The sequence below is a fragment of the Dama dama genome, chromosome 3, assembly GCF_033118175.1.
Source record: "Dama dama isolate Ldn47 chromosome 3, ASM3311817v1, whole genome shotgun sequence".
NCBI lineage: Eukaryota > Metazoa > Chordata > Mammalia > Artiodactyla > Cervidae > Dama > Dama dama.
In genome coordinates, this window is record NC_083683.1 from 59,655,466 (window position 1) to 59,727,554 (window position 72,089).

Genomic DNA, 72,089 nt, shown 5'->3' on the forward strand with positions numbered 1-72,089 from the left:
GAATAATGGTGCAGTGAATATGGGTGTGTGAATATTTCTTCAAAATCCTGCCTTTTGTTACTTTTGGAATATATACTCAGAGGAGTGGTTGCCAGATCATACAGTAGTTCTATTTTCAGTTTTTAAAGGAAAAATTACATGCCGATTTCCACAGTAGGTGGAAATCATTTTACAATCCTACTGGCTGTATACAAGGATTTCAATGTCTCTAAATCCTCACCAATAACCACTTTATTTGTTGTTTTGGGTTTGTTTATTTGGTGTTTGTTTGTTTAGTTTGTTTGTTTATTAATAGAGGCCATCCTAGTGGGTATAAGGTGATATCTCATTGTTGGTTTAATTTTAATTTCTCTACTGTGGGAAATTCCATGGAGGGAGGAGCCTGGCAACCTAGAGTCCATGGGGTCACAAGAGTTGGAAGCAACTGAGCTACTAAACAACATCAGTGATGAGAGATGTTGAGAATCTTTTCATATGTTTATTGGCTATTCTTTGGAGAAATGTATATTCAGGTCCTTTGCCGATTCTTTAAATGGGTTGTTTTGTTGTTCAGCTGTTATAAAGAGTTCTTTACATATCCTAAACATTAACCATTTATCAGATATATTATTTATAATTTTCTCCCATTCCATAGTTATTTTTTCACTCTGTTGATTATTTCTTTTAATGTGCGTAAGTTTTTACGTTTGATGTGGTCCCATTAATTTATGTTTGCTTTTGGTGCCTGTGCTTTTGATATTATATAACCAAGAAACTATTGCCAAATTCAGTGTCATCAAGTATTTCTCCTATGTTTTCATCTAGGAGTTTTAAGGTTTTAAGAGGAGAGGAGGATTGAGTATAGTTTTCAGAAGCAATGTGTCTACATTTAAATTTCCAACTTTTGGGCCCAAAACTGTTACTCAATACATTTGTTGTTTTGGGGTGCACTGCCACAGCAGTGCTAGGAAACAAATACAGAGGGTGTCTCCCTTACCCCCTTATTATTATTTCTGGTTTCTAAATAGAAGGTAGAAGGAATTTTGGTTCCGTCACCAACTTCACTGCCCAGTATAATTGTCCACTTTAACAAAAGAATTGTTACTAGAACTGCCTACATGATTTCCCAAAAAGATTCTAATTCCATATGCTAACTCACAAATTATCCTAAATAAATAAATATACATAAGGAGTATACAAGCGCGCATGCTCAGTCCCTCAGTTGTGTCCGACTCTGCAACCCCCTGGACTGTAGCTCGCCAGCCTCCTCTGTCCATGGATTTTTCAGCCATGAATACTGGAGTAGGTTGCCATTTCCTAGTCCAGGGGATCTTCCCAACCCCTGTACCTGGAGGCAAATGAACTTCTCCAGTGTACGTGTGACTGCAACATGTGAGGCTAGACTTATGCTGAGAGTTTGTGTCCTTGCCAAGTGCTTGCATTGTCAGAAACAGAGGCTCTTTTAAAGTAGATAGACACAAAATTCTGGTAAAAGTTCATCATGCCCTCCAAGTCCCCTATGAGGACACTGGCTTACTATGCGAGAACAAAATGAAGGTCCATCATTAGGACTGTGGAGACCTTGATGAGGTCACTATTCCAGAACTTTATATACACTCACTACTCCCTGACCAGCTCATTGGGAGGTGGCTATCTTGTAAAAACGTGGGCTCCTTGGGAGCTTCAACTTTATACCAGGCAACATGTGGAAGATGGCCTTTCAAATGTGGCTTGGCCATTCCTGAATACAACATGACACTCAGATTGTCTAAGACCCCAGACATCCACTGATTAACAACATTTCCTTCTGGCTACTTTCCCATAAAATGTTTTCTCCAGTCATCCCCTCCTGAATTCAGTCCAATCATCCTTTTATCCTCACCACTCCATTAATATCATTCCACTCAAAGTCACCATGAATTCCAGATGTCAAATCAAAAGGTCAACTCAGTCTTCATTTTATCTTAACTGTCAATAGCATGTGACACACCTCACTCTGTTTTGCCAAACTAGGCTTCCGAGACACCCTCCTTTTCTTTCCCTCTCTCCCTCCTTTTCTTTCCCTCTCTCCCTCCTTTCTTTCCCTCTCCCTCATTTCCTTCCCTCTCTATCCCACACTCCCCCCTTGTCTCCCCACACTTCCATCTCACTCTTCTTTCTCTCCTCTCTTCCTTTCTTCCTTGGTTCTCTTACCTCACGAGCTGCTGCCTATCTTTTTGGTTGCATCATTCTATCTTCCCTATTTCTAGGTATAGGAGCCCCCTTTTTCAGGCTGTTGACCTTTCTTCATCCATCATTGTTCTCCTGGTGATCCCACCTGGCCCCACTACTTTAAATATTATTTAGACACTGATACCTCACACCGTTGTACCTCTAGTGATGAAATCGTCCTAAATTCCAGATATGTACATCCAAATGAGTACCTATCTCCATTTGGTAGCCTAATCGTTGTCTCAAACTCAACATGCCCAACATGAAACTTTTTATTTCTGCTTCCAACAACAACAAAAAAATTCCCACCCAACCCTCCAGTCTTTATCTCAGTAGAAAATAATTCTATTTTTTTTCTTTCTTAGGTCAAAGACTATAGAGATATGTTTGATTTCTTTCTCTTTCATTCAGCTTTTGTCCATCAACAAATGAAGTCAGCTCTACTTTTAAAATATACTGCCTTACTGCTTCTTCACTACTGTTGCCTCAATCAAACCACTTCAATTTCTCACTACACTAATGCAAAATCATTCCAGTTGGTCTGCCTGCTCCCACAACTGCTCCCTGACCATTTCTTCTCCAGACAGTGACCCGTGATAAAAGGGGGATTATGACACTCCTCTACTCATAGCCTTCCATGTTTCCTGTCACACTGTAAAAACTAAAATCTTTACCATTCCCTATAAAGCCCTACCCAATCATGCCCCCAAACACCTTCCTAAATGCATCTCCAACCATTCTCCTCTTCCCTCATCCTACCATCCTTTGTTGCCTCACCTACCCTTCAGGGCATTTGCTCTTGCTATTCCCTCCATTAGAATGGTCTCCTCCTTGATGTACACACGGCTGACCCCCTCACTGTCTTTGCATCTCTGTTCAAACTGCACCTTATAAAGGCCTTCCCTGATGAACCTGTATAAAAATACCCTGCTTTACTTCACTTAATAACTTTAACATCAGTTGGTAAATTTGACATTAAAAACAAGCTCCAAGAGAAGAAGGAATGTTATCCATCACATCCAGGGCTGCATGTCTAGCTCCTAGATCTGTGGTCAGCACATGTGTTAAATGAATGAATCTCTCCCACCTGGAGAGAGATGCTGACTATACAAATTCTGATTTTAACACCATATTTGACATCACATAAACCCCTCCTCCCAAGATATCCTAAATACTGCAGCAACACCTCTGTTGGGACTAATCCTGAAACGTGCACATATAAAGACACTCAAAAAGTTAAGTTTCTGAGCTATGTCTTCTTCAGCCAATTTAGCTCCATAATATTCAAAAAGAACTCAGTCATAGACAGGAGCCCTCCAAACTGAGGGAAATATACCCACTGCTTCAAAGAAAAACTACCTTTTCATTTCTTCACTAATCTTAAGATGAAGGTGGTGGTGGTGGTTTTTTAATGTGGCCCTGGAAGAATGTCTGGCATCTAGTCAGCACTCAGTAATTGGTAATTAAGGCCTTTCAACTGGAAGACATTCCTCACTGCCATCCACACACCAGCCTCCCTAACCCAGCCTGGCCCGCCGCCTAGTGGTAGGTGCTCCCAACACTTCGCTAGGGCCCCCTTTTGTCTCAGGAGGACTCTAGCTCTGGTTATCTCCATCTTAATTTCTTCAAGAAGCAGACTGCCTCCAGTGTGGGAGTCATTAGCATGAATAGTTGTTTTCAAACAGTTTTTGAAAAAAAGGAGGCACCACATCACATGAGGAGGACAGAAATGGCTTGGCACAGGTATATTACTAAGTACAAAATTTCACCCAGAGTGGCTCCGCTGCTGCTAAGTCGCTTCCGTCGTGTCCGACTCTGTGCGACCCCATAGACGGCACCCCGCCAGGTTCCTCCATCCCTGGGATTCTCCAGGCAAGAGTGGCTCTAGGAGGCAGAAAACTCCAGAACAGTCTGCTCAGTCCACATCCACGTACATTGACTGTATTGCCCACTGCATTCCCTCTAAAACAAGGGATACACAGAACATACTTTTGTGTAGCCTCGCATCTGGCTCAACTTTCAGAATGTTTACCTGGTTACTGACCATTGTCGGTACTGCACTTCTCCCAACACCTATGCCCTGGGATGCTGGTCCCCAGGCAGTTGGCTTCCTTTAACCCATACTGTATTTTAAGGCTGTTCTGAGAGAAAGTATTGTCATTAGCTCACTTTTGATAAATATAAACCTTACGGTGCTGGAAAAGACTCATGAGAGTCCCTTGGACCGCAAGGAGATCAATCAATCCTGAAGAAAATCAACCCTGAAAATTCACTGGAAGGACCGATGTTAAAGCTCCAAACTTTGGCCACCTGATGTGAAGATCCAACCCATTGGAGAAGATCTTGATACCTGGGGAAATTGAGGGCAATAGGAGAAGGGGGCAGCAGAGGATGAGATGGTTGGATGGCATTACCGACTCAACAGACATGAGTTTGAGCAAACTGCGGGAGACAGTGAAGGACAGGGAAGCCTGGCGTGCTTCAGTTCATGGGGTCAGAGTCGGACACTGACTTAGCAACTGAACAAAAACAGTGCTTTACATTGTTTGAAAATTTGAAATAAAACATAAAAGCAATACTAGTTTAAAATACACTTTTCTAGACTATACATGCTTCTTTCTTATTAAGAATCTGATTAGACCAGGAGACTGGTTATAACATTATCTGTCTACCATCATTATGTCCTCAACAGATTGTGCTCATACTTCAAGTAAACTGGTACCTAAATGAATCTTCAAACATAAATAGGAAATCAGTTGTTTTAAAGTAGCATTTGCAACATTTTTGGAGATCTACCTTAAGTATTAAATACTTGTTAGTGGCATTATCTAGGTATGATAGCATGATCTAGAATTCAGCTGGACTTACACAACAGGTTATTTCTATAATTGCAATCTTATTTTGTATTAAATATATCTAACATAATATTCACAGTTCAAACCATACAATTAAATGCAATATGCCACCTCAGGAGCCTCCTGTGGCATGCTCCCTTCACTGTATTCCTCTGTCTCCCTGCCTCCAGTACTATACTACATGATGTTCATGACTTCCTTGAACTTTTCTACTGTTTTCCTTGTATCGGAATCTCTAATACATTTTCAAAATTTTGCCTGTTTTGGAACATTATATAAACAGAATCATACTGTGTGAATGTTTCTGTGACTTCCTTTTTCTAGTCAACATAATTTTAAGATTCATTTATGTTGCTGTGTGCAGCTAGAGTTATCTTTCCAGCCCAAGTAGTATTTTCATTGTACAGATATCCTACTACTAATCTATGGTTGGTGGACATCTGTGCTGTTTCATTTTTTGCTATCAGAAATAATGTTGCTATACACATTCTTATAAGAGCCTCCACACACAAAGAAGCAAGTTTCCCTGGTGTATATATATATGCACATTTACTTTACAAAGGAATGCTAAACTGTTTTCCAAAGTCATTCTAACAATTTACATCCTCTCCAGCAGTACCCTTCATTGCACCATATCCTAGCCAACACTTAGAACTGATCTTTTTTTTCCCCCTGGCCTATATACTAAATGTGAAATGACACCCGTGATTTCAATATGCATTTCTCAGATTCTTAATGAAGTTGAACATTTCACATATTTATGGAATATTTTTGTGTGAAATATTAACTCATGTGTTGCCCATTTTTCCACTGGATCTTTGTCATTCTCTAATAGAGCTGTAATTTATTATATATTATTGATACCAATCCTTGATTAGTTTTATGTGTCAAGTACCTTTCCCCACTTTGCTGTTGTTCAGTCGCTCAGTTGCGTCTGACTCTGCAATCCCTGTCGTTCACCACCTCCTGGAGCTTGCCCAGACTCACGTCCATCGAGTCGGCGATGCCGTCCAACCATCTCACCCTCTGTTGTTCCCTTCTCCTCCTGCCTTCAATCTTCCCCAGTATGGGGACTTTGGGAAGTCGCCACTTTGGGGCTTGTCTTTTCTCTATTAATATGTCTTTAATGAACAGAAGTTCTTATTCATAGTTATCAGTCCTTCCCTTTATGATTTGCACTTATATCTTAAGAAGTCCTTGTCTAATCCATGGTCATGAAATTATTTCCTATATATTTTTTCTTAATAGTCTAGCTTTGTCTGTCCCATTAAATCCACATTTAATCCACCTAGAAGTGATGTTTATGTGTAGCATTAGGTAAAGAGTCCATTCTTCTTTTTCAGTATAATCCTTACAATTTCCATCTTAGCATAAACTCTAGTTTTCATTTATATGTGGTTTCTGATCCCCCTGCACCATTCAATGGTGTATTAATTTATTGCTGTATAAAGTTTGCACTATCTTATTACAGGTCTTGGTATGGGACAGCAACTCTTCCCTTCCTCTCGTTTTTTAAAATTTTTATTAAAAAAAAAAAAAATGTATTTGGCAGCACCAGGTCTCAGTTGCGGCAAGATGGATCTTCTATCTTCATTGTGGCACACGGGATCTACTTCTCTGACCACGGAACTTAGCCGGCCCCCTTGCACTGGGGACAGGAGTCTTAGCTACTGGACCACCAGGGAAGTCCATATTATTTGCTTTTAATTCCACATAAAGTTTAGAATCAGACTGTAATATACAGGAAAACTTGACAAACCTCTTGAAATTTTAGTTGGATCTGTATTAATGCTAAGTCAATTTGGAGGGAATTGTTATCCTTACATTAAATCTTCTGATTCATGAACATGGGTTTGTCCATTGATGTGAGTTCATATCAAATCAAAAGGACTCAAAAATATTCAAAACTTCCTCCAAAAGGACTTGCACACCTTTTATTAAATTTAATACTACTTAATCTGTTTCTATATTGATGTTCACAGAGCTTCATTATCTTTTGATTCTAATAACTGCAGTCTTTCATAGCATCTCCTATATCCTGTAAGTAATGACCACTAAGTCCCACTGTCACATTCTCTATATCGGCTCTTCTGACCCAAAAGTAGATTACTGCTTTGCTACTGAATCTTCCTAAATTTGTTTCCTCACCTATAAAATGAGGAACTCCAATGGAATTGATTTCTTAAAAATACCACATGTGACAGCAGCCAGCAGATGTCTGTCTCTTCAACTGCCTTCTTACAGACACAGTTTTGTGTTCTCATGGTATTTTGCACATTGCAGTCATTTTGAATATTCATTGGGTATAAATTATTTCATTTCCTCTCAAAGGGCAAAAAGAATATCCCTTGGCTTATATATCCTTTCTGAATGCCACATATAGCACAGAGTGGACACTCAAACGCTAAAAAAAAAAAAAAAAAAAAAAAGATAGGCTATTCACCTAGGATTAAAAATAAAACAGGTATTATGTAGTTAAGTCAAATTAAGCCCACTCTCTTACACCTAGCCTGAGAATTCTATTCAGAATGACATTAGAATATTATATACTCTTCAAATAAAAGTTAAATATATTCTCCAAAGAATCTACATGTAAATACAAAATATGTAGGTACAAAATTCCTTCCCTTCAAGTAACACTTATGTGACTAAATATTTAAATATTTACAATATAAAGATATGAAATTTTCTTAATGGCTTTCATTAGAATGATCAAGAGTATTATTCTCATCATCACCTGGTCTTTTGGCTTGACTGTACTGCTGTGACTTAACAGGGACAACGACTTAGAAAAGAATCTTTCAGATCTTGGATGAGAGCTTGGCTTGGATTTTTCAGCTCTTGAGTTTGCTCTAAATTGGTTATATTATTTGGGGTCTGAATGCATACACTTAACTGTTTCCTCAATTATAAGATGAAATTACTAAATTATGACGTACCCTTTTATTTCTTATAAAAAATGAACACTAGATGGCAGCAAACACTAAGATATTTTAAAAACTAAATATTTTAAAATATTAAACTACTGTAAAAAAAATCACACTTTTAAAAAAGATACCAATTTTCACCCCTAAAATCAGTAATTTTAAAAGCATTCATTATTCAAAAGGAAATGGAGAAATATCCATTTTCACATTCACAGCCCTCTGTGGTCAGAGGGTAATTTTATGTGCCAAAAACATCAACTGTTCATATTTATTAAATCAAGAACAAGAAACTACTTTCTGGAAAATATGTGCATTTATAATTACTCTTAAGAATATTCATTATAGTATCCTTCATACAAGTCAAAAATCTAGTGGAATAACATGAGTGTACCCAATGATAAGAACTGATTAAAATGCCCTCCACCTAACCTACTATACAGTCTCTATAAAACTCATTTACACATTCGTGTAGAAAAAATTCTTACTAATTACACAAGACTCAGTGTGTGTGTTCTGAAACTACACTGATAGTATTTTCTGTGATTTCATGACTTAATATTAGGTAAAGCAACAAAATATGAGTGCAAACACAAGTGGTTCAAAAAAACTTCATTAAATGCCTCGGAAAGACTGGTTAAACATGAGTCATTTTAAAAATCACAGTTGATAGAGACATTACATAATGAAAAGGGTCAATTCTCCAAGACACATAACAATGCTTTATGCCTCTCACACCACTGTCAAACTACATTAGGCAAAAATGACAAAACTCAAGGAAAAATAAAAATAAAAATCACAGTTCACAGTGTCATACTTCACACCCGAAAGATGGCTATTATAAGAAAAACGGAAAATAATTTTATTCGAGATATGGAGAAACTGAAATTCTCATGCATGGCTCATGGAAAATATCAAAGAGTACAGCTGTTGTGGAAAAGCTTCAGGGTTCCTCAAAAAGTTGGATATAGAATTACCTTGCGCCTCTGTGCCCAGTTGTCTTTATCTTTGTGACCCCATGGACTGTATAACCCACCAGGCTCCTGTCTGTGGAATTTTCCAGACAAGAATACTGGAGTGGGTTGCCATTTCTTACGCCAGGGGATCTTCCCAACCCAGGGATAGAACCCATGTCTCTTGAATCTCCAGTATGGGCAAGTAGTATCTTTACCACTGCACCACCCGGGAAGTTATAGAATTATCATGCACGTGCATGCAAAGTTGCTTCAGTTGTGCCTGACTCTTTGCAACCCCAGGCTCCTCTGTCCATGAGATTCTCAAGTAAATACTGGACTGAGCTGCCATGCCCTCCTCCAGAGGATCTTCCCAACCCAGGGATTGATCCCACTTCTCTTACAGCTTCTGCACTGGCAGGTGGGTGGGTTCTTTACCACTAGCACCACCTGGGAACTACTGTAAAATTCAGCAATTCCACTCCCATATATGTATCTAAAAGAACTGCGAGAGATTTAAGCAGATACTTATACACTGATCTTCAAAGCAGCATTATTCATCATAGCCAAAAGGTGGAAACCCAAATGGCCACTGACAGATAAATTGATAAACAAAATGTGGTATATACATACAATTTTGACTTAAAAGGAATGAAATTTTGATTCACGCTACAACATGCATCCTGAAAACTGTATGCTAAGTGAAATAAGCCAGCCACTTAAGACAACATATTCTATAATTCTACTTATATAACGTATCTGGAATACACATATTCACAGAAAGCACAGAAGTTGCCAGGGAGGGTCTACAAGTGGGAGAGGAATGGTCAGTTATTGTTTAGTGGGTACAGGACTTCTTTAGGATGGAGTTCTGGACATGTAGGGCTTCCCTTGTGGCTCAGCTGGTCAAGAATCTGACTGCAATGCAGGAGAACTGGGTTTGACCCCTGGATTGGGAAGATCGCCTGGAGAAGGGAAAGGCAGGCAATCCACTCCAGTATTCTGGCCTGGAGAATTCCATGGACTGTATAGTCCATCAGGTCACAAAGAGTAGGACACAACTGAGCGACTTTCACTTTCTGGACATCATAGAGGTAATGGCTGCATTGCACACTGTGAATATACTTAAGGCCACTAAAATGGTTTAAATGGCAATTTTCATTATTTTGGGGTGGTTGTTGTTCAGTCCCTAAGTCCTACCCAACTCTCTGCAACCTCAGGGTTGCAAAGCCAGGCTCCTCTGTCCCCCACTGTCTCCCAGTTTGCTCAAATTCATGTCCGTTGAATTGTTGATGCCATCTAACCATCTCATCCTCTGCGTCCCCTTCTCTTGCCCTCCATCTTTCCCAGTATCAGGGTCTTTTTCAATGAGATGGCCCTACGCATTCAGGTGGCCAAAATACTGGAGCTTCAGCATCAGTGCTTCCAATGAATAGTCAGGGTTGATTTCCTTTAGGAGGGCTTCTCTGATGGCTGAGAAGGTAAGAGTCTGCTTGCAGTGTGGGAGACCCGGGTTTAACCCCTGGGTCAGGAAGATTCCCCTGAAGAAGGAAATGGCAACCCACTCCAGTATCCTTGCCTGGAAAACTCCACGGACGAAGGAGCCTGGCAGGCTACAGTCCATGCAGTAGCAAAGAGTTGGACAGGACTGAACGACTTCACTTCCCTTTCTTCTCCTTTCGTTTAGGACTGACTCGTTCGATGTCCTTCCAGTCCAAGGAATTCTTCTCCAACACCACAACTTGAAAACATCAACTCTTCCACTCAGTAGCCTTTACAGTCCAAACCTCACATCTGGACAGGACTACTGGAAAAACCATAGCTTTGATTATATGGACCCTTGTTGGCAAAGTGGTAACTTTTTAAATACATCTCGGCCTGCACAACTTTCCAAGGAGCAATGGTCTTTTAATTTCATGGCTGAAGTGACCGTCTGCAGTGATCTGGAGCCCAAGAAAACAAAATCTGTCACTGCTTCCACTATTTCCCCTTCTATTTCCCTTGAAGTAATGGTACTGGATGCCATATCTTAAGTTTTTTAAATGTTGAGCTTTACACCAGCTTTTTCACTCTCCTCTGACACCCTCAAGAGGCTCTTGAGTTCCTAACTTTCTGCCATTAGAGTGGTATCATCGGTGTATCCGAGGCAATTGGAATGGTTTTGGTCACTGCTTCCTGTGTATATGTCCACAGTTCTTCAGGTACGCTTGTCTACCAGATCTAATCCCTTCAATCTATTTGTCACCTCAACTGTATTATCCTAAGGGATTTGATTTAGGTCATACTTGAATGGCTTATGTGTTTTTCCCTACTTTCTTCAATTTAAGCCTGAATTTTGCTAAGGATCTCATGATCTGAGCCAGTCAGCTCCAGGTCTTTTTGCTGATAGTACAGAGCTTCTCCATCTTTGGCTGCAAAGAATATAATCAATCTGATTTCGGTACTACTATTTGGTGATGTCCACGTGTAGTTGTTTTTTGCATTGTTGGAAGTGCGTGTTTGCCATGACCATTGTTTTCTTGTGTTGTGTACTTTACAATTTGAAAGATGCTGAATTAGCTCTTATCACTGTACTGTCATAAGCTTAAGTTAACAGGATAATGTGGTAGACCTAAACTTTCAGGATATTCATTCATTATTTATTGAATATCTACATCCAATTTGCTTATTTATGTAGGCACTTGGGACTTAGAAGATCCGTGCTTTCATATGCCTTACAGTCTTACATACAACAAACGTAACATGTTGTGCTAATAATATGTATTGTTAGCTAAAATACACTTCAGAAAAAGCAGAATGAAGCAAGATGGTGGGTTCCATTCAATAGAAAGGTGAAAATAAACCTCATTAAGATGACACTGTCATGCAGATATCCAAAGCATTCCAAGCAAGGAACATGGCCTAAATGCTGAGAGGAACATTTGTGTTGTTCAGTCACCAAGTCGTGTCTCACTTTTTGTGACCCCATGGACTGCAGCACGCCAGACCTCCCTTTCCCTAGCTATCTCCCAGAGTTTGCCCAAGTTCATGTCCATTGAATCAGTGATGCCATCCAACAATTTCATCCTTTGTCACCCTCTTCTTTAAGAATTTTAGAGGAAAGGAACATGCCTGGACTGAAAAGGGACGCCAGGGTACTTCCCTGGTGGTTCAGTGATTAGGACTCCAAGCTCCTGCTACTGAGAGCCCAGGTTCAATCCCTGGCCAGGGAACTAAGACCCCACAAGGCATGTGATGTGGCCAAAAATAAAAAATAAAAAGGAGGGCCAGAATGGCTGGAATGCAGTGAGCAGGGAGAGAGGTACTGGGAAGTCTGGCCAGAGAGGTACTGGGAGCCAAATCACAGAGGAACACTTTAAGGACCGAAGCTTTACTCTTATAGGAATGGGGAGTCATAGCAGGACTTTGAACAGAGTTATGACAGAAACTCTTAACAGCGGTGCCAAGAATAGACTACAGGGAGGCAGGAGCAGAAAGCATGGAGACCTGTTAGGAATCACCCTAGTGACACAGGGAAAAAATGAAAGTAGTGGGAGTGGTAATTAAGTTGTCAGATTCTAGATACAGTAGACAAAAAGATTTCTGGCTGTACTGGATGTAGGGTGTGAGGAGTCAATAATTTCAAAGTATCGGCCCTAAGCATTTGAAATGATGCTGATGCTAGTTGTTGGGGCTGAGCCGGTGGTGGGGAATGCATGAGGGTAAAAGAATTCAGCCTTGGCATGTTATCTTTGAGATGGCTATCATTCAAGTAGAGATGTCTAGCTGCCAGTTAAGTCTCCAGTTGGAGAAAAACGTCTGATTAAAGTCTAGTAAGGCATCCTCTAAAATTAAACTAACGTTCTCTGAAACTTAGACTTAAAAATAAAGCAGCCTAAAAACCTTTTAGGTTTCTAAATCCTAATTTTAGTCAGATATCATCTGCTTTAAAGACCATCAAAATGGCAACACACACACACACACACACACACACAAACACCACCACTATCCAGGAGGGTGACTTAAAGATCAAATACCAACAGTCCAATTTCCGTTATATTGCATGTATATGGATTATTATCCACACCATACACAATGGCTAACAAATCATAAGTCAAACAAAAGAGACAAACTGCAAAGTCTTATAAAAACTGTGTTTTATTTTCAATACAAGATAAATACCATGCTCGTTACTAGTGCAGTTTAAAAGGCCAACAATGGCCAAATAGCAAACTGCTGAACAGTCACCTAAATGCTAAAGAAAGAAAAGACAGAAAGTAAACATTAAACACAAAATTGCAATTACAATCATTTTAATAAAATGGAATGAGTTTTTTAATAGAAGCTAATATGGAAGTCTATTTCTCATGGACATCAAGAAGATGTGTTTATTTGTTCAAATATCACCTTACCTTTTGCACAGAAATTTTATTGTGAAGTCACCATAGAGTCAATAGCTAAAATTTTAAGACTTTCTTTGGCCTTCTGGTATTAGATAAAATTATTTACAAACCGTGGTTCAGTAATTCACGTATACTGGTAATATGATACAATTTTTTGTTAAGGGCTTTCCATTAAAAATTGTAAAACAACTGTGTAAGGCTGTACAAGGCTGTAAACTACTTTGCTAATATATCATGGAATGAAGAGGAAGGAGGAATAATAGACCTTTTTTTTAAGGCTAAAGTCGTCAATGTTATAGATGCATTCCTTAGAACACATTATGATTTACCCCAAAGGATCTTTTCCCATTAAATACCACCTGAGTACTACAATTTTCAAAGTAAAAAAATAAACATGAATTCACCATTTGAAAATAATTTAACTTACAAATGCTGGGAAGAATTACGCAGTAACAATAAGACGAAAAGAACACATCTTCAAAATGAAATGTTTCCACTAAATGCAGGGTCTGTCCAATTATGAAACGGATGTAAAACATTTACATCCATGACGGAGTTTTAGGTTACTCCCACATGAAAAACTCTCTGAAGTATTTACTATCTGCAGATACCGTTTCAAGATTTGTGTGACTTCAATTAAACTCTACTTAATATTTTTAAAAACTCCCATTACAAGAGGCTAATTAATATAGCAGGAAGTCTTTAAAACATTAAAATATATATAAACCTAACCAAGTGTTTATACGTCCCATAAAAAGCGTAATAGCTGCACATTCAGAGTGAATACCAACAACCTGAAATTTTAAAGAGACTGGTTACAACAAACCTAAGTCAATCTGAACACAATACAACTGCCTGAATATTGAGTGTTTATAAAACTTCGTATTCCTTCTTTCTGATTCCAAGAAAGAAGAGTGTAAGAACTTTCTCCCAGAAGCCTAGACATTTTAAAACACATTTTCTATTTCAGCTTACAATAAATTATTTTAATCCTGAATCTTTTGAAATCTCTAAATCAAAATTCTCACATTACAAACACAAGGAATGCTATATGTAAGGCCACATCTTAATAAATTTATAATTTTTGGTTTAGTATTTATTAAAAAATTAGTCTAAGGCTTCTAAGAGTCAAGTTGCTAAAAAAAATAAAACAAATACACCAGTGTTTAAACTGAAGGTTAATGTAGAAAACAACAACACAAATACTGTAGAACAGAAAAATAGAATGCTTTGCTACAAAAATCCCACTTAATATATTTCAGCACAAAAATGTCTAATGTGTACAATGGATAAGCGTGCACTTAAAAGTACATACAGCTACAGGGCACATTACAGATGGCCACGGGATGCAAATGAACTTAATGAATAAAATTTAAAAGGCAGGTATATGTAAAACAGCTAGGATCTCAGTACTGTGTTCTCAGTAAAGAACTAGAACATAAATGTCCTCTTAAAAAAACAAGCTAATGCTTAAAACACAAAAGTGAGGCCATCTTACAAGATACAGAAAACACAATGATCATTCAGGTATGAAAACCAAAATGTCGAGAGCACTGCAACAGAGTCTTGCAGTGTATCTCATTGTATCAAACAGTATGTATTTAGGTTATTGGCACATTTTAACACATAAAGGAAAGAAAGTCTTTACCATTCCAACAATTTTCCCCTTTCACTATAAAATGTTATACAACATTGATTAAAACCACCATGTTTAAGAACGGACCATAAACTAGTAGAAAACAAAGTAATCTTCTCCATAGGAGAATTAACTGAAAATAATACCTTAAGCTACAATCCATAAGTTTTTTGTGAACTCCAAATTGTAGTTAACTGCTTAAGAATATTCTAGGTAAATGGGCTAAATTATGATCATTAGCCACTGCAACTTACTCCAAATCTTGCTTATGAAAACTGACAAAACACTCACAAATTTATACTGGAATATCCTTTCCAAAACCTGTGTCCTTTAGCACATTCAATTCAAAGGGCTGCTTCAGAAGCAATACCATTTAGTGCTCTATCACTCATTCATAACTTTACCAGCTGAAAGGAATGTGACTGCATAGCACGAATAAATGCTATGGCTTAAAATTAAACTCAAGTTTTGATTTCACAGCCGCTACAATTATTATCAGAAAGAAATAAGAAAGGTCTCTGGGACTCTTTTTTGGTGTCTATGTAAAGATTAATCTCTTTGGATTGTTTTTAACATTAAAAAAGTTTTCAGTAACATCAGCCCATTAAAAGGGGGGGGGGGGGTGGCGGGGAATGAAGAATAAAACAAAGCTTGTCTTTTCACCCTTACTGCTATATATTCATGTATCAGATAAAGACTTTGCAAAAACTGATCAAAAAGTTATTCCCTTTTGATGACACTTAAAAATTAATAGACTAACAGCAAACAAGTATAGTACACTCACATTGTCTGCAACAAAAGTACGTAATGAGATCAGCCAAGCAGGGAGAAGAATGATATAGAATGAGCAATTTAAAGGGTTCCACTGATAAAAAAAATGAAAACATACATGAAGGATTTAATTAGTATAAAACTTCCAGTTTTCATTTCAAGTTCAAGCACAGTTAAGATTTTTATGATTCCATTTTTAAACTTTTCAGAGAAAATTGTATCCTCATGGACATTTACTTACCTTTTAAACTATTAACTAATTCCCTTGTAATATTTATGTCCATACTTCTTCGCATTACGGCATTGTAATATTAAAAAAGCTAAGAAATAATAAAAACTAACAACACCTATACACAAAGCAAGAAAACGGATTTTGATACAACTCTCAAATGTTAAAAAGCCAACTGCATTTTCAACAAGATAAAAAAAATCATTTCTGAGAGCAAACAGTTCTGATGAACACCAGTGATTCCATGCATAAACACCCTAATCACAAAATGTTTTAAAATAAAACTGGCAATATTTGGAACAGCTAATTCTGTAAGAGCTAGTATGATAGTGGACAACATGAAAGTGAAGAACTGCAGTTCTCTGGAGGGCTTCTAAGGTTGCATGTTACATAATATCCAGGGTGCTTAAATTAGCATTGTCCTAAAATTTAGCTATACTTTAAAAATGTGTATTATCAGAAGATCTCTCAAAGATTATTAGATTTTAAAAACATTAGAAACAAGCTTAAAGGTTTTAACTCAAATTTTTGAAGCAGTGATTCAGAATGACCTTCCTAAATTGACACTCTGCCTATGCTGATTAAGAATACATGCTAGCCAGGTGCTTTTAATGTGGGCTTATATGCAAGGCAGGTTTGAAAAAAACCTTTGATTAACTAGGTAACTTTAGCATGAATTAAATAGACTGCATGAATACACAGAACTCCTTAAACTGTGGAGACAGGTACACCTATAATCTCCCATTACACATACAGGAGAATACAACCCAATGTTAATAAGCATCACATCCTTCAGAAGTCTATTTTCTGTAACTGCAAAAGAAAACTAAGGCTTTCTTTACTCACATTTGTCTGCTGCACAGCTGCCTATATTTACATTGCCCATGGCTTCAAAAATAAACCATAAGCACTATCAATATAAAATAGCAAATAACTGCTGCATCAAATCAGAATTGTCAAAATATTTCTTCAATGCTAGCAGTTTACAATTAAGCGTTTCAGTACATGTGTCTTTTAATTAAGCTGCATTACTGTAGCAAATCACGTGTGGATTTTTACTAAAATGTTAAAATCACAAAATCTTTGTTGACCCCTAACACAATGACTGGATTGCTATATCGTGAAATTTCAGTTTTTTACAAGTTTACATACCATTCAGCAAAGTCACAAGCTTAACTAGGTAAAAACAGCTAGAAAAGCAGAATATAGAAATATTAAATATCCAGATAATCACCTATTCTAATATCAAAATCAAGGGCAAGAGACACTTAATTAGTATGTTTAATTCACTGAACGCAAGATTAGGTTGATGCATATCCAAAAACGCTATTGCAATGTTGTTTTTTTTTTAAACGACAGTATAAATGTCATAGTAACATTATCTTTAGATATTGCTGAACACAAGACTTTCCCTGAGGTGTAAACATCAAATAACTTGAACAGCTTTACACATCAGCCCCATTGAACAGTTTATTACAACACTACATCTACTGTAATCAAAGTGGTGCTGTTTACAGACATCATCATATGAACAGTTTTTAACAAGAACAAACTACTATAAAACAAGCATTTACTTGACGTTTTTTTTCCAATTGCTTGCACATTATAATGGCCAAATGTATATAACCAGTAATAAAGTTGCAAAAGCTTTAACTTTTTAAATCACACAGGTTTCCTTCAAATAAAACAGTTAAGCAACATAAAAAATAAAAGTAGAGCTACTGGTTACCATTTATGCAGATTTGCTTTATTCAGATCTATTCCTGTTCATTTTATCCATGAATCCTTACAGGTTCAGTTCAATCACAAGAAGCAAACTGCTGGACAAGCGTCATTTTTCCAGAAGACTGTTTTGTCTTGGAAGGTGTTCCTCTTCCTTCAGCTGTAATGTGTCAAAATTTATGATGTAGATTTTGCTATTCCCCATAATACACAGAAAAACGCTGGCTTAACTATACATACACAAGTCGTGCATCTACTTCACTGTTACGTATTCTAACACAAAATAAGAATTAACTGAAACAGTAGCTGCCTTTGTGATGGAGAATGCTCCCAATTTATGTGATGATTAAAAGAGACATTCTGATTTCCTTCTTCTTATTACTGCCTTATAAATTTAATGACTGAAGCAAATGAAAATGTAGCAGCTACTGTTTCTGTGAAGATGGAAACATTTATAAGTCATTTTCTAAAGTATTCATACTACAAAAATGGAAAATGCCTGTATGATTTTAATGTAAATATTTTTCATTCATCCACATAAATTCTATATAACTCATAAACAAATGAGAATTGAATATAAATGCAATAAATTATTTTACAAATTAGTTGTATTTGACAGTATACAGGAACTTCTGCAAGTATAAACCAAACGGACCTCCATGTTACAAAACTTGTAAATATAAGCTCACTATGCACATGTAAATAAATATGACATTCACGTACAAATCTTTAGACATATACAAATTTATAACAGTACTGTCACTCTATTTCACCTATATCAAAATATCTAATGTATATAAACTAAGCCAAAACCAGCTAAATGGGAATCTACAAATTTCATTGAAAACTAACAAAAAGAAAAAAAAAACCCAATAAATGAGATAAACTAAAATTTTAGGAATACATAAAAATGCAAACTTCAGGTAGAGGTTCACAAAGGAAACACATTCAATTAATGTGATATTAGTGACCACTGAAATACCAGTTATTTGAAATATAAATTCCAAGAGAGCATGTCAATAATAAGATGATGTAAGAGGCAAAAGGGCACATTGTTTAGTAACAGTCTTCCATAAAATTAGGAATACTTTTTGGTCTACAATTAAGAATAATTAGTATTCTGTCACAACTAACTATAAATTTTCTTTCAAGTCCTCTCCTCCTCAACTAGGGTGTAAGCATTTAAGAGCATCAATACACATATTCACATTGCCTAGCAGTAAAAAACTTAAATTTTACAACTGCAAAAGAGAAAAGCAGATACTATAATCCTGAAACTTTCAAACTGTTTTTATTTGCCCTTATTTTTCATATAGATAGTTAAGCCTTTTTTAATGCTACCTTTTATTGTACTTTATCTTATGTTGATAAAGCTTTTGGTGAAATTATTTCACAGAAAAAATCTAGGAAGATGGCTGGCTTTCACATATCTTTACTACTTTTCAATATACTTAAACAAACTGGTATTGAAGCATTAAAGAGAGACAAAGCATATATTCTAACCAAAAAAAAAAAAAACCAACATTAATAGGAAATTCACAATTCTTACTGCAAGAGAACGCTATCTCCCTAATTATTCTGTCATATTGGAAGGGTTAATTAAGAAGGAAACATTAAGTCACAATGAGCAAAACAAAAATACCCAACCCTTCCAAAAACCATATGGCATATTCTGCAATTTTATATCATTCCGAATGGAGAAGTTCTACTACTTTATATGTAAAGAATCCTGTATGTGAAATTACAACATATATCTTTAGGATGAATACATTTATTGTTTGCTTTAGAGATAAGACTGTTACTACTAATAAATCTCTAATTTTCACCATACAAACATAAAATCTGGGGGATAATCTGACAGTTTTTATTTCTACTTCTAAACACTTTACATGTATCCATTTGGAAATACAAATTTTACAATCTCGAAAAAAGGCAAAATTGAAGGCAATACAACCCATTTCCAATAACCCAATTCCATATTATAGTCTCAAATTTCTAGGCAGAAATCTACACAAACAAAGATATAAAAAAGAAGCTTAAAAGTAACAAATACATTCAGTGGTCATATTTTCAGAATACCATGCAGTCAAATCTATAATGTCAAAGCCACACAATGTCTTGCTTTAGCTATCAGTTATAGGAAGATCTATGTAAACAGATGTTAAAAAAACTGAGACAGATGGAATCTATGGCTCTTTAATGAGTATATAAAGTGATCACTAAGTTAAAATTTCAATACAGAGAAGCACCTGCATTTTGAGATACGCCCAAGAACAATGGTGTGGGTGCCCTATCCCTTCTCCAGGGGATCATCCCAACCCAGGAATCAAACAGGGGTCTCCTGTGTTACAGGCAGATTCTTTACCAGCTGAGCTACCAGGGGATCCTGAGATAATTTAAGATCAAGTCAGCATTAACAACTCAAATTATGAATGCTTCTGTTAGAAATTTATCCAAGAAAATTTACTGGTATCAGTTACTTCATCTTTCAAGTAAAAGATTCAAATATATATTAGATATGGATCTCTTACAGGTTTTCACATTAATATATTGAATTTGAAGGATTCTAATTTATTAACTCAGTATAATAAAATTCACTTTTTATCTGAAAATTTCCTGATGAGAGGAATGGAGATGAGGTGGGCAGAAGACAGAGAAGTATCTAAATACAACTCTTTCTAAAATCAACATCCCTTCTTGCATTGACTAGAACACAGTACACAAAATCTTGTTTATGGTAGATATTTACAAAAAACTCCCTTACTACCAAAACATTTTATACTTTCATCTTTCCACTTCTAGAGACAGTACTTACCTCATTTTAACTAAAGAATTTTATTACACTATGAAATAGAATTCATGACTGCTGCGCCAGGCAGTCTACTAAATGGCAGAAAAATAAACTTCACAAAGAATACTCATCTTTGCTCCAAAATCTGACAAAATGGCCATTTCAAAATAAGCTGTGATTTAGATTTCACTGTTGAGAGTTAAAACATGCTACCACCAAGGCATATTATATTAGTAAATCTGGATAGCATACATGACACCCTTACTCCTTTTTTGGTTATTAGGCTTCTTTTAAACAATGCTAACTATTCATTCTAATTAAAAATTTATTCAAAACAATCTAATTCACAAACTAAACCAATGGTAGCAAATTTTACACTGAAATGAAGGTGAGAGATCAAAGTGACTCACACTGGTACTGATTTTTTTTTAAAGAAACAGGGAACATTAATTATTTGTAAACAAAACCATATTCTTAAACCACAGTGAGCAAAACACACTACACATACATTCTAGGGATCACTTACTACCCTATTCTCACTGCAATTAACATACCTGTGTAGTCTCACATGTTTTGCTAATAATACTAAAAGCAAGGAAAATTAAAGCAAAAGTGAGAGGTAGCATATCCAAATGAAGCAGTTAGAATATATGGGGAAACCATAAACACAGGGATGGGTAATATTAGTCTGATCTCAGATGACCTAAGAGTTGCAGAAATAATTTTTAAATCTCATCACCACCAGTATCATTTATCAGATAATTAGAAGTATTTAATTTTCACCTAAGACTCAAAGTTAACACTAACTCTTAAGGAGATAAAACATCTTAACATTTAAAAAAGAATATTCGATTCTTTGGGCTTTTTTTGTTCGTTTTTCCCAAATTAATGCAAAGCTAAAAAACTGAGTAAGGAATGCAAAACACCCTAAATCTTGTACAATGACAACAAAATCTAAGATCATAATATTTATGATAGGAGAAGAGAAATCATATAGCAAAGGAAAGTATAATTATTTAACCTATACCCCATACATGATGCTTAAAAATCTAATCAAAGGAATGGATAATGATTTGAGAATGTGTCAAGTCATGTGTCGGGGAGAGGAAAAGCATGAATAAAAAGTACTTTAAAAAAATCCTTTCATTACTCTTCAGTACACAAACAAAAGCAGAACCATTAACAGAAATGTGCTGAGTAGTGTTGTTCCCAACAAGTAATAACAGAAAGACGAAAGAAAATAACTATGAAAATAAAATTATTTCTGTAAAAAGCATATAATATTAAAAACACTGAACTACTTTTGTTTTGCTCAGAGTGGTCTGAGAATTGAGGCAAAAATTACACAATATGAAGCACAATGTATTTACATGCTGAAATTCACAATATTGATATTCTCATTAAAATATTATATATTTGAACTTAGATATTAAATGCTTTTAGAAAAACTAATACATTTTTTAAATGAGAAAATGCAATTAACATTACCAACAGTTCAAACACAAAAAAATTAAGATGGGACAGACATTAACAGCTTGCCAACATCATTAAGTTTCCAGTTAAATTAAGAACTTGCCCTTTAAGCCATTCATCATCACTTTAATAATAGGTCACATTATTGTTTTATTTGTATACAGACTTAACAGTGACATTCACTTCAGCTTCCAAATTACTCTTATTCCATTTAGTCCATTTAAGGTTTACATGAAAGTTCAAAAGGACTCATATTTTAAAACTTCTAAAAAAGGTCAATAGACCTTATTTTGATGGTAATTAAATGTGCAAATTTTTTTATTTGTTTAGGAAAGTTTTTCACTTGGATATATTTAATCCCAATTCCCCCCACCTCACTTATTCCATGTCTACATCAGCAATAAATACTTTTTGGTATATAGCAAAGGTACAATATTCCAGGTTAACAAAATTTTTTGCACTGGAAATGCTTATGTAAAATTTTGCTTGGATGAAGGCACATAACAATATTACAACTCAATTCTGATTATAATGTACAAACAAAACATGGGAATTTTGGTATGGTACACATCAGCGATTAAGAAAAAATGCCGACAATATTTAGTTTGCAAGTTAAGAATTCATAGTTAATGTCTGAATGTAATGAAACTCAAACCATGATATAGTTAGGTGTACCCATTACTGGAAATGTAATATTAGTTAATTCAAGGTATTTAAAATTAACAATGGACTCTTCAGAAAGAGTTTATCTATTTATGCTAGTTTAACTAAAACCAGTAGGAAAACCTGTTAATTAACTTTGGATATAAACTGGTTCAGAATGTCCAGTCCTGAAGAAGATTGAAAATGTATGCAAGTTCCATTCTCATGACTTCAGTAACCAGAAGCTTGTTGATAACTGACAAAGCCTAAGTAAAAATAAAACTTGAGGGACCTGTATCTTACTTTAAATGACTGATGAACATTAAGCATTTCACTAAGGTGGCCATAATTCACCTAAAGCAACTGATGGGCACTCGGAGTTTTTTTTAAGATGGGATCAGGCCCATTCAACTTGGGGAGAGGAGGGGGACTACATCTAAAAAATCTAATGTTTATTTTTATATGACACAACATTCAATTCTTACATCCAAAAACAATATCAATTCCAAAAAGCTTAGTTTTAAAAGTAAAAAAAAATTTTGCCTTATATTAAAATAATGTTTTGAAAATTGTATTAAGTTCTATAACACAGTACATGGAGAACTTTAAAATTACAGTTTGATATATATTCAAGATGCATATTCATAATGCAAGGAAAAGTATTAAAACTTGCCTTTCACTTCAGAAAGCTCTTAAAACTGTAAATAATATAATAACTTATTTGTATACCACAAAAATAAGACTTACATTGCTTGTTTCCTAAGTAGTATTACTTAAAAAAGGATCTCATTTGCTAAAATATACCTACTTTACTTAAAGAAACTGCTATTCTGTCACAGAATTACATACAAGTCTTTGGTTTTGCCCATTACAATTTAAACACTACCAATTACTGAATTTTCAGTATTTCCCAATTTTAGTTACGGAAAATAGTCATGTAAAGTAGTAACCTATAAGGGATTGGTTTTAGTCTAATTTAATTTTGATATGCCACCAACCTATGAAGCAAAAAAAACCTGCTTACAGAATAACTTCTGTGTCACATGCACAAGCCTTATAGTGCCCTCTTCCCACTCTTCACATGAATAAATGCTGTTCACAAATATAAAAATAAAATTACACGTGAAAATGAAGTATAAACAGACAACTCTTCCCGCTTAATGAAAAATGTACACAATAGTTTTAAAATACAGAAAAAAAAGACATAATGATTATGGTTTATGAATGAAACATCAAAGAAAATTACTTCAAGGTTATTCTAACCTGAGATGTATGATTTGATACAACTTAAAATTCTCTACATGGAATACCCTGAATTCATTTTAACTGAGTAACTTTCTTACCTTCTTTGCAAATCAAAGAATACTATTTCTTTTAAAAACAAAGCCCAGATGGCAGGAAAAGTGTCTTTTCTCAAAAAAAAAGTTTTTCTCAATGCTAACAAACCACCTTCCAACTAGCAACAAGTGTCAGATTGTCTTTCAAATTTTTAGGGATAGTTAGTTAGTTCAAGGAGAGAAACTTAAAATTTATTTTTTGAAGTCCAAGCATATTACAGTAAGAATTAACTCATATTTTATATTTTAAATCACATGCAAACTGTGTATGTGATTAAGAGAATTCCAATTTTTAGATTTTAGAAGTAGACAATGAGTCCTCTTGATTATTTTCTTGCTTTCTTAGGATCATTAACAAACAGTCTGAAACCTAAAAGCTGTAACTCAAGCAAGCAGTATTTAAGGATAAGAGGTCAAAATATTTACCTGTCATTACTCACCTGTCATTTACCTCAGATGATTCCAGAAGATTAAATTCAGAACAAGTAGTTGGATGGTATAAAATGTGGGTATATACTGTATAAACAATAGCCTTGGAGTTATAATCACTATGAATGACAGGCATGCTGGAAGCAACAGGACAAGGAACACCCACCTGCTAACGATGACGATACTCGCGCTCACGGTCGCGCTCTCGGTCCCGGTCCCTGTCCCGGTCCCGGTGTCTCTCTCGCTCCCGGCTTCTCTCTCTGTAATAATCATCATGACGATCTCTACTGCGGGATTTATGACGCCGACTCTTTTCTCGTGATCTACTATGATCCCTTTCTCTTGATCGTTCACGTCTTCTAAAAGAAATTACTGGATTAATGCTCTCCATAATTAGCTTTAAATTTTAATATTTTGATGTTTAAAAATATCCAAGGCAAAAAAATAACTTACAAATATAGTTTAGACTAAAACATCCTGAACAGACAATAATGATTTACCAACTCAGCAACAAGCATGAACTAGAAATCCCATTTTAAAAAACATTCACCTAAAAATTGGGAAGCAGACACACCATGGCAATACATCATATCATCTATTACAACCAGGAGCCTAAAAGAGACATGCGATATTTACTGAATGAAAAGCGGAAAGGTAAAGTAGAGAAAATCTCATAGGACTTGTGTTTTAACCGAACGAATATATAGAAAAGTAGTTTTTTAGAAATAAAATTCATGGTATCACTCAATACACAATGAGACTTAAATACTTAAAATTATAACCCATTACTGTAAGTTACCTAAACATACATGTAAGTATCAATCTTACATTTATAACTAGCCAAAACATGGTTCATCGTAAGTGCTACCCTGCTAAGAAACTTCCTGAAGAAATATACACATATGTATGCTTGGAGGATGGTAGTGCTGAGAAGCATAGTGGCAAGCAAAGAAGAAACTCAGTAAACACGACCACTAGAAAAGATTGAGCAATTATTTACACTGTTATTTAATAAAGAGAAATGCTGCATGAACTTCCTTTAGAAATAAACAAAAAACAGATACTTTAACCAAAGTATATATCTTAGAAATCCTACTAATGTAAGTTCTGAAATTCACAATTAGGAAATAACTGCCGATTAGTTTAATCTCTATTTTGTATTTCTGCACCAGACAGCTTAACTTAGCAAACATTTTTCTTTTTAGCAAACATTATTAAGTGTTAAGCTTGTGATCAAGGTAGAAGTTATTCTGGACTTAAAAAGTTAAAAGACTATGTAAGATACAGTCTTTAGCTGTGAAAATTTGTTTGAGATCCAAAGATCCTTAAACTGGGTCACAAAAGTAATAATTATAAAGTTGGGGACCACGACAAAGACAAGCTCCTTTTCCTAGCTTAATGAAGACGACTCTACTACCTGGTAAGTACACCAAAGACCTAAAAGTATCATGTCAAGTTTAAGCTTTACTTTTCTAAAATATGTAAAATTTCAACATTAGCAGTAATGCCAAAAAAAGAATTGCCTGATTTTAAAAAAACCCTAAGAAATACATCATAAACTCCCTTGTCCAAGAAATACTTATTTAGCACCCATTCTCTACATATTACAAACACACTAACGAACAAGACAGGTAAATAAGACCCCTCCCATTTTTCAATGTGTTCTAGTGAAAAGAAATGAGAAAGAACAATAAGTAACAATACTTAACAACAATAAGAAAGAAGAGATTGCAGGAATAATTATTAAAGAAATAAACAGAATAATCAGAATAACCTGGGAGAAGACCCCCTCCTAGAAAGATTGAATTGAGAAAAGAACAAGGAACAGCTATGTGAAGAGCCAAGGAAAAAGGCTCCCAGTAGAAGAAATACCAAGTGTTAACACAGAAACAAGAGTTTGATATGTCAAGAGGAAGAAAAGGGAAACCAATATTGCTAGAGAATAGTGAGCAAGAGAGGTACATAATGAGGTGAACTGTATCATACTGTTTACAATGTTTATATTTGTATTATTACATTTATTCTAAGAATAAGAATTATAAGAATAACTGAAAGCCTCTGAAGGGTTTTAAGCAAGCAAACACCTGACATTTATTAAACAACAACAAAATCACATTAGCTGCTAAATAAACAGTAATAAGTAAAATCAAAGTCCTATAGAGTCCCAAACACAACATTTCTCTCTATTTGCAAAGCAGCAATTTTAAATAGACATGAGACAGGAAAGTTTTACCTTGATCCAGAACCATAAGACTTGGATTCAATTCCATGAAGGCAATCTTGCAAAGAGCTAATAAGAACTTTGCAACGATCATCAGCAGATACTTTGGATTGTTTAATTAAAGAAATTGCTGTTACCAATGTCTCAATAGCACTCCCATAATCACCTGTGAGTGGAAGGAGACAGGTTTAAGTCAAACAAATTTTACTTTCAAAAATATCACCTAACCATTTGAGGCGACCATTTTAAAAAAGCAATGCACTTTAAAATAATTATAGATGATGTCTTCATTTTTTCAGTTTCATCATTTGGGAAAGGCTTTAACGTACATGAAGTTTGTTATTGTTATAGCAATAACACGTGATCATTTAGTAAATATGGGAATAAACGAGCTGCCTTAGGGCCCCTGAGCCATTAAATGTCAGGGCTAATACTTAAATTTATACCTAAAATGTTTAAATTAGGGGTATTTCACTACACTGTGACATACAGTTCCCTTCAATGCCTTTTAAATAAAAGATAGGTAATGACTGGGAAATATACATGTAGATGACCCATCTTCAAAGTTGTACTTGAAAGCTTTAGGTCATGCCTAGACTTCCCTGGTGGTACAGTGGAAAAGAGTCCGCCTGCCAATGCAGGGGACACAGGTTCGACCATTGGTCCAGGAGGATCCTACATGCCTCGGAGCAACTAAACCCATGCGCCACAATTACTGACCCAGGGTGCTGCAACTACCGAAGCCTGTGTGCCTAGAGTTTGTGCTCTGCAGCGAGAGAAGCCACCACAATGATGAGCCAGTGCACCGCAACTACAGAGTCGCCCCTGCTTGCTGCAACCAGGGAAAGCCTGCCCACTGCCAAAACTAAAATCATTTTTTACAAATTTTAGGTCATTCCTAATAACATAAATAAGAAATATTAATACAGAAAGAAATATACAAACCAGCGCTGGCATCAGACACAGCTCTTGAAATAGCACTGCTTGAGATTGCCCTATTTCTATTCATGATTTCTTCAAACTCAGCTTCACTCAATGGCGTTCTTGCAGTATCCATCTCCCTATAAAATCAAAATAAACCTTCAATCATACACAAGATTTTCTAAATTAGTCATAATAGTGTAATGCAATTCAAACAACTGCTTTTGACAAGTGCCTCAGAGCTAATAGTTATTTTTTCATATTGAAATATGCTATTTGTCATACAAACAGAGCAGGTATATGCAAAATTCCCTTGTACCATTATCTTTCAACTGAAATAAACTAGCAATTTAAAAACCTTATCTTTCTGGAGGTCAGAAATGCTATATCTACATAAAATGCAATAAATATTTTTTCAGTCATACAAAAACATGTAAAAAATTGTTTTGATGTCTCTCTATATATGTATGTATATCTAAGCAAAACATGCTGACTGCAAAATATACAACCATACCCAAGCTAGGGCCAAAATCTGGTTTCATTTATATTTGGATCCTTTAGGCAGAGAGCCCAACTCACAACAGAATAATAATAAATCTCTAACTAATAACATTCCAGGAGGGACAAGATCTTAGACCTATCTTGTATGCCCCACTGAATCCCCAGGATATCTGGCAAATACAAGACCCTCAGTACCTACAAATATTTACTGAAAAAAACGTTAACAAAAGCCCAAGATTTTCTGAAGCTGCTGGACAACTTAAAAAATTGTGACTATGTGTGTAGTACAGAAAAGGTAAATGTTTTGCCATCTTAGTTATTAGTTACTAGGTAGGATGGTGAATCGAGGCAAGCAGAAGCAGTTCATTCAGATGAGATGAGGAAAAGCTAATACAACCTTCTGCATGTTTATAAGGTGTTATTGTTATTCTCAAAACTTTTATAAACAGTCTAACCAAATTATAAGTTTTTCAACATTCATGTATGATTTCAGATCAATTCTGTGACTCATACCCATCCTATTTCCTTAAAAAAAAAAAAAAAGCAAGAGTTTTCTCTCACTTCCAATTAAAAATTACTCAGTAATAATCAAATACATACACACAAACATTTTTAGAAAAACTGATACTACAGAAATTCAATTATGTTAGAAAAAAGACATGCGATTCAAACTCTAAACTTATCAAACCAAGCTACCTAACCCACTCCCATACAATGAACACTTAATAGACAGTTGCTCTCTGGAATTAAGTCTAACAGAGGAAAAATTGTGCTACCTTCCTAGATGTAACATTTCTCAAAAGAAAACAAAGTATTCCAGGCACTCAAAAAGATACAATGTCTATGGATAGATAACTGTCAGAAGACTTTATCTACAACATCAGATTTATTCCCCTGGCCCTGTACACTTGTGTGAAATTAGGCAGATGCTCAAATCCATCCCTGCAGGACATGAAATTTCAGACAAACTGAAATACAGAGTAATTCAACAGGAACAGTGAAAGAATATAAAATCAAACAATAAACTCAACAAAAACTGAGGGGACAAATGCGAGTAGCTCTTGAAGATGAACACAGCTCTGCAGATCAGGGTTTGAGCGTGGGCAGCTTTAAAGTGCTTTAGTTTCCATGCAGCTTTTCTCTGAGGATTGCCATTAACTATTTTAATTCCCATAAAGCCTGTGTTTTACAAGTCTTTGTCTACCCAAAGATGCTTATAAATTATTTAATGTTCCCACTTTAATTAAAAGTTAGTAATTTTGCTACACAGGACTCCTGATAAGCATGAGATACTATTTAATAAACTGACTTAATTTCTAAAAAAATGAAGAAACTTTAGCTTTCTATGTAGTGTCATCAATGGCAGATGATATTGACTTTAAAATTTTTAAAGTAGCTTGAGGATCCCACTAGCTTGCTTCAGTATCTTTATCAACCTCTTTTAACTTAAAAATGATAGAAATAAAGTGACTTGCCCTAAAATCACAAGGCTGTGGAAGTGGTAGAGCTGGATTATTCCCAACCCTGTTCAGTATGTTTTTCACCGTATCATACTGCTTCTTGTAAGAGAAAATATACAGAAAATAATGTATCTGGGGAAAGCTCCTAATCTTTTAAAACTTCAGAAACAAGAGTGAAAAATAGCTTTTGCAGATCAAATATACCAAGTCTATTTTTACCCATGCATACTAACTTACCTCCCAGGAGGCCCATAGTCACCCCTATCATATGGTGGAGGCCGGCCATATGGATCTGTTGGTGGTGGGCCTCGGCTATCTGATGTAGGCATGCCGCTGTTAGTTGGTGGAGGAAAGAAAGCTGGGTTCACATGTGGAGCTGGCGGCGGGGCCCCTGGAGGTGGTCCAGGAAGATGCGGAGGAGGAGCGAGTGTAAGGGGTGGCCCAAGAGGACCAGGTGGGCGAGGTGGAAAGGGGCCTGGAGGCGGAGGTGGTCCCTGTTGTGGAGGTGGTGGACCAGGAGGGGGGCCGTAGCCTGGAACTGGAGGCGGAGGGCCGGGAGGAAGCGGGCCCAGTGGAGGCTGCCCAAAAGGCTGTCCAGGAAACAGGACTGGTGGAGGAGGGCGATCGCCTCGATTAGGAGGCCCAGCTAAAGGAGGCGGCAGAACCTGACCAGGAGGTGGAGGGCCTGGTGGACCGGGCGGGCCTGGAGGACCTAAGGGCGGACGTGGTGGTGTCTGTCCAGCTACAGAATAAAGGGGAGAGAAAGAGAGAAAAAAAAAAAAGAAAAACACTTCAATAAGGTGTTTTAATATTCATGCCACAATTATACTTTTAAAGCATAACTCAAAGACCAAGACTCTTTCTCTTTAAATGAAACCCATATGGTAAAAGCTACACTAACAAGTTACAAAGGTGAAGTACATCCTTACACATTTAACTAGCTCAATTTAATGCTTAAGAAAAACTACTGAAACAAAAACTTTAACAGATTACAATGCTTAGAGATAGTTTCCATCTTTCAGCATACACACACTTCTTACAGTGAAATCACCCACCTTATAGTCTACTCTGATGTCAAGCTAGAAAGTGAAACAAGGAAAAATGGTCTTGAAAGGATTTTTTAAGAGGTAAGAAAATAAGACGGATGTAAATATTCTATATATAAGTCAAGCAAGTTTGGAGAAAAATAAAGACCTTTTAGGCCAAAAATGGGTAATTCCTCTATGCTGTGCCCCATATGCCATGGAATCCTAGTTTCCAGGAACAAAGGCCGAGTTCCTTTAACAAGATGCTTGATCAAATTTCCTGGATTCCAAAAATAGCATAACAAGGAGAGTAAGTCACATTAATAATGCATTACTTGAAAAAGAGAGAAAAGGAAAAGAGGTATTAGGTAGACACATTTTATCCATGGCAATTTAAGAAAAACTTTACCTGGAAAAGGTGGAGGTGGCCCTCCTGGTCCTGCTGGCCCAGGAAATCTGTCCCCACCAGGAACAGCCCCTGGAAAACGGCCCCGTCCTCTACCACCTTGTGGAAATGCTGCACGTGAACTGCCTCCCGGAGGACCAGCTTTACCTTCCCCAGACATTTGTCCTGATTGTGTAGCTGCAAACATCCAAATACTCATAAATAGCATTTATTAAAATAGTTCTCTGATATGTAACCACTGTTAGATATTAGAAACAACTCTAAATCAAAGTTTATGTATACTGCTTACTAACTTCCAGATGCCTTGGGCCAGTCCAAACTACATGAGAAGTACCCATTTAGGAAAACATTCACATCTATTTGAATTCTTTTGAAGTCTCAAAAGATCTATGCTTAAATGTATTTCTGATAAACAAATAATGAGTTACTTTGAAAATACCAGTATTCTGCAGCAGCCAAGACCAAAATTCTCTAACAGAAATCTAAATTTCAGTAAGTATAAATCATTCAAAGTCTTCAACATTCATCCGTTAAATTTTAAGTGCTAGAACATTAAGAAAAACAACCACTCAAATTTCCATTAATTACATAATCATCCGTTTATCTCTTTAAGTGATAACATTCTTAAGTATATAATGGCAAATCTTTTCTATAGTCACTTTACCAAGTGGTGATAGGTCTTGGTGCCAAGCAGAAAATCAACGAATACTTTCTGGTTATCAGTAGTTTCTCCCCCACCATAACAGACATCCACATAACTTTCCTTCAACCTAAGGATTAGAATGTAGTTTCTTCCTTTCTTTAGGATGGGAATGACAGGATAAGAATGGCGGGGCTATAATACTTGCACTGTTGTATAATGTTGGGTCTGTAACATTTAGAGAAAAATGGGAATAGGTTTCCAGTATACGGAACCAGTCATAATCAGTAATTTAAATCAAACTCAAAGCATGGATTTTCTAAAATGGATTCTCCAATGAACTAAATATAAATATTAAGATGACTTCTCCAATACAACACATAACAAATGCTAACAAGACTGGTTAAAATGCACATCTTTTAAAAAAAGCCTCTGAGGGGGTGCTTACTTTTCCTGGACTGCATTTCAAATTGACTCAGGAACTGTTTATTGCATGGAGTTACAACAGGATTCTGACCATGAAGCTCTCTCTTAGGCAACAAATCCATTAACTTTTTTGAGGATGCTTCAGATCCAACACCAACAAGGGCAAACCTAAAAGGTGTTTAAAGGGGTGTGGGTAGAAAGTGAGGAGGGATTAACTGTTATTGCTGTTATTAAAAATGAAATGGTCTGAATTTAATTTTACCTACCAAAGAAAACAAAATATTTCTTAGAATACAATGGTCACACTTTCATCTTTAACTTTTTTTTTATAATAACACATCATATTATTCAAAGTGTACAGAATTCAATGCTTTGTTTAGCATACCCAGAGTTTTACCATCATAAACACATCAATTTTAAGAACATTTTCATCACTCAAAAAAAAAAAACCCCGTAACTGTTAGCTGTCACTCCATTTCCTCCCATCCTCTAACCCTAAATCTGCAGATTTGCCTATTCTGGACACTTTATTAAATATGAATAATACAGTGTGTGGTCCTTCATGGGGACTAGCTTTTTTCACTTAGCATGATGTTTTCGAGGTTTAATGCATGTTAAAGCATGTGTCAGTGATTAATTCCTTTTCATATCTTCATTATAGAGATATACCACATTTCCTCAAAATCACCAACCAACAGGCATTTGGGCTGTTTCCACTTTTTAATTACTACAAATAACATCACCATAAAAAGATACTCAATATCATTAGCTAACAGCAAAATGTAAATCAAAATCGTAATGATACCACTTCACACACTAATCAAAAAGACAATTAACAAGTGCTGGTGAGGATGTGGGATAAACTAGAACCCTCATACACTGCTTGATGAAAAAATATATAATGGTACAGACACTTTGACAGATATCCCAGCAGCTTCTTAAATGGTTAAATAGAGTTAAAATATCATCCAATAAATCTCCTGGGAATTCTCTGGTGGTCTAGCGGTTAGGAGTTGGGGCTTTCAGAGCCATGGCCCAGGTTCAATCCCTGGTCAGGGAACTGAAATCCTACAAGCCTTATGGCAGGAAAAAAACAAAACCTAACTCCTGAATGTACACATGTACCTAACAGAACTGACTGAAAATATTATGTTCATACAAACTGGTACATGAATATAGAGGAGTATTATTCTTAAGAACAAAATTAGAAATTTTTATAAATGTTGATAAATTTAACTTCTTTCACTAAAGATTTTTCTGTCTATATGAAAGGGTGGCTTTGGAACAGTTGCAAATCATATGGGAACTACAGTGTAATCTATTTAGATAAAAGAAACAATTTCCTTAAAAAAAATGCTGCTAAAACTCATATATGAACATTCACAGAGGCCTTATTCATAGCAGCAAACATGGGAACAACCTAAATGTCCACCAAAGGATGGATGAAATTTTCAGAATTTCTAAATTTTTGAGGTTTTAAATGTGGTGCATTCACATAGTGTAATATTTAGTGGAATATTAATATTTTTAAAAAATAAGTACTGACAAATGTTACATGATGAGACCTGAAAATATTATGCTAAGAGCAAGAAGCTAGGCACATGGGACCACATTCTTCATGATACCATTTCAGAACAGGCAAATCCACAAAGACAGTTGCTAATAGATGCAGGATTTCTTTTGGGGGTGATCAAAACATTCTGGAAATAGACAATAAGATTGGTAGTACAACTTTATAAATAAAGTCCACTGATTTGAATACTTTAAAAGGATGAATTTTATAGTATGTGAATTTTATATCACTAGGAAAAAATAAATTTAGAACAGAAAAAAATGAATGATTGTCAATTCATAAAGTTATACAATATTCTAAATTATTCTCAGAAGGTCTCTTAGGAGCCTTTACTCCCTAGTATTCAAAATGGTCCTTTAATTAGCTCCTGGTCAACCAAGTCTGCTGTTTGATTCAAGATTACCTTGGGTCACAACATTTAGAAACAATTTAATTAATTCACTAATTTAAGAAACATTTATTGAGCACCACTTCCTATATGCCAGGACCCATTCTAGGGTTAGGGAATACAATAGTGAACAAAGCTCTTTTGGAACTTACAATCTAAACACAGTAGGAGACAAGACATAAACAAATAACATACGAGGTAAGAAAAGCGGGGGGGCCAAAGATCTCGCACCGTGTGGCCAGAGAAGGGGAACTCAGGCAGAATCCTGAATGAAGCCAAAGACCCCAAAGGTGGATATTTTGGGGAAAAGTAAATCAAACAGAAGAAACAATGTAAAGGTCTTAAGCAGCAGTGTGTCTGAGGACCAGCGAAGACTACTTAATGTAGCTGAAGCAGCATAGCAAAGCAAACAGTAGTAGGAGATGAGGTCAGAGATGTAGTGGGCAAACAGGTCTCAGTGCCTTACAGACCACAGTGAAGACTCTGGGTTTTACTCTGAATAAAATGGATAATCAAAAGAACATTCTGAGAAGACAAATATTTTGTCACTTTTTTTCAACTTCTGCTATATGTCTATATAAGACTGTAGAGAATCAGAGTGAAGGCAGGTACACCAGGCAGGAAGCTACTGTTCAATGAGATAACAGTGGCGTGGACCAGGCAGTAGATGTGAAGTTCATGAAAAGCAGTCAGACTCTGCACATGTTTGAAAATATTCCTAGTTACTGCACACTGGCACACTGGATATCATTCTGTAGTTAGCAAATTATCTCTTAGAAAATCCAAAATCTATGCCAAAGATTTAAATAAAGCATTATTTATAATAGACAAAAACTGAAAACTCAAAGAACCAAAAATAAGAACGGTAAAATAAATTACAGTAGCAAAGTATGATGGAAAGAACTAATACATTAGAGAAAATGTATATTTATTGTTAATTTTTTTTACTGTGTTTTAAGTACACTATAAAACATAAATTGCAATCCTATTGTTTTTGCAATAAAAATATAAGCACTAGGAAAATACTTGAAAGTATATTCACTAAAATGACAAGAGTAATCACCCACAGATGATGACATTATATTTTTTTACTGTCTTACTTTTGGACATCTATATTTTATAATGATCCTACCTCATCTGTGTAGTTTAATAGTTAAAAAAATAATGCAAAACATCCATGCTACATTATTCTTCAGTTGCCCATATTCCAATACCTCTTAACCACAGGGAGAGTAATGCTTCTTCAAACTGTCATTGTTCAACCATAATGGAGAAAACGAAGGAAAATTGGAAAAGAGACCTAATCTCCCAGCTCCACTAGTTTTAGGGAGGTAGATCACAGGATACATTAAATGAGAATGAATCTTTGCCCAAGAACCTCCTGTCAGTGTAGAAAAGAAACATCCTACACATGTGTAGATAAGTATTAACTTCAAGTAAAGTCACCCCTAAAACTGTAATTGCTAGCTACTAAATCCCATTGGGTAAAAAAAAAAAAAAAAGAAAAAGAAAACAAAATTCTTACCCCTTTGACTGGCCATTTGCCCGATTTTCAAAAAACTTTATCTCCAAAATATCATTTACTCCCAAAGAATGAACTGCTTCAGTTAAGTCTTCATCTGTTGTCCACTGCAAGATATTTCCCCCTCATTAACCATCAAAACATATCTAAGATTTTTATTGTTTCAACTTAGTTTGTAAGGGTAAACTCAGGATAAACAAGAGAAAATTAATCCTTAGTGCAAACTATGTACAATTACTGCCAGTCAGTCTCCAATTTTTAAATAGAACAAAAGCACCTGAAGACATAATTTCGTCCGTTGATAGAGTTTCGGAAATAGAAGGTACATACCCCCACAGAGAACACAGAATTTTAAAAAAAAAAAAAAAAAAAAACCTTAATGTGTTTTTGGTCTCTTCCAGCTTTCAACTGCTATGACTTTAAATTTTCAGTAGACCAATCTCACCTGCCGCTTTTTTTTTCTTAAGAGAAATTATTTGGGGAAACAAACTCCACCTTACGTTTCAAAGTATACAAACAAAATCCTAACATGTATTCATTCAGTGCCTACCATACCCTTTTATCAAATATTTAATTCTCTAAACATAGAAGTCCCATTTTACATATAATTCCTATTTTACACTCTATGCAATAGAGAGGTTAAAGACGTTGTCCAAGGCTATAAAACATACATAGGAGCCAAGACTCAGCCTTACTTAGCAACCACACTCTTTAGATCTACAATGCTACTGTCTGCAACATTATAAAAATTGCTCAGATGATGGGAGATTGGCCAGTTTTTTATATATGTAAACATTTAAAAACACTATTAAGGAAATGTACAGTAACAACTAATTTCTAGGCAATTTTTAAATTTTCAAGTATGTGTAATAAACGTTTCTAAATAGAGATGCAAAAACTCTACAGGACTATTTTAGTAAATATTTAAGATTCAATTCTAATAAAACACAGATAATAATAATACTAAACATTCAGCTAATGAAACTCCAATCAATAAACCTACAGTCTCATAAACCAAATTAAAATACAATATATAATAGCAGTATTTCCGTAAATCAGATTTCAAATTTAAGAGCAAAAATGAAACTCAGCATGTCTGTAATTATGATCTGGATAATGAAAACTCTTAAAAACAAGAATCATATTGCGTATCTTTCCTTCTACATTTCTGAATCCTGGCTTGAGACTTTATGTGAGCATTTTCCTTTGTAAGCTGGGATAGCTGAAGTGTAGGAGTAGTAAAAGTAAAATAATTGAACTACACTTAACTGGAATCTCTACCAAAACAAGCTGAATGTCTACAAAATTCAGAACTAGAAGATTCTGGTACTTACTATATTTAAAAGGTACATGTATGTCGTTCCCCCCCCCACCCCACCCGACCCCCACCCCAGTGCATAAGAAAGCATGCAGAACCAATTTAATAACTTGAAATTCTTATTTTATAAAACTGGAGAAAAAATTAACTACTGGAATAGTTTGAAATCAATCCCCAAGGATTTAATGCAAATCAAGTCACTTACCCATGTGAGATTCCCAATATACAATGCAATCCTCTTTCCCGTATATGTATAGACAACGTTTGGTGCTGCTCCTTTACCCACATCATCACCAACAGTTGGTGGGAGAGTATCCATGTAATCCCGATCTTCTGGGGCATCTCCATTATTTGCAGATGGAGAGATGACATCATCATACAAATCTATCTGATCATGCCCACCATATTCAGCTTCCTGAGATACAGAAATAATGTTCTAGATTATACAATAGTCAGATGACTTCTAAAACAGATTTGAATGCAAATTATTCAACTATTTTCTTTCAAAAATTTGGTAGAAGACACAGGTCAAAGATCTCAGTACAAATCTTGCACTCTATGCCACTTCTTGAACAGTGCCTATAAAGTGAATTTCTATACAATGAATTCTATTTCCCCACTGATACTTATTATAGGAACTAATGTTCCTCTAGGAACAGAATAACATGTAGACAAAATAAAATAATAAACTTTTCACGGAAGCAAAATATTCTACAAGTACCAACACTGACTACAAATTTTTCATACAAAAATATCACAAACAAAAATCAGAGCCATTATGAATCTTTAATATTTTTAACTGCAGAAAAATACAACTATTATTTTCTATAGTATTCAGGATCATGCTTCCCAATTCTGTGGAAGCTGTTTTAGAAAAATCATAGTAAGCTAAGCCACAGGAAAGGGATAAAGAAATGTGGCTATGTAAATGATTCTATATGTCACAACAAATGAACAGGGGAAAGAGAAACAAAATACAGGTTAAACTATCCAAATTAGTGTCTATTAATAGTTTTATTATTCTCAGTCAACAAAGAGTTAATGCTTACCTGACTTCTTAGATATATAGTCAATTAACAAAACATATCTACATGGTCAAGAGAAAAGGGACATGAACAAGGAAGAATCTAGTAAAGTTCTGCCTTCAAGTGTCACCAGCAGAATTAAAACAAGGCTAGTAGATGCCACTTACATGCCTAAGCGATATGCAAGTAAGAGGAAAATGAAAAATAAGCAAATATGTGAACAGGAGAAAAATAGAAAAATAAGAGTTCAACCTGTAAACAAGCACAAGAAAAATGAAATGCAGGTATTGGCAGACACTGAGCATCATTTAAAGCCTTTGGTAACAGTTACTGGGCCACTGGCTTGACTAGCCAGTAGCAGAGGGCAAGCTCTATTTTTAACTTCCTTTCCACCACAAAGTACCTAAATGGATGTGAACCATTTCATTCTGAAAAGTGAAAGTGAAGTCACTCAGTCCTGTCCGACTCTTTGCAACCCCCCAGGCTCCTCTGTCGAAGTAATAAGAGAGGCAATTACACTGAGAAAACAAATATGATTCCTATCTTCTCCATCAATACAATTCAGTAAGAATGAATACAAATGGCAGGTAAGGAGAAGCTAATAGTTTTAGGTATTAACCATTTTAGGGATAAAGAATGACATTGAAAAGGCATTAGTAATATGACTATGAACAGATCAACAAAATACTGTTATAATAAGAGTCCCAAGGAAACATGGCTCTTGTTTTGCTATTCAGAAGGAAGCCAGAAAAAGATTTTTTTAAAAAGAAACAGAAAAAGAAAAAAAAAAAAAAATCTAGAAGGGGAAATACCACTTATATAGCGTTTCAGGTAATCTTCTGCATAATGAAGTTATTCAATTTGCTGATTATGCAACAGAATCTCTACATAACAATATTGTTATGAGGCTGATGTATGTAACTTATTTAATAATGGACAAGATCTTAAATCAGAAAAGAAAGACCTCTTTAGCAATGGGCAGAAACTAAGACCACAAATCACTGAATAATGCCATAATTTTGTTTCCACAGCAATACCAAAATAACCTTTGAGAACTGAGTTTTTTGAAACCAAAGAACACGATCAAACTGCAGTGACAGTAAAAATTAGAAAAAAGAAGGGTGAGTTTTGTTAAGAAGTTTCAGTGTAGCTAAAGCTTCAGGTGGCATGGCTGCAGCAGTGATTCCACAAACTTAAGATACCAACAAGTGTCCCGCAAGGGGCAGCGGGCACTTCGAAATCTTCTGCAATCCAGTTTTGTACATCAAGTACAATTATTGTTACTATTATTCAAATGGAGTTGTTTCCATCCTCCTGAGCAGACTATAATCACAATATATGGTTTGAAGGAGAGTAAAACAGAATGCAAGGGTTATTAATAGCAGCACTAAAAGTATTTCAATTTATACTTTCATGAAATATTATTTGATTTTTCACTAGTTATAAATCTAGGAAAATGTTCACATAAGTAGACAATAATTTACGGGCATAATAATTGCAGCTACACTAACCTGATGAATCACAACTTACTATTTTTGTCCATCCACGAATTCCTATGGTGACACCAACCAATTTTCAATACTGATATGATTCTACCAATATTTACGATCAGTCACTTGGTCTGGTAGTTGGACTGCTTCCAACTGATTGAAATATGATGCTAATTGAGACCATAGTCCTGGGGGTTTGATCTCCAAGTAGACTAGTTAGCTTTGCTCAGTTCCAAGGCCACAGCCTGTACTTTTAGCCCCATGGTATGCATTTGGACTTGGTGAAAAAATATTAATGAATTTGAATACATTACCACCATTACTAAGAGACAACTCAAAACACAGTCTTCTGTAGTATCAGTAACCTTCCTTTTCAGCTTCACCATATCACACCTACCCTCCAGATTAAAAAAATAATTATATACAGAACACATCCTACTTTCTGTTCCCATTAAAAGGAGGAAAATCATACACATTCTAAAATTATGTAAAATGAGTATCACAAGTCACGGCTTCCCTGGTGGCTCAGTGGTAAAGAACCTGCCTGCAATGCAGGAGACCCAGGTTCAATCCCTGGGTCAGGAAGATCCCCAGAAGGAAATGGCAACCCACTCCAGTATTCTTGCCTGGAGAATTCCATGGACAGAGGAGCCTGTCCTCTGGAGACAGAGGTTACAGTCCATGGGGTCCCAAAAGAGCTGGGCACGACTTAGGGACTAAACAACAATAGCACAGAGCACATATAAAGAAGGTGAGCTCTGAAAGTCTACTGGACAAACTTTGTCAAAGAGAGTCAACAGTGTCAAGTTCTATATGCGGGCTTTTCAATTATTACCATTGGGAAATTTTAATGGTACTCAAAAACAAAAAATAATCAATATTACCCCTCTAATTATTTTAGATTACCAAATATTACCCTATTTGTTCATAGCAACTAATAACCAATAGAACTACACAATATATATAACTTCCAGTAGGCAACGGCTCTTAGGGTTTGTTTTAAAAAAAATCCACTATTTCATTCCCTACATTTAATTATGATAATCATTTTAAAGCCAAGGTAGACTTTCAAGATTCTGCATCTCAAGATCATGTTCCTCATAACACATGAGCAGCTGCAGCCAGGTCAGAGACAACACTCAAATTAAGACAGACAGTAAAATAACCAAATTTCAATTCGCTCCTCTTAAAAGCAGTGTTTCTCACCCTTTTTTTCATTATCACCATGCCCTTGCTCTGAAGAGGGACACACTTTTGCTGATCACCTCCCATATAATTTTAATGTCAGATATACTGTACATCACTGGGATGCCTGCGGTAGTTGTCCTATAACCTTCACTCTTCCTGACAGGCACAACACTACTTTTTCGGTGTTCCTAAAATTCTATCAATGCCACTCCTGCATTATATGTTACCACCACTATTGTCACAGCAAAGGCCACTTGTTCAAAGTTCCTCTATTGGGGGGAAAAAAAAAATGCCATTTAGAGAAATATAAGCAAAATATAATTTTGCACTTATAAAATGTTTTCTATACCATGGAAAAGAATACACTAACACACAAAATCCACAAAACAGATAATCTAATACATACCTATCTTTTTAGAAAATATTTCACTTTCTGATTTTGTTTACATTTCAAGCAGATATTAAAATCAGTTTGCAATCTCTGTTAAAAGCTCAACTAATGGTAAGGAAGCCAATTTGGTACTAAAAATATGGCACATAAACCACAAAGTGAACAACAGAATGAACTACTTATAAATAATTAAATAATTAAGAGTTCCAGCTCCCGTCAACATTTCTACCCAAGTTTCTGAATCAGTCTCTACCTACCTCAGTTTCCATCTTACATGCCTTATCTTAGAGGGTTCTCTATTCAATATAAATTTGGTAGAAATAAGATGTCACAGATATTTGCCTAACAAAACTTATTTTCCAAAATTAGCCAAACAATGGCTACAGTAGATACACAATAACTAAATGTAAATTATGAGTCATTATATAAAGACAAGTACACTTATAAGGATGTCTAAGTCTGTAACTTCCGAATAAATTTTTTCCCATCACCTACATACATTTTCATTTTGAAGTTTGATTGTCAGATCACTGAATGAGCACTGCTCTCAGAGACCTACTACCAGGTACATCAAAAACTAAATTCTACATGAAGGGTTTTGCTCCCCAAACAAGCAAAATACACACTACTTCAGTGCACCCAGTATAAGCTTTCCTGAAGTTCAGAATTTGGCTTCCCTCTCCTCTCCTCTTGGAGAAGGAAATGGCAACCCACTCCAGTGTTCTTGCCTGGAGAATCCCAGGGACGGCAGAGCCTGGTGGGCTGCCGTCGATGGGGTCGCACAGAGTCGGACACGACTGAAGCGACTTAGCAGCGGCGGCAGTAGCAGCTCCTCTCCTCCGCCAACAAAAATCTTTAACATAAAGACAGACACAAAAGAGTGGTTTCTGTAACACATGACCTGTCAGAGTGTCATATTTCTTACATAATCCCACTACACTGCACTTAGTCTAGACACTATCTAAACTTTGTATCCTTCCTTGTTGGCATACAAAATACTTAAGAAATATATAATGAACAACTGAGTTAAAAAAATTTAGCTTAGGTCAAAATAAAAGTCTGTAACTATTAAATATGAGGCTAGTAATTACTACCTTCAAGTACAAATTCCAGTTCAAACTGAACTGATACACACTATCAATTGATAGTGTGAGACTGAAACCAACAGCTTTCTTTTCAACTCCAGATCCAAGGAGTATGGAGGTTTGGAAGGAGTCCAAATTCTTCCACTTGAGCAACTGTTCCCAATTTGGTTCCATCCAAAGATCTTCAATTTAAGAACTAAAGAGCAGCTATAAAGGATAACTGAGGTCCTTGTGCCTTCTTCCCTTCTCCAATTTTATTCTTCATTCTAAATTCATCTGGTGAAGAAAGGAGCTGTTCTATAGCTTCAGTAACTTTTTCCTCACACCATCTCCAAATTAAAGTTTATAAGACAGTTGAATATCTCACTTTTTGAGACAGGTTTACACTGCTCTTTACCAAAATACATACATGAAATAAACATCATACAAGTATAACTACTTAAAACAGAAAAAAAAAAACACATATACTACAAAGAATTTCAATGCAATTAAAACTACAGCTCACATTGAAGAGATCTTTTAAATGTTTACAGCAGTTTAGAGGCCGAAATAAAACCCGTTATACTTAGCAAAACATTTTACTCGACTACAACAAAATAAAGTCAGTTTAGCAACCAGCAGAAGTAATGTCACCAGCTAATAAGAATGCAAATTAAATCAACCAACAACAATTTTGTAGTTGCTTCTAATTCTGATAAAAATTTCAGGTAAATATTCCAATACTAGTAACATTTTTAAAAATTAAGAACGAACCTTAAAAAACCATCAACTATCCTTTTATGGCCATATTGTGAACAGGAATTATCAGAGCAAGCAGTGGATTACAAAATACACAGCGATACACAAAATAATAACAAAAACAGAGTCTCTATTCAATGCCATTAATTGACTCAAAAGTATAAAGATCCTAGAGGCAAAAAACCATTCAGATACATGTGCAATATAATTATGCTATAGGTAAAATCCGCAAAAAGTTATTTTTAAAAGAACTCTAGAAAGCAGTTCATCAAGGCTACCAAATTCTAATCTCTTCTTTCCTCCTGTTCCGTCAGCACTAGCTGGTGCACCGAGATAAGCAAGTATCACTCCATCCAGATACAGATGAGAAAAATGCCCATCCCAAATTAAGTATGCAAAAACCTAAAAAGTATTTCATTAAAAGGCTGTAAACGATGCTCAATTCTAAAATTGTAGTCCAGTTCTTCCTTTACTGTGACTAGAAAGACAAAAGGAAATATATTTTCTTGGGAGAGAACTAATGAAGACTGCCTTGAACATTTGTTTTTTTACTTGCAGATATGGACCTCCTGTAGAGGGAATGTTACACTCATTTGATAAATAAAGGGAAAAGAAACTTCCCAGAGGTCTTTGTTTACTGACCTTAAAAAAAGCCTTTGAATTCGACCGTGTTTAGCACTCAAGGTAACTTTCTAAACTGTCACTGACACAACTCAGGCACAGCAAAAAAAAATTTAAGCGCAACACAATAAAGATTTTAAAAACATTTGATAACAATGAGTTACGTTTAAATATACTCTCTTTTTTAACAGAGTAGAAAACATTTAAAGCTAACTGAACTTTTCTTCTAATATTTAAACTTAAGGGCACCATCATCCATCAAAAAAAAAAAAAAAAAAAACCGGATTTCTAGTTTTCCCTATTTAAACAAATCCTTAACTCCTAGCACAAATAAAATCCTTAATGGAGGGGAAAAAAACCCCACAAAAGCACATTAACCAGAATTTTACTAAGCTTCTCACATGGACCTGGAAGATGTAAGAAAGCTATTAGGAACACTGCAGTTAAACACAATTTGCTTTTTTAAATGTGTTACTATATAAAAGACAGCAGATGTGACCAGAATTGCTTACAGCTTAAACGTCACTGCTCTAGTAACAACCTTTTGCAAGGATGCACATCAAACATCATAGCTCCGCGGCTAGTCCTAGGCAACTGTGGCCTGTGAGATACCGGAAAAACCTTGCATTCTCACTTTCTCCAGCCTTTCCAAACCCCTCGAAGAACAGTAAACATTTGGCTTTCGGAAATCGGCAAACAGCTATAACCCTTTATTTTAAAACTAACAAACACCATGTGAATTTCGGGTGAGATTCTTTAATCACTACTCTGACCTCTTCTCTTGATGAGCTACCATCTTTTTTGTTCCATCCAACCCTCGCGCTTCCAAGTCTTCCTTTTGGCCCGGGCCACCTATCTTCACCGATATTTTCATCACAAAGACCGAGAACGACTGGGCCTCAGAGGCACTGCAAGCCCTCGACCAGAGAGGTAGGACCAGTGCACCGACTTTTTAAACACGATCCATGGGTCCGAAAGTCAAAGGACTTGTTGCAAACGTGCCCGCACCGAAGCCTTCCTCCCAAAGAGGGAGAGAAGGGGCGGGATGGCGCCACGCCGAAACCTGTCGCAAACGCGGGCAGGGGAGCTCAGGAAGCTGGGCGCGCGGGATACAAAGGGCCGTGGACGCGGCCTTCCATGAGACGACCGAGCGACGACAGAGACACAAAATGGAGCGACCGAAGAAATCGGAGCCCGAGCGGCAGGGCCAGGGGCGAGAAGGCCGGCGCGCGCCCCGCCGGGCTTCCTCCTCGATCTAGCCGCGGGGGAGGGGGCGCAGGGGCGGCCCGTTCTCCCCGCCGCGCACACGCCGCCCCGCCGCCCGGGCCTAGCGAGGCGGGAAGCGCCCGCCGGCCTCCGCCAACAATGGGGAGCGAGGCGGCGGCGAGGGAGGAGCCGGCGGCCGCGCTCGGGGCCCCGCGGAGGCTGGCGGCGCCCGCCGCCCACGAAACGACGCGGTAGAACGAGGGGCGAGGGGGGCGCCGCGCCGGGATCGGGCGGCGCGGCCCACAGGCGCCAAGGGCGCACGGTCTGCAGCCGCGCCGGCTCGTGGCCCGCAGCGGGCCCGAGGTCCGCGTCCCGGCCGCGGCGCCGCCCACTTCGGCGGCGTGAGCCCGGGCCCACACGTACCTGGTTGAACTCTTCGCCCACATCCGCGTAAATGTCTATATGGTCCACACCGTCCGCCATCTTCCCTCGGCCTCGGCCGCCGCCGCCGCCTCCTGCAGGTCCGCCCGCCGCGGCAGCAGCAGCGGATCTAGCGGCGGGGGCGGGGCGCGCTGCGTCACTTCCGAGGCCCGAGGGCCGAGGCGGGGGCAGCCGGGGGCGCGGGTCTCCGCCGCCGCCTGCTCGGCGGGCGGAAAAGAGAAACTGCACCTCGGAGGGCGCTGGCGGTTTCTTTTGTGTGTCTGGATTAGGCTTCGGGGGGGCGGGGCGGGGGTGGTCCCCGTCGTCTCCAGACAGCTTCCACGTTGTCTTTGGCACACTTAAGCATTTTGCGATATTTTCATTTCTCAGTTTTTCTTACTTGTCTCACAGCCAGGGCTTTTAGGGAGGTGGAAGTTTTATATCTAGATGAAACACCAAAAGTGTAGCTCGGTTTTCCGTGAGCGCCTCCAGAGGGTGTCTTACCTCTGCATCCTCAAAGACCTGCAGAATTCCGTCTGCCTTGTAAATGCTAGTTACCGGTCGATGGTTTTCTTGAGTTATTTGCATGCTATTTATGCTATTTGCATACCGTTTATCTTTCCATCTGGATCTTCTGCATCGTCTTCTTTCATCTCCTCCCCCGCCCCCTTTTCATCGCCCGTCATTTTTAACCTCCTTTGAGCTGCAGTTGGTTGTTCAAATGCCTCAAACTTGAATGCGGTCCCCGTTGGGGCCACCCTATAAAAGTGGATGTATCTTCAGACGAGGGGACATTCATTCTCCTCTCATAGAATGTCAGAGAAGGAAGGGAACTGGAAAAGATGACTTTAGGCCCGAACATCTCATTTTACAGATCAGAAAGGGAACTGAGGCCTAAAGAATCTTAAGTGTCTTAACAGGAGTCACGTGGTTAACAAAGAAAGCGTTTGCCAGCCAATGTAGCAAGTCTGTCCTGAAAGAGAGTTTCAGTTGCCTGGGGTCAACTGCAGTCCAAAAATGTTCAATGGAAAATTCCAGAAATAGTTCCTAAGTTTTAAGTAGCTGTAGTTTTGAGTAGCATCCAAGAAATCTTTAGCCATCCTACACCAACCAGCCCTGGAAATGAATCATCTTTTTGTCTAGCACCTTTTATACACTACCTGTTAGTCCAGAAAAAAGACTTGGTATATTTAGGTTTGGGTACTACTGCAGTGTCAGGCATCCAGTAGGGGTCTTGGATAACCACTAACCACTAGCCACCTGGGAAGCCCCAACTGGGGACTGCTCCACTTTAATTCAAAGGTGTCTCTCCAGTTTGAAACCTTCTATTCTTTTTCATCCTTTTAAAAACCCACCAAGTTAGAGTGTGTTTATAAGATACATCCTGCCCAGAAATTACTCATACAATGGTAAGCAAAAGTGATAACTGTACTTGAAATGGTGGAAAACCTTGGTTGGTTGAAGTTTTAGAGACGGGTCTGGTGATCTGGATACAAATTTCTAGTCAGTTATTTTACCAGCTAGATGACCTCAGTCAAGATACCTACCCGCTCTCAGGTTCAATCTCAGAAAATCTTTAAAATTGGAGTGGTAATGTTCACCACATCAAGGTTGAAGGTTGATAGTGGTTTAATGTATGAAAAAATGCCTATCCACTTTTGCTTCTTGGAAACACTTGATTTCACCTTTTTCCAAAAGCCTTTATAGGAATAAAGAACCACTCTTGATAAAAGGCAAGAGCACTTTTTAGACTCATAATGTGGTAGGTACCATAATGGCTTGTCATAGAGGTCCACATCCCAATTCCTAGAATCTGGGACTCTGTTACCTTACATTCCAAAACAGACTTTGCAGATATGATTAAGTTACGGACCTTGAAACAAGAACCTTGAATTCTGGATTTCCTGGGGGTGGCCCAAGGGAATCACAAGAGTCCTTACAAGTGAAAGAGCAAGGCAAGAGTCTGATGAGACTGTGAGGATGAAAGTAGTTTCTGTTCTTTCATTAAGCTGAAAAATCATTTCAAGATTCTGACTTGTACTGCTACCTGTGAAACGTCAGCTCTTAGTGTGACTGTCATGTTGAAAGTCATTGGAGTTTTTTCCCCTTTGGCTGCTTTAAAGATTTTTTTTCTGTTAGACTTTGGTTTTCTGCCCTTTTACTGTGTATGTCTGGAAGTGTATTTCTTTTTATTTATGATGCCTGTAATTCATTGGGCCTTTTGAATATATTGATTGATGCCTTTCATGAGTTCTGAAACGTTTTCAGATATTACCTATTTTAATATTGTTTCTGCACCACTCTTTCTTCTCTCATATAACTCCATTTAAATATTCGTTAGATCTTTTCTATTCACTATTTCTCTTACCTTCTCTTTTTTATTTTCTACATCTTTATGCTTTACATCTATGCTTCATTTTGAATAGCTTTTTGCTTTTCTTCTGGGTTACTAATTCTTTCTCCTATAGTGTTAAATTCATCTACTGAACTGTAATTTACTTTTTAAATTTTTTTTTTAAATTTTAGGTTCTAGAACTTCTATTTGATTCTTTTTTAAACTTAGGTTCACTTTAATGGCATCAATTTTTTTTTTTTTTTCCTCAAACTGTCAATCTTAGGTTTTATCTCTTTGTGTATAATGGGCATCACTGGTATATGGTTTTGGTCTCTGATAATTCCATTACCTGGAGTCTTGTTATATCTGTTATTGCTTCATTGTTCTAGTTATTTATTCTTCATTGTGCTAATTCTCACTCATGTTGTCTTGTTACCTGACTGTAAGCTGGGCATCATAATTGAAACATTTGAAGAAATAATGTGAGATGTATATGATTTTCTTCCATGATTGGAAGATGATTTTCATTTTCTTTGAGGCACGTTGCAGTAGCAACAAACAGGATCACCCTAACCCAGGTGACTGGGGACCTCGGGGAGACTGCTTTAGTTTGGCTGGCCTTTACTTCCCCGAGTACTGCCCTTGTGAAGACCAGCCCAAAACGTGGTATACCAAAATCATCACTTTAAATATATGTATACATGTATTTATTTATTTATTTGGCTGCATCAGGTTGGTGCACATAGTTGCAGCACATCAGCTTAGTTGCTTCATAGCCCGTAGAATCTCAGCTCCTCAAGCAGGGATTAAGGCAGATCCCCAACCTCTGGACACCAGGGAAGTCCCGAAAATCACCCGCTGTTGACAGGTCCAGAATTACACTTTTGACAGATCCAAGACTCCATATTTTGTTCTTCTAGTTGTCAAAAGTGGAGTTCAACCTCTCAGTCATCTCTTTTGAATCTAAAAATGCCCCCCAGGGGAGAATGAATACATATATATATATGGCTGAGTTGCTCCTGGCATGCACCTGAAACTATCACAACATTGTTAACTAGTTATTCTCCAATATAAAATTAAAAGTTTTTAAAAATTTTAAAAAAGAAGAAATAAAAAAAAAGAAACAAAAATTAAATTAAAATGCCCCCTAGGACAAAATCACTGTGAGTGTATAGACACTATTCCCTTCTGCTTCTTAGTCAGGTAATTCCTAACTCACTTCTTGATTAGCTTTTTGATTATTTTATTTTTAAATATAATTTTTATACAGTTTTTTTTTTCTTAATTTTAATTTTTTTGGCCATGCTGAGTGGCTTGCAGGATCTTAGTTCCCCGACCAGAGATTAAACCCTCGTCCTTGGCAGTGATAGTGTGGTGTCCTAACCACTGAACTGCCAGGGAATTTTCATATACAGCTTTTAAAGGTTACTTCCCATTTACAGTTATTACAAAGTATTGGCTATATTCCCTGTGCTTTAAAATACATCCTTGAGCCTATCTTACACCCAGAAATTTGCATCTCACATTTCCCCAACTTTTCGATGATTTAAAAATGTTGTTCCAGGGGACTTCCTTATTTGGCCACAAAATGGCATTGCAGTGAATTACAAAGGAAAATGCATAATAATAATGACAGAAGTGACAAACTCTGGCTTATTGAGTATCTTCTACATAACACTCTCTTTGTTAGGCATCTTACAGTTATTAATGTACACAGATGAAAGATAGGAGACTTGGGTTCTTATACTGCCCTTACAACTGATTAGCCAAGGAACCTTAGACAAGTCCTTTCCCTCAAATTCTCCATGAAAGTCCCTCTCAGTTCTAAATTTCCGTTGCTTAAAGCTACAGAGAATTCTCTGGAAGTTCAAGGTGCCTTGTGGCAATCATATATTAAATATTGTAGAGGAGTTTCGTACTAGCCCACCTGCATTAGTCTCCTATTGCTGCTTTCTGTAACAAGTTACCATACACTGAGTGACTTGAAGAAACACAAGTATATTATCTTACAGTTTTGAAGATCAGAAGTCTAGAATGTATCTCACTGGGCTAAAATTAAGGTGTTGGCAGGCCTGCATTCCAGAAGGCTCTAGAGCAGCGTTCCCCAGTCTTTTTGGCATCAGGGACCGGTTTTGTTGAAGACAGTGTGTCTGGTGGGGGTGGGATGGGGATAGCTTCAGGATGATTCAAGCACATTACTTTCATTGTACACTTGATTTCTATTACTATTTCATTGTGAGAATGAAGTAGTATGAGTCGGGGGGGGGGGGGGGGGGCGGTGGCTGTAAGTGCAGATGAAGCTTCGCTCACTCTCCCACTGCTCACCTGCTGAATGGCAGCCCAGTTTCTGACAGGTAACAGACTGGTACCTGTCTGTTGCCCAGGAGTTGATGTTGCCCAGGAGTTGAGGACCCTGCTCTAGAGGAAAATTCATTTTCTTGCTTTATCCATCTCCTAGAGGCTGCCCACATGCTTTCTTTATGACCCCCTTCCCACAATCTCATCACTCTAATAATATAAATAATATAAAATTAAAATATTTAAGATTAGCAAAGAGCTTAGAAGAGAGATCATGTTCTAAGGTTCCCTGTACATCTGCTTTCTCTCTGTATGGAAGAACCTTCTCTCCTTTTCCATGCACATGGTCTTGCAACAATGGCAACCTCAGCTGCAGATTTCAAACAACCACTATTCAAGAAAATGGCCATCTGTCTTAGTTTCAATTCTAAAACCTAAGGAGAAAGCAACTGTTTAGCGCAGCTTTAATAGAAGTCTACTCCTACTCCAGCCAAGTTTGTCTAAGGCAGTGGGGTCCCAGAGTAACAACTTGGCTTACAATTTCTACTGAGTGAGTTAGGGAGTTGTGGAGTCTTGTGAGTGAAAGATGGTTGTTTTGAACCGAGCAGACACTCCAGTTGTTATCTAACACATTCCTCTTATTGAATGACATCACACAGACAAAAGCCTGATGGTAGGGGACAGCAAATCCAATCCACAAATACTTAACACAGGCCATCATTCTGACTTACCCCAAATAAGTCAAGGCCACAACCTCTACAGGAACATGATTTTGGTTCTAACATACTATACAGGTCATAGTTTAGCCCTGTGGTCCCCAAACTTTTAAAAATACCTACCCCTATCAGTATATTTTAAAACATGCAGCCATAACATATGAAAATATAAATATTATTTTATTGAGACATGTTATATTGACATCAGACTTAAATTGAAGAAAGTGGGGGAAACCACTGGATCATTCAGGTATGACCTGAATCAAATCCCTTATGACTATACAGTGGAAGTGAGAAATAGATTTATGGGACTAGATCTGATAGACAGAGTGCCTGATGAACTATGAACGGAGGTTCGTGACATTGTCCAGGAGACAGGGATCAAGACCATCCCCAAGAAAAAGAAATGCAAAAAGGCAAAATGGCTGCTGAGCAGGCCTTACAAATAGCTGTGAAAAGAAGAGAAGCGAAAAGCAAAGGAGAAAAGGAAAGATATACCCATTTGAATTCAGAGTTCCAAAGAATAGCAAGGAGAGATAAGAAAGCCTTCCTCAGCAATCAATGCAAAGAAATAGAGGAAAACAATAGAATGGGAAAGACTAGAGATCTCTTCAAGAAAATTAGAGATACCAAGGGAACATTTCATGCAAAGATGGGCTCAATAAAGGACAGAAATGGTAGGGACCTAACAGAAGCAGAAGATATTAAGAAGAGGTGGCAAGAATACACAGAAGAACTGCACAAAAAAGATCTTCATGACCCAGTTAATCACAATGGTGTGATCACTCACCTAAAGTCAGACATCCTGGAATGTGAAGTCAAGTGGGCCTTAAGAAGCATCACTACAAACAAAGCTAGTGGAGGCAATGGAATTCCAGTTGAGCTATTTCAAATCCTGAAAGATGATGCTGTGAAAGTGCTGCACTCAATATGCCAGCAAATTTGGAAAACTCAGCAGTGGCCCCAGGACTGGAAAAGGTCAGTTTTCATTCCAATCTCAAAGAAAGGCAACCCCAAAGAATGCTCAAACTACCGCACAATTGCACTCATCTCACATGCTAGTAAAGTAATGCTCAAAATTCTCCAAGCCAGGCTTCAGCAATACGTGAATCGTGAACTTCCAGATGTTCAAGCTGGCTTTAGAAAAGGCAGAGGAACCAGAGATCAAATTGCCAACATCCACTGGATCATGAAAAAGCAAGAGAGTTCCAGAAGAACATCTATTTCTGCGTTATTGACTATGCCAAAGCCTTTGACTGTGTGGATCACAACAAACTGTGGAAAATTCTGAAAGAGATGGGAATACCAGATCACCTGACCTGCCTCTTGAGAAACCTGTATGCAGGTCAGGAAGTAACAGTTAGAATTGGACATGGAACAACAGACTGGTCCCAAATAGGAAAAGGAGTACATCAAGGCTGTATATTGTCACCCTGCTTATTTAACTTCTATGCAGAGTACATCATGAGAAACACTGGGCTGGAAGAAGCACAAGCTGGAATCAAGACTGCCTGGAGAAATATCAATAACCTCAGATATGCAAATGACACCACCCTTATGGCAGAAAGTAAAGAACTAAAGAGCCTCTTGATGAAAGTGAAAGAGGGGAGTGAAAAAGTTGGTTTAAAGCTCAACATTCATAAAACTAAGATCATGGCGTATGGTCCCATCACTTCATGGCAAATAGATGGGGAAACAGTGGCTGACTTTATTTTTCTGGGCTCCAAAATCACTGCAGATGGTGACTGCAGCCATGAAATTAAAAAACGCTTACTCCTTGGAAGGAAAGTTATGACCAACCTAGACAGCATATTAAAAAGCACAGAGACATTCCTTTGTCAACAAAGGTCCAACTAGTCAAGGCTACGGTTTTCCCAGTAGTCATGTATGAATGTGAGAGTTGGACTGTGAGGAAAGCTGAGTGCCCAAGAATTGATGGTTTTGAACTGTGGTGTTGGAGAAGACTCTTGAGAGTCCCTTGGACTGCAAGGAGATCCAACCAGTCCATCCTAAAGGAGATCAGTCCTGGGTGTTCATTGCAAGGACTGATGCTGAAGCTGAAACTCCAATACTTTGGCCACCTCATGTGAAGAGTTGACTCATTGGAAAAGACCCTGGTGCTGAGAAAGATTGAGGGCAGGAGGAGAAGGGGATGACAGAGAATGAGATGGCTGGATGGCATCACTGACTCTATGGATTTGAGTTTGAGTAAACTCTGGGAGTTGGTGATGGACCGGGAGGCCTGGCGTGCTGCAGTTCATGGGATCACAAAGAGTCAGACACGACTGAGTGACTGAATTGAACTGAACTGATATTGACATTTTAATGCCAAGAACATATATACAAAAAATTCTAGAGGATGAAATAAACAAGATTTTTATATGTCTTGCTGATCATAATGCTAATATCATTAGTGGGATGTTAAGCCACATTTTAAATCTTCTTGAAATTTGGGGTTTACTATTGTCAAATCTGCTTGCCTCATCATTTTCATCTATTAGGTACTTGACAAGTGTTCGTATTAGAAGTAGATAAGTGTTGGTTCTGCCATTTTCTTGTTTTTCACTTGTACTTTCCTTGTTAGTACTAACTGTGAACCGTGGTTTCTTAGGATTGTTTTTAAGATGCTTCAGCATTCTTTTTATGGTTAGTTTAGTTAATACCAGAGAATATAATTTGTAAGTCTTTCTAACTGGGCTCTCATAAACTGCCATATATCATAATACACTGCGAGCCCATGGATGTATCCTGCCAGGCTCCTCTGTCCCTGGGATTCTCCAGGCAAGAATACTGGAGTGGGTTGCCATTCCCTTCTCCAGAGGATCTTCCCAACCCGGGGACTGAACCCAGGTCTCCCGCATTGCAGGCGCATTCTAACCATCTGAGCCACCAGGGAAGTCAAGAGAACATAATTTGTGAGTCTGTGTATCTGGGTTCTCATAAACTGCCGTGTATCATAATACACTGCAAGTGAAGCATATTAAGTGCCTGTGTAGGGAATCTTTTTAGAATCCTCTGTGTTGAAGATAAAATTCCCCTCTTTCCTCAGGATTGCCTCCAATAGGAGGGATGATGTAGGAAGAAAAGAAATCAGTTACTCAAAGCTCTTCACTCTCAAGGGCCCATTCCAATTCGAGACCACTATTCCTTTCCACTCCATTTTCCTTTCTGTCATACAACCCCTCCTCATGCTGGATGGGGTTTGGAGTGGCAGCGGGCATCTTTTTTAATCTAAGTGGAAACTGAATGATGGGGTACATTTAGGTTGGGGTTAAAAGAAAATATTTATGTGTAAATTATTGCTAGCCATCCTGATATAGGAATGCTTTCCAGGAATTTTTTTCTTTAACTTTTTGTGTTATTCTTTTTTAACTTTTTAAAATTTATTTTTAATTGTAAGATAATTGCTTTACAGTGTTGTGCTGGTTTCTGACATACAACAACGTGAATCAGCCATATGAATCCACACGTCCTTCCTTCCTGAGCCTCCGTCCCGCCTCTGCCCCATCCCATCTCTGGGGTGTCATGGAGTACCAGGCTGAGTTCCCTGTGCTATACTGCCATTTCCCATGAACTATCTGTTTTACATATAGTACTGTACGTGTTTTGATGCTACTCTCTCAATTCAACCCCTCCTCGCCTTCCCCCATTGTATCCACAAGTCTGTTCTCTATGTCTGTGTCTCTATTCCTGCCCTGTAAATAGGTTCATCAGTACCATTTTTCTAGATTCCATGTATACGCATTCATATACAATATTTGTTTTTCTCTTTCTCATTTACTTCACTCTGTATAACAGACTCTAGCTTCATCCACCTCACTAGAACTGACTCTGAATGCTTTCCTTCTTATGGTTGAGTAATGTTTCACTGTGTATATATATCACAACTTCTTTATCTATCCATTTGTCAATGGACATCTAGGTGGATTCCATGTCCTGGATGTTGCAAATAGCGCTGCAATGAACACTGAGGTACATGTATATTTTCCAATTATGGTTTTCTCAGGGTATATGCCCGGTAGTATGGTTGCTTGCCCATGATCCAGGAATATTTTTATTGTTATTGTGCCAACTTATCCAGCTTCTGTGACGCAAAGATACAAGGCCAGATGCCATACTGTGATCTGGATGTGTTCAACTGTGCTAGGCTTTAGAAGTGTTAGAAGTGAGTAGGAGCTTTAGAAGTGACTAGTGGAGGAGAAACAAAGTCTGAAATGTATGAAATTAGATACTATCCTTTTACATACAAAATGTAAATGGAAGATTTGGTTCTCACAAATGCCCAGTCAAAATGAAAGTCTCTACTGGCAGAAATACACCAAAAATGAAGCATAAAAATGTATTGACACACTATACATTTTTTTTCACTTTATGAGAAAATCACATGAAATGGAAATTCCTGTGTTTCTTTTCTTCTAAATAACAATTTGCTTTCATCTCTTATTTTGTTTTCATAATCTTTTTGTTCCTTTTCTTTAAGAAAGCTCCCTAAGTATAGACATATCAGGCCCCAGAAAACCTCAGTTCATGCCTTCCACATACCTTAGTGACATAAAGCCATTTGATATATGAATTGAGTGAAGACACTAGTGTCAACTCATATATTAAATATTAGTTCAGCTTAATTTGTTAATTTTTAAAATAAATATTATAACAATACTTTATGAACAGATTTGTATACTCCACTTCAGGGCCAGATGGTTAAACCAGCTATTTTGCTATGGCTAAATAAGCAAGACCTATCACAGAAATGTGGGGAACATTCCCTCCTTGAATCAGTCATTTACACATTTCAAACCCTGCACTTCCTGTTAGTCAAATTCTGCTAGACTGAACCACCTAAAATTGCAGTTTTTATACGACAACAATGGTCTAACATTGGTAAGTTCATAAGTTCACTCTAATATATCATTTAAGAGGTACTCAGCCGTAAGTTAAAGAAAGAAGACTCAAATTGACAATAAAAGTAAGAATATACACTGGGAGATATCAGTGAAAACACAAAATTCACTGAAAGACTTGAGAACCAAGTTTGGAAAACGAGCAGAAAAACCAAAGAAGTCAAAGTAGAGTCAGGATCATGCTGCAGAGATAAATGGCCTAGGAAGCTTTACTAAGCATTGTTGCCACTAGATAATTGCTGTTGCTCTGCTGGAATCCCCCTTAAAGGCTGCTTTTTGCTAGACTTCCATACCTTTGACTGAGCTGCAGCCACCTCGCACCTATTCTGTTGTTTATTTATTTATTTATTTTTTGTACGTTCCTGCAAGATTCAAAGTCCAGGGCTGGAACATTAAACCTGTAGCAAAGGATCTTGTCCTCACTGCCAGGATGATAGATACTGGCCAAAATAAAAAGTTCATTTCTAGTATGTATAGACAAAATACTGACTACGAACTCACCTGAATGTTAATATCATTTTTGGGCAATGGGATTCTGAATATTTTTAGTTTTTTATTTATTTACACATTTCTGTTTTCATTATTGCTACAATATCTATCTGTGTGTGTGTTAGTCACTCAGTCGTGTCTGGCTTTTTGTGACCCCATGGACTGTAGCTCACCAGGCTCCTCTGTCCATGGAATTCTCCAGACAAGAATACTAGAGTGGGTAGCCATTTCCTTCTCCAGGGGATCTTCCCAACCCAGGGATCGAACCCAGGTCTCCTGCATTGCAGGAAGATTCTTTACTGTCTGAGCCACCAGAGAAGCCCTAATACCTGTCTATTAACTTTATCATCCAGTGAGTTTTAAACTTTAGTTTTAAAAATGAACAAAGCATAGAATTAAGATTTTATTATGCAGTGTTGCTATTCATTTGGACTCAGGATGGAGCTTGGCATTTAAAAATTTGTAATCCTAATGAGTTACATACCAGATTAAAAAATAAAAACATCTGAAGGCTCCACTGTAGTTTGCATAGCCTACTTTTCTACATTTGTGTATGGCAGAAAGTGAACAAGATCTAAAGAGCCTCTTGATGAAAGTGAAAGAGGAGAGCGAAAAAGTTGGCTTAAAACTCAACGTGCAGAAAATTAAGATCATGGCATCCAGTCCTATCACTTCATGGCAAATAGATGAGGAAACAATGGAAATGGTGAGAGACTTTATTTGGGGGGGGGGGCGGTCCAAAATCACTGCAGATGGTGACTACAGCCATGAAATTAAAAGATGCTTGCTACTTGGAAGAAAATATATGACCAACCTAGACAGCAAATGAAAAAGCAGAGACACTACCAACAAAGGTCCGTCTAGTCAAAGCTATGGTTTTTCCAGTAGTCATGTATGGATGTGAGTTGGACTATAAAGAAAGCTGAGTGCCAAAGAATTGGTGCTTTTGAACTGTGGTGTTGGAGAAGACTCTTGTGGTGTTGGAAAAGACTCTTGAGAGTCCCTTGGACTGGAAGGAAATCCAACCAATCCATCCTAAGGGAAATCAGTCCTGAATATTCATTGGAAGGACTGATGCTGAAGCTGAAACTCCAATACTCTGGCCTCTTGATGCGAAGAACCAACTCATTGGAAAAGATCCTGATGCTGGGGAAGATTGAAGGCAGGAGGGGAAGGGGATGACAGAGGGTGAGATGGTTGGATGGCATCACCGACATGAGGGACATGAGTTTGAGTAAGCTCCGGGAGTTGGTGATGGACAGGGAGGCCTGGCATGCTGCAGTTCATGGGGTCACAAAGAGTCGGACATGACTGAGCAACTGAACTGAACTGAATGTTTAAAAAATAAAAAGGTTCTCTCTGTGACTTTAAAGTGTATTGTTTGTTACAATTAGTCTTATTTTGTGCTTTCTAAAATGTATTTGTCTTTGTGTTTTTAATGATTTGTTTCTGGAAATTACTGGAGGTGAAACGGAAATATAAAATCCATATGAAGGATTTTACTTCAACAAAATACAATAATATTAATGTGAATGGAAGTATTTTTCAACATCAAAAATCACTTTGTATGGAGTAATGGGGCTCAAAATTAGTAATCATACTGTTTATTTTTTTCCTACAACTTCTATGGCAACTAAACAAATGTATAATGTTGATGTTAATCACTCAGTCTTGTCCAACTCTTTGCGACCCCATGGACTGTAGCCCACCAGGCTCCTCTGTCCATGGAAATCTCCAAGCAAGAGTAGTGGAGTGGGTTGCCATCCCCTTCTCCAGGGATCTTCCCAATGCAGGGACTGAACCCAGGTCTCCTGCATTGTGGGCAGATTCTTCACTGTCTGAGCCAACAGGGAAGCCCCAAGAGTCTGTGTTTTCATTGCTGAAGGCCAAGGTTCAATTCCTGGTCCGGGAACCAAGATTCTGAAAGACACAAGATGAAAAAAGAAAAGAGAAAAAATTGAATAATGGAACGAATAAATTCTACATAGTGTAGAATTATTATTCTATTAATTCTAATAAATTCCATTGTTTGAAACATTTCTTTTTCCTTTTTTTGTCTGGCATCTTGTGAGATCTTAGTTCCCAGACCAGGGATTGAATCTGGGCCCTCAGCAGTGAAAGTACAAAGTCCTAACCACTGGATCACCAGGGTATTCCCTCAACACATATTTTTAATGCAACTACTGTGTGGGAACCACTACAGTAGGTGGTAACAAGTGTTATAAATGTAAATAAAATTCCGTCATGATGTAGTAAGAAGTGGCATGGTAGCCTTCAATGTGACAGATCTTGGTTTGACACCCAGCTCTGTCATTTGAGACCCAACTGTGACATTTTAGGCAAAAGTTACTTAACCTCAATGAGACCTGTTGAAAAAAATAAGGATAATATTAGTACTATCTACCTCAAATGGAGTTCTACGTTAAAGACATGAGAAATGAGAAAGAGCCAACAATTACTGAGCATATAGTAATATGTGCCAGCCCCTGAGATGAATGCTTTATAAGCATCAACTCAAATTAGAAAGTATATGCACAGTGTGGGGTGGGGGAGCTGGTAATCCTTAGAAGCACAGTTATTCCTTTGGAATTCTCTGGGAATATGTGCCAGTCAGAACCCAGCAGGAAAGGGATGCCTCACGCACTGGGGAAGATAGAGAATTTAACTGAGCAATCATTTATGAGAGCATGGGCAGGGATAAGAGAAACTAACTAAGGATGATGAAGCACTGTAGGGCAAGCCTGAAGGGGCAAAGAGAGCAATCAGTTGCTAAAACTCAGGGAGAAATCTGTAACTTTTAAGAGAAGACTGATTGCCTAGGCTGTAGCCTTCAGTAGAGGCACACAGCAGAGACAGCCTAGGAAGTAAATACCTGTCATTTCTCCTCTCTTGACCTTGGATCTCCTGATAGGGCCTCTCATTGAATGAAGCCAACTGGGAGGGTGGAAGATGTACCATAAAGGGGTAGAGAGCAGGGTGCAAAATGGCAGAAACTGGATCTGGACGGACCAAGAAGAATGTGCAGCACAGAACATATAGAAATGAGGAAGTGTTACCTCCTATGTTTGTTCACTTGTGGGATCAAAAAACTTCAATCCAACTTTTTGGAGACTGGGCCTTCAGAAAAGGGATCTTTCAAGGCTAATGTTACTTCACATCTTGCTTGTTCTAAATTCTAGCCTAAGAGTAATCCAATTACAATGTATTAGTCAACAGCTCTCACTGCCTGGGTTGTGGGTTCAATCCCTGGTCAGGGAGCTATGATTCCACAAGTCTCAAAGCATAGCCATAAAGAAAAAAAAAAAGTAAAAACAGGTTAGTCAAATATGGCTAAGCCCTCCACATGACCAATTCAGTGATTTAATTCTTCACTAGTGAGCACTTATACCAGTTTTTTTTTTTTTTTTTAATGTCTCCTCTTCACTCAAAGTCAAGAAGAAATGTTTCATCTCCGGAGTTAAGAAAGCTATTATGGAATTTGAGTTCTAACTAGCAAGCTAGTGGATCTTCAGTTCCACCTCATTTTCATGGATCCTTCCAAAAGAAAGCTAATCCTGCCACCCACTCCTTTTTCTGTGTGCTGTCTCCCTTCTTCAAGAAGCAATCCCAGGGACTTCCCTGGTGGTCTAGGGTTTAAAAATCTGCCTTAAAATTCAGGGGACATGGGTTCCACTCCTGGATGGGGAACGAGGATCCCATATTCAGGTGAGCAGCTAAGCCTGTGAGATACAACTAGAGTCTGTGAGCCTGGCAGCCCACTCCAGTATTCTTGCCTGGGAAATCCCATGGACAGAGGAGCCCGGCGGGCTACAGTCCATGGGGTCGCAAAGAGTTGGACACAACTTAGTGACTAAACAACAACAGGGATGGAAATACCTAGATTGAAGTTACAAACTATCTCTGTACTAGACTACAACAATGTTAAGACTGACCTTGGAAGCAAGAAGGCCTGAAGAAAAGAACATTGGCATTGTTGATGGTGATGATGAGAAACCCTAATATCATACTTACAATACTGTGAATTTCTTGAGGTCAAGGAACATATTTCACTCACTTTTGTATTTTGACAGCATCTGGAAGAATGTCTTAGTTGTTAAAGGTATTAAATGAATGCTGGCTGAATTGACTTCTTAAAAAAGAATCAAGAAATTTCAGAGCTAAGAAGGATGTATGAATCCAAGCTTCCCCCTTTTTTAATGGAAGAGAAATCTAATCCTAAACAGGTTGGTGGTAAAGAGATTATTCAAGTTTTTGAATAAACAAGTAAAAGAAATTAGAACTAAGATATAGATTTTTTATTAGGTAATGTTGAAAAAAGGAAAAGAAAAAGAAGCAAATTATTGAAAAGCCTGGGCTCATTCAGTCTCAAACCTATTGAATTTTTCTTTAACTATTTTTCAAATACTTTCCATTCCTTTGTTATTATTATTATTTTGCCCCAGGCCTTCATCACCATCAAAGATAATCTAATACTATGTGCTGATTTTACAATGAAGAAAGGTGACTTGCTCCAGATCATAATTAGAAGGAATGCATTTTGTTCCCTTTTTAAAAACCATTATCAAATTTTACAAAGGGGAGATTGAATCCTAATCTATCAACACACACTTTGTTGCCTTAGTTTTCCTAACTTCCTTTCTGGCTAGGGACTTGGTTCTGGCCAGTGCAAACTACTTGGAATTCTGCTAGCAGCATGTGAGAAAAGTTTTGGTTTCTTAATAAATAGGATAGATATAACCTTTTTCTTCACTGCCACTCTTTCCTCCTTTTTTTCTGCCTTGAATGTAAACTTGGTACCAAACGGAGTCATGGCAACAGTATTGTAACCACGAGGCAGTGAACATGTAGCCAAAGGCCGGCACAATAATGATGGCGGAATGCAATAGCTTGTGCTAAGGTTCTGTTCTGCATTATGATAGAACTATTGAAAAACTTCAAACAAAGGTAGATACAGATTATATGTTATATTGTTATATATGTTAAATAGGTTACTCAGAAAATTAAAGGTAACCTCCAAAATCAGAGTTCAGGAGGTCAGAAGGTTGAAATGGATCTCACTGGGCTAAAATCAAAGTGTTGGCAGGACTGTATTCCTTTTGGAGGCTTCAGGGGAGAATCTATTTCCATGCCCTTTCGATAAAAGATCAGTCTTCAGCTTAAAAAAATATCTAGCAAAAAAAAAAAAAAAAAATCTAGCAGAAACCTTTGACTGTGTAATTATGTGCACAATAGCCCCCAAGCCTGTAGCACAGATATTCCTTTTGAAAACTAAGCAGCCCCAAATATAGCACATTCTACAAAGACTACTTTAGATGTAACTAGAGACAAGAATGGACAGAAAGAACCTCCCATAGGGTAAAATTTGGGTCATGGAGAGTAAAGGGCAAGGATTCAGAAGAGAGATTTCCACATCCCCCAGGCAGCAATAATAGCAACTGCCATACGAGATAACCTAAGGACTCACTCCAATACCAGGGCAGGGAATCTCTGCAATTACTGATCTGTAGGATTTGATGGTTGCAATGAACCAGAAGCTGCTGTGTCTTTCCCTCTTTCCCATTCTTCTCTTTACTCATTCTTCTCTCTCTCTCTCTCTCTCTGTATATATATATATATATGTATATATATATATGTATATATATATATATATATAATAGGCAATCCTATTCCTGTTTTACAATTTATAACAGGATGATTGGAGGCAGGTAACTTTCTTTTTGTTTAGAGGCTACTAGACCATAAGGAATTATAGGTGGATATTATAAATAGGAGTGAGAATTAACCAGAGATTGTGAACTTTGAGCTGGATGCAGAAACTAGATGGGACTTTGGTGGTTTCTGCCTCCAGAGAGGGAGTAAATGTATAAGAAGAAGGGTGCATGTGGATATTTGGGTGACCTGAGGGACAGAATGGGCCAAAGACTACTAGTTGCCCCTCAGTATGCCCCTCAGAGAAGTCTTTCTTAATATGAGAATTCTTTAGTTTGGCACATGGCTACCCAGGAAGATGGTATATTTCCCTGCCTGCTTACAGCTATTTATTTATTTATTTATTAAGACCTAGGTAATGGGATCTGAGAGGGAGTGATGTTTGTGACTTCTAGGTTGCACCTTTAAAAGGAGTGACATATTCCCTTCCTCTTTTCTTTCTTGTTGGTTGAAATGTGATATGATATTACATCTGGGACCGTGAAGTCCAAGAGACCACCACAGGGATAGGGAAACAATAAGATAGAAGAAATTTGGGCCCCTGACACTGTGGAGTGATGTATCAGACTTTTACATAAAAGAGAAATACTTTTTCTTCTGTGAAGCCACTGTTATTTGAAGTCTTCTTTGTATGGCTGAAACCATATTTTAACTTTCATATGCATGTTGAGTTTGAGGTGCCTTTAAAATTTCTTATGAAAAGTGTCATACATATGCAAAGTAGAAAGAATAGTAGGTAGTGTCATGGATACTTAACTTTATTTTTTTTATAAATATATAACTATATTTATTTTGAATATTAAATAGTTTTTAAATTACAAGCAATTTATTTGAATCACACTATGCATCAATATACAGTAAAAATCTTACAATTTAAAAATGTACACAATTTAAATTCCAAGTTCATTAACTTGTTATATTGCGGTGAACCTCTTACATCCGAGTCTGGATACTTAACTTTAACTTCAACAACAACCACTTCATCTATCTGATTTATCTATCAGAGGATCTATCTATCCTCTTTCCACTGAAATATTTTGAAGCAAATTCCAAATATTGTATCATTTCTTCTATAAATATTTTAGCATGTATCTCTAAAACACATGGATTTTTTAAAAAGAAGAGTTTCAAATGCTTTTGAGTAAAAAAATGTAGATATCTAGTAGACAGTTGGGCATATCTCTTTAACATTCAAGAGAAAGGTCTGGCCTGAAGGTACTACTTTGAGAGGCATCTTCACAGAGGTTATTTAAGGCATTGGCGGTAGATGAGATAACTCATGGAAGATGACCCCCTGAGTAGAAAGGAGAAAAATTTTATCAGTTTAGAGAAGCAAAGATTTCTTTACTTGGTGTCAGGTAGCATGAAAATTGTAGAAGATAAGGTAAATGCACATGAGTAAGATTCTTGCATAGACTTTGTTTTCACTGCCCCAAATCCATTCCACATCTTGATTTCCTTTGGGGTAGAAAGCTCCAATCTTATTTCCTAGGTACCAGTTATTTGTTCAGGGATGGTCATATATTTTAGTCACAGCTGTTGAGATCCAAGGAATATAAGCCGGGCTTCTAAGAAATCCTCTCAGTTCTTAAGGAACTATTTTCATCTGCTGGATGAAATGTGCTGGATATGATATGATGGAATGTGCTGGAACTCCTGCAGCCATCTTGTCATCATGAGAGCATTCTAGAACTACTGAGGATCTTGTTGCAGAAGCTGAGGATGAAGTCAACACTAAGTGCAGAGACAGAGAGAAGAAAACCCAGTCCTTAATGATATAATTTGTACTGCTGGTTTAGGCTTCTTAAAACCAACCCTCACTCTGGATCTTTGAGTTAAGATGTACCAAAGGCTTTGGCTTTGTTGTTTAAGTGGTTTTAAATTGGATTTTCTGTCCCTTGTAATGCAAAGTGCTCTAACTGATAGAGTAAGCCATGAGGTTAAAGTTCTTCAAGACCTGGAGGAATGCCAATGCTGGTCATCTCAGTTTTATGATGGGCAGGTAATATGTTTGCATTAGGAAAATAACTCGATGATGATGTCCTCCACTCAATGTATTTCCTTGATGTTCAGTGTTAATAAACACAGGTTGCTTTCTGGCAAGTAGGAGGATTTCCTGCAGGCTCTCTCTAGTGGCTTATATCTTCTTCAGGTACTGCCCAGTTCATGCAGGTAATGGTGGTACTTCAGTTCAGTTCAGTTCAGTTCAGTCGCTCAGCCATGTCCGACTCCTTGCGACTCCATGAATCGTAGCACGCCAGGCCTCCCTGTCCATCACCAACTCCCAGAGTTTACTCAAACTCACGTCCATCGAGTTGGTGATGTCACCCAGCCATCTCATCTTCTGTTGTCCCCTTCTCCTTCTGTCCCCAATCCCTCCCAGCATCAGTGTCTTTTCCAATGCGTCAGCTCTTCACATCAGGAGGCCCAAGTATTGCAGTTTCAGCTTCAGCATCAGTCCTTCCAATGAATACCCAGGACTGATCTCCTTTAGGATGGACTGTTTGGATCTCCTTGCAGTCCAAGGGACTCTCAAGAGTCTTCTCCAACACCACAGTTCAAAAGCATCAATTCTTCGGCGTTCAGCTTTCTTCACAGTACAACTCTCACATCCATACATGACTACTGGAAAAACCATAGCCTTGACTAGACGGACCTTTGTTGGCAAAGTAATGTCTCTGCTTTTTCATATGCTGTCTAGGTTGGTCATACCTTTCCTTCCAAGGAATAAGCATCTTTTAATTTCATGGCTGCAATCACCACCTGCAGTGATTTTGGAGCCCAGAAAAAAAAAAAAAAGTCTGACACTGTTTCCACTGTTTCCCCATCTATTTCCGGTGAAGTGATGGGATGAGATGCCATGATCTTAGTTTTCTGAATGTTGAGCTTTAAGCCAACTTCACTCTCCTCTTTCAAAAGGTATGGATAAATAGCAAACATGGAACCAGCTGCTGTGAAAGAAAGTGTTCTGTGTAGTGAAATGCAGTGAGTCGTATATAAAATCCACTTTGGCTATGGGATAGACCCAGTTCTTCTCTGTAGAAGCACAGTATGGCGTATTGCTCTAAGATGTAACTAATACACCCAACCAAGTGGACAAGACGATGAAAAATTATCTTTTTGAGCCATATCCTTCAAAATAGCAGCCAACACAGCAGTTCTTAGAGGTGGATATTTCTTTGACAAAATGTTAGGGGGAGGGCGGATGGATAGTGTTAATGGAGGGCTAGAACAAGGGAAGAAATGTACCATATTGATGCGAGATGACCTCAACCTTCAAGGTTGTATTGAATTCATGAGGCCATCATCATCTGAATGTAGCTTCATTCTGTAGAACTGACACTTTAAGCAATCATTAAGCAAAGAGTGCTCAGTGATGTGAACAATTACTAAAGTCACCTCTTCGATGATTTTCCTATATGCAGAAGGGGAATTTCTTTTCCTTTTCATGCACCAATAATGAAAAAATGGCGACCATGAGGACTATTTGCCAGGAAGAGTGCTCACACTTTATGACAGTGATTTGTCAGAGAAATGAGCTGAGATCATGCATCTCTTATTAGGTAAATGGAAGACAGCATCTGAATATTTAAAAAAAAAAAAAAAGGCAATTTGCATCTATTTAAATTTAGCTCAGAGTACTGCAGTTTGTTAAAACTCCATAGGTAAGGGTCGGTACAGGACAGGCTTATTTTCTTTCTTTTTTTCAGAATTCTTTTTTTTTTTTTTTTTTGGATGCACTGGATCTTCATTGTTGTGCGGGGGCTTTCTCTAGTTGCAGTGAGTGGGGGCTACTCTTCATTGTGGTGCACAGGCTTCTAGTTGTGGTGACTTCTCTTGTTGTTGAGCTCAGTAGTTGCAGCTCTTGGGTTCTAGAGCTCGGGCTCAGTAGGGTCTTCAGTTGTATGTGGCATCTTACTGGACCAGGGATTGAACCCTCGTCCTCTGCATTGGTAGGCAGATTCTTATCCACTGTACCACCAGGGAAGTCCCAAGCTTATTTTCATTTTTAAGTGCCTAGAACCCAGCATTTGGAGAAGCCAAAAGGGATTTATTATTTAACTACAAAATATTTATGAATATTCTCAATAGCAAACCAAACATCATGGTCTTTGGACTCTTAATACTAGGGTAATATGATTAGTAACCACATTTGCCAACTTTAGAATAGGGAGGGACAGCCCTCTTAGAGTATCTCAAGTGATAGAGGGAACTCCTGGAGACAAGAGTACAGAGCCCCCTGCTGGCAAAGACTAGCATGGAAAAACAGAGACCAAAAAAATGTAGTAGAAACATTCATGGCAATGCTGTCAGAAATAATGAAGTAAGATGCAGAGAACAGGCTTGTGGTTGCTGAGGGGGAGGTGGGAGGAGGAGGGATGGATTGGGAGTTTGGGAGTAAGAGATGCAAACTATTCATATAGGGAAAGAATGAACAACAAGGTCCTACTCTATAACACAGGGAACTATATTCAATATCCTGAATAAACCTTAATGCAAGAAAGAGGATAAATGAGTAAATAGGCTTCCACGGACAAGCCAGAAAAAAAAAAAAAAGAAAGAAAAAGAAAGAATGAGATGGATAAGAACGTGATGGTCTAAGGTTGACAAGGAAAATTAGGTTTGTTGTCACCTTTGGCACAAGAAGCTGAGAGATTGCAGGTGTATCCTGAGAGACAGACTCAAAAGTTGACACAATCAGTGCAAGTGAAGATAGCAGAGGACCAGCGCAAGTGTTAGTCACGTTAGTTGGTTGTGTCCAACTCTTTGCACCCCCATGGACTGTGGCCCACCAGGCTCCTCTGTCCATGGAATTCTCTAGGCAAGAGTACTGGAGTGGGTAGCCATTCCTTCCTCCAGGGGATCTTCCTGACCCAGGAATTGAACCTGGGTCTCCCATATTGCAGGCAGATTCTCTACCATTTGAGCCACCAAGGAAGACCAGAGGACCAGAGGAGGAGTCAAATAAATCAGTAAAGTGTAACTGGCAGTGGGACAAACCAGTTACAAGTGTTGTCTTATGGTGGATAAAGGAATTGGTCAGTGTAGATGTGGCAATCCAGGTCTAAGCGCAAGTTTAGCAAAGACTTCTCCAGAACTGGAAAGAGTTTTTTGAGATGGTAGCCTCTAGACGTTCCTGGCCAGGAACCTAAAGGGCATATTCATCTAAGATCTACCTTCACTCCCACTCCCACCCTTACCCTGGGCCCATTTGTGGGAAAGGTCGGGAGAGACCTCAAAGAGATCACTATTTGAATTTGCCACCCCATGCTGTTGGCACCCAAACCTCTGGGCCATCCTCCAGCATGCTATTTCTGCGTGTGTGTGTGTTATAATTGCTTTAGCCCAAACTCTCCCTAACACATGCCTGGTTCACTTGCTGTGTTTAGTCATTAAGTCATGTCTGACTCTTTGTGACCCCATAGACTGTAGCCCGCCAGGCTCCTCTGTTCATGAGATTTCCCAGGCAAGAATACTAGAGTGGGTTGCCATTTCCTACTCCAGGCTGTCTCATCAGTTCAGTTCAGTTCAGTCGCTCAGTCGTGTCCTACTCTTTGCGACCCCATGAATCTGTCTCATAGTAGATGTTTAATCCATATTTGTGAGATAAATGAATAAATCATTAAACGAGACCTGTGGGAGGCCTGGTTAGGTCTCAGAAGAGTAATTTACATATATATTCATTTTCCTCTCACTTTATTTCTATTCTCTCCTCTTCTGTAAGGGTTTGAAAAAGCTTACAAGAATACATATGATCCATTAGAAAATATAAATAATAAATAGGATCATTAGAAACATCTATTAGGCAAAAACAAGTCACTGGAGCAGAATGAATTATATAAGCAATAGGGTTCCACAGAATTATCTAAGCTGAGGCACAGGTAAGAATTTGAATTTTCTGCTGAAAAAATTAAGGTCAGGCATAATTTTTCTTGACTACAAAAGCAAAATATTCTATTTCTTAAAGATTTTATTGGAACTTAGCTCTAAAAACTTTTTTTCTGATATGGTGTTTTATACCTGGGACATTAAGTAATGTGGTAAACAGTGTCCTTAATGATGTTCTTACAACAAATTCAATAAAGTGCTTCTAAAGCTATGTTTTAATGTGTGCCTGCTAACTTGCTTCAGTCGTGTCTGACTCTTTGCGACCCCATGGACTGTAGCCTGGCAGGCTTCTCTGTCCGTGGGATTCTCCAGACAAGAATACTGGAGCGGGTTGCCATGCCTTCCTCCAGGGGATTTTCCTGACCCAGGGATTGAACCTGTGACTTTTGTGTCTCCTGCATTGGGAGGCAGATTCTTTACAACCAGCACACCTGGGACGCTCTGTGTCTTAACAGAGAACTTTAAACCTGGTGTGTGACCCAGACTGCAACTCACTGAAAGCAGTTTTATGGGAAACCAGCGTAAGATGGTCTGAGATCGAAACGTTCTAAACCTTTAGCTAAATCAAATAATACATCCAGAAAATCCAGAGGAGTACAAGTCCTTCACACACTTTCTCCATGAAGATCACTTCTTTGGACTAGATCTCTTACAGTGGTTGAGAGCAGGTCATTGGAGTTTTTATCTTCTCTCAAAGCCTGAAGGGTGATTGTTCTATGTTGTTCGTTTAGGATGGTAACACATACTAGAGTTATCCAAAGAGATTTTTTTCAAGCTTTTATGAAGATTGAGGCGCCTAACTAAAACATTCTTCAGAATGAATAATTCTCTCTCCCTTTTTGGGGGGCAGGGGTTATATATCACTGCCTAGTGTGTGCATACTAAGTTGCTTCAGTCATGTCTGACTCTTTGCAACCCTATGGGCCGTAGCCTACCAAGCTTCTCAGTCCATGGGCTTTTCCAGGCAAGAATTCTGGAGTGGGTTGCCATGCCCTCCTCCAGGGGATCTTTCCAGCCCAGGGATCAAATGCAAACCTTCTGTGTTTCCTGGATTGGCCCGAGGATTCTTTACTACTAGTGCTACCTGGGAAGCCCATCACTGCCTAGTAAACACCCCAAAACTTAGTGGCTTAAAATAACATTGGTGGACCTTGCTGGTGAGATACAGTGGAAAAGAATCCGCCTGCCAATGCAGGGGTCAGGGGTTTGACCCCTGCCCTGGGAAGATTCCACATGTTCCAGAGCAACTAAGCTCGTGTGCCACAACCACTGAGCCTGTGAGCTGCAACTACTGAAGCCCACGCACCTAAGACTGTGCCCCACAGCAAGAGAAGCCATTGCAGTGAGAAGCCGGCAGATCGCAGCTAGAGTGGCCCCTGCTCGCTGCAACTAGAGAAAGCCCATGCACAGCAACGGAGACCCAGTGCATCCAAAAATCAATTAATTAAAAATAAAACTGGTTATTATTAGTATCTCTCATAGTTACAGGTGTTGGATGGGCTTAACTAGGCAGTTATGCAGTTGCAGACAGTGACTGGGCTGGAATCACTTGACGGTCTGCTCGATCACATGTCTGGTACCAGGTTGAGGAGACTCAGCCAGCTTGGGGCTGGAACAGCTGGGCCCCTGTGTAACTGTGTAACTGTATCTCTGTGTAGCTTCTGCTTATGGTCTCTCCAGCAGCGTGGCTTTAGGCTAGCTGGGCTTCTTACGGGGTGGCTCAGAATGAAAGAAAGAGGGAGGGGGAGAAGGGCAGAAAGAGAAAGAGAAAGTCAGGTAGAAGTCATATTACCTTTTTTGACCTAGCCTTGGAAACCATGTACTGTCACTTCTAGCACAGTCCGTCCACTGAGGCAATGTACAAAGGTCTGCCCGGGTTCAAGAGGAAGGGATAAAGACTCCAGGAGGTATTGATGGGGAAGTGGTAGAGTTCAGAGGAGCATTTGGGAACAAAAATGTTATTGCAGCCACATCTGTAAATTACAATCTCCCACACCCTCCTCATTTCAAAGGTTCACCAAAGGACTAACTATAACCAAGACAGGATCATTCTTAAGAACCTACTTTAGTCTTTTAATAAATGAACAAATTCAAAGTCCCTGAAGTTTTGTTTTGTTTTTTCATCATCATGTATGGAGGAGGTAACTTAGCAAGGAAAATTTTCAAAGAGGCTTTACTAATCACTCATCACAGAAAGAGGAAAAAAAGCATAAGGCTACCATGAAAATTCCAACTTTGAGCAATTTTGAAGCCATTCCTAATTGATGTCTCCAGCAGGGAGGAATGTACCCAGGTCATCTACGGGTTTTCTATCAAAGAACAGTTTAAGAAAGCATGGGAGGGAGGAGAACATGGTCCTGCTTTAGGCCCTTCAACATAGTTCTCTGGTTTGCCAGGAGACAGATCTGCCAGAAAACAGATACTGACTCTTGCTATGGTGTTATAATACAGCTTTTATATAAGAGCCAATAACTGGGAGTCAATGCTGTGCTCAGGAAGCTTAACCTAGGATCACTCTAGTTCAGGGTTAAAGGCAGAGGAAAGATAGGTTAAAAAGCAAACAGGAAAAACCAAACATAATTCATTTGGGCGTCCCTGGTGGTTCAGATGGTAAAGAATTTGCATTTACTGTATTTAAGTTTTTAGTTGTACCCATTTAGTTCCAAGAATGTGATGCTACTAACAGTCTATTGCTTCCCTAGTGGCTCAGATGGTACAGAATCCTCCTGCAATGCAAGAGACCGGTGTTCGACCCCTGGGTCGGGAAGATCCCCCTGGAGAAGGGAATGGCTACCCACTCCAGTATTCTTGCCTGGAGAATCCCGTGGACAGAGGAGCCTGGCAGGCTACAGTCCATAGTGTCTCAAAGGGCCAGACATGACTGAAGCAACTTAGTACACACAGTCTACTATATTATTATTGATAACTTTTTTCTATTGGGTAATAGTGGCGTATCTATGCTTGAAACTTGAATAAAATATTCATCCAGAAATCCTCAGTCTGAAATAACAAAGAAATAGACAACAGGTTTAAGTGGAACGTTTAACAAACAGATGGGTCTATGTTTTAGAGGATGTCACTTAGGACAAGCTTTGAATAATTTTGATAGCAGAAGGTCTTCACCTGGTGCTTTATTTAAATTAAGCCTTCTAACCAAATGAAATACACGAGGAGCTCTTCAGTTCCCAGTTGTCAACTGAAAGTTGTGCTTATTTATGTCAACCATAAATAATTATGTCTCTAGATCTATCATCATTATTGGTTCTGGCGGTAAAAACTCAGGCCTCCCATAACGTTTGCTAAATTGAATTTTAGGCAACAGGTTTAAACTTAAGGAGATCTTATCTGGTCCCTTGTGTTCCTATTATACCCTGTTGCACCACTCCAAGTAATGATCAGAGGAACATTAACTAGAATTCTGAACTCCCAGGACACCAAATCCCACCAGCCTCCCAGGTGGATGTCCTGAGAAAGTGCTTCTCACACAGTTCTCTTTCAAAGACCCAGTGGGAAATGCACTGAGGTTGTGCAGAGAGGGGTTTCCCACGTGGCACTAGTGGTAAAGAACTTGTCCACCAGTGCAAGAGACATAGACTTAGGTTTGATCCCTGGGCCAGGAAGATCCCCTGGAGGAGGGCATGGCAACCCACTCCAGTATTCTTGCCTGGAGAATCCCATGGACAGAGGAGCCTGGCGGGCTGCAGTCCATGGGGTCGCACAGAATCAGACAGGACTGGAGCAGCTTAGTGCGGCGGACACACAGCACCGTGTAGAGAAAGCAGGACCCCCTGAAGTGGCTGTGGCAGACACTGTTCATTGTACCCAACAGTTCTTGGGACTAGACCCCCCTAGTGTGTGTGTGTGTGTGTGTTTTATTTTATAGAGAGATGGTATCCATATACTGAAGGCACCAATTCCAAGTGCATAGCTCAATGAATCGTTGTATCTGCTTATACTTGTATCATTCCCACACAGATCAAGATCTGGAAAGTTTCCATCACCTCAAAATATTCTCTTTTGCTTCTTCCAAGACTGCACCCAATCCCATGGAGAGGAAGGGTGGGTATTCTAAATTCTATTCTAAATTCTATCATCTCTGATTAGTTTTGCCAATTCTTGACCTTTCTATAAGTGGACTCATATGTTATGTATGCTTTTAAACTTGGTTTCTTTCACTCAACTTCATAGACATGAAATTCATCATGAAACAATAGTTTGTTCCTTTTTATTGCTAAATAAAATAATTCTATTTTATGAATATACCTCAGTTTATTTATCTATTCTTCTGTTGATGGGCAATGAATTGCTTCCACTTTGGCTAATACAAATAAAGCTTTGATGAACCTTCTTACGCACGTCCTTAGTGGACGTATATACCCACTTCCCTTGGGTAAATTCCTAGAACTGGAATTTCTGTCATGTGTTCGGATGCATTTAGTTTTAGCAGAAACTGCCAAATTAGTTTACAAAGTTGTTATGTTTTTTTACATCATTAATGTGTAAGCATCCCAGTTCCTCCAAATCCTTGCAATCATTTAACACTATTGATCCTTTTAATTTTAGCCATTCTGATTGGTGTCTAGTGGTATTTCATTGTGATTTTATTTGCATTTCCTGAATGAGTAATGATGCGGAGTATCCTTTCACGTGTTTATTGGATGTTTGGGTATCTTATTTTGTGAAATGCTGATTCAAATTTTGTGTCCACTTTTAGTTTAGTTATTTACTTTTTCCCCTATTGATTTGTTAAAGTTATTTACATATTCTGAACATGAATATTTTGTATTATGAAATATGTATTATGAATATCTTTTCCCTATGTGACTGATATATATATATATACATATCAGTGG

General features: G+C 37.9%; 1 protein-coding gene across 5 annotated transcripts; it reads right to left on the bottom strand.

The window, feature by feature from the left end:
- Positions 1–13,041: 13,041 nt before the first annotated feature.
- CPSF6 (cleavage and polyadenylation specific factor 6) lies at positions 13,042–45,032 on the bottom strand. Of its 5 annotated transcripts, none has more exons than XM_061130376.1 (11): positions 44,903–45,032; positions 36,941–37,150; positions 35,421–35,524; positions 31,957–32,102; positions 30,872–31,045; positions 30,632–30,742; positions 29,675–30,179; positions 27,501–27,616; positions 26,568–26,721; positions 24,501–24,690; positions 13,042–17,822 (listed from the first exon to the last, which is right to left on the bottom strand). In XM_061130376.1, the coding sequence occupies exons 1-10, from the start codon at positions 44,960–44,962 to the stop codon at positions 24,504–24,506; spliced, it is 1,767 nt and encodes a 588-aa protein (XP_060986359.1). In that variant the 5' UTR covers positions 44,963–45,032; the 3' UTR covers positions 13,042–17,822; positions 24,501–24,503. The 5 variants fall into 5 exon arrangements, with proteins under 5 accessions (XP_060986359.1, XP_060986342.1, XP_060986378.1 ...); XM_061130359.1 differs by having other exon boundaries at positions 24,501–24,693; XM_061130366.1 differs by lacking the exon at positions 13,042–17,822 and adding an exon at positions 17,829–24,421 and having other exon boundaries at positions 24,501–24,693.
- Positions 45,033–72,089: the final 27,057 nt, after the last annotated feature.

What these genes read in the sequence shown, in the direction of transcription:
- CPSF6 (XM_061130359.1), bottom strand. Translation starts at nt 44,962, where the DNA reads ATGGCGGACGGTGTGGACCATATAGACATTTACGCGGATGTGGGCGAA. An exon ending in GCCACCTCCACCTTTTCCAG is followed by an intron (nt 30,743 to 30,871) that starts GTAAAGTTTTTC and finishes TTTGGAATCCAG; the next exon opens with GAAATTTGATCAAGCATCTT. An exon ending in GACTATGGGCCTCCTGGGAG is followed by an intron (nt 27,617 to 29,674) that starts GTAAGTTAGTAT and finishes TTGATTTTATAG; the next exon opens with GGAGATGGATACTGCAAGAA.